This window comes from Mytilus edulis, chromosome 1 (assembly GCF_963676685.1).
Source record: "Mytilus edulis chromosome 1, xbMytEdul2.2, whole genome shotgun sequence".
NCBI lineage: Eukaryota > Metazoa > Mollusca > Bivalvia > Mytilida > Mytilidae > Mytilus > Mytilus edulis.
In genome coordinates, this window is record NC_092344.1 from 12,823,983 (window position 1) to 12,896,071 (window position 72,089).

The 72,089-nt window shown below is 31.8% G+C and overlaps 1 protein-coding gene across 1 annotated transcript; it reads right to left on the reverse strand.

The window, feature by feature from the left end:
* Nucleotides 1–17,971: 17,971 nt before the first annotated feature.
* On the reverse strand, nt 17,972–21,581 carry LOC139524306 (zinc finger MYM-type protein 2-like). The gene is made up of 2 exons (XM_071319050.1): nt 20,928–21,581; nt 17,972–19,184 (listed from the first exon to the last, which is right to left on the reverse strand). Exons 1-2 carry the CDS (start codon nt 21,359–21,361, stop codon nt 18,212–18,214), a joined length of 1,407 nt encoding a protein of 468 aa, XP_071175151.1. The 5' UTR covers nt 21,362–21,581; the 3' UTR covers nt 17,972–18,211.
* Between the last annotated feature and the right edge of the window lie 50,508 nt (nt 21,582–72,089).

Here is a 72,089-nt window from a genome sequence, read left to right on the forward strand (position 1 = left end):
ACTAATTCAGGCCCGGTCGGAAAGAACATACAAGAAAGTAGTACATATTTTAAACAAAATAGTTTCTACGCATAGCTGTATCTTTGTCATAAGTGGGAATATTTGTGTTTTAGTATCAAATGAAAGCTTGGGGACTAGGGGTTACTGTAGAACCCTTGTTGAAAGTGTTACTTGAATAATAAAGAAGTATATAAAATTTCAATAAGAGGGCACATTTGGTCTGTTGTTCAGATCCGAAGTTCCTGTTGTTGTACCATCAAACTTCCCGGAACCAGTACGCTCCAATATGCAATTAAAGGTATGTTGATTTTTTCAGCACATGACAGGACAAGGTACAGTTTTGACATAAACTAACTGCCACTTTATTTGAACTGAAGAAAAAGTAGCCCCAAATGCTTGAAATTGCAGAATTTATCATAAAAAGAAATGGGGCTATGAATTAGTGGTTTTATACCTTTAAGCTAGTTTTTTATTACTTACGATGCATTACATATTGAACGTGAAAGGTATAGTGGAATGTTTTATTCAGTTAAAGAATGACTGTTTTATTCAGTTAAAGAAAGACAAAGGTCTTAGATGCAGTAATTTGTGAGCGTTACAGGCTACGCAGGGGTTTAATTCTCTAAAAATAAAATGTTGCATTTTAAGGTAAAAGTTATTTTTGATCCATTTATATCTACATAAACTAACTATTGAAAATAAAACACTGCGTACAAATCAGTGATGAAAAGAAACCTCGGCTTCATAATTGAAAAATGTTTTCAATATATTGTGACTTTATTATTCATTTCAGATTACTGTATCTATATAACGATGTTAATTAGTGTCAAGAAAGGATTCCAAATCAAGATTTGCTTTTGACTTCCTGTCCTGTAAACACGATCATAAATGAAGTGATTCCAGTCATTGGGATCGGAAAAACTTTCACAAATCAGTCATAGCTTTAAGATTTGAACCGTCTTTCTTTTGCGATATAACTTTATTATGATTTTGCCATACATTGATACATTTTCCCAGTTGTAGGATATATGTGTGTAAATATTTATCCTATCTAGTTGATGTAAAGCGAATCCATGAATAGGGTTGCATCATTTCCTTCATCATAGTTCTATAAGGAGATACATGTACTATTAACATTTGCGGTCTTATGTCACAAGATTTTATATGAAAAAAGATTTTTATGGCAAATATTTCATAACATTATGTTTTAAAATTTTATTTAATGCAAAGCTGCTGTGCACTGTGACATATCAATTTGATAAATGTCTTATTTCTTACTGGATGGCATTGTTCGTGTAAGCTTTAGTTATCTTTACATGTATCTGTCAAATACAATTTTCAGTCAAAGATAATATTTCTCCCTATAAGTATGCAGGTTTTGTGGACCGTCGGGTGAATGAATTTAGAATCAATAAGATCTTTTTTACAAATTCGTAATCAATGGAATGTGTTCAGTTTAAGTTTTATCAAATGAATAATCCTATAAATAAGGCTTAGTCCCTACAATTTGCATATTAAAATATGTTTTCGGTACTTCCTTATTTATATGTTGATGTACGGCATTGCAAATCAAAATAAAATTGAAACACATTAAGGAGAATTGTCAGAGCTGCTTCATATACATGAACAATACCACAAATAATGTAACCGTTTTTATAAACAAACAACGTTGAATTTGACGGATTGTGAATTTAATGTGACATCATTTTTTACGACACAATGTCCTACTGTTTACGTTAAATGTAATCAATTCAAATTTTCTTTTCGTTGAATCCGACGGATTAAATTGTGACATCTTCCTTTTTTCTATGGAATCTTGTCCTCATAGCGTATTGAGAATGAGAAAAATCATTGTTTATTGTTTTGATTCTCTTTTCCTTCATAAATTATTTAATAGGTTCAGCAGGAAGAAAAGAACATATACAAATTCCGTTATATCGATTCGAGTTGATCTTTTTAGACTGCACAATTTTGCAATTCCGCATTATTTTGTTATGTTTTATGTGTTTTCTTAAAAACTGTAAAAGATAAAGAATATGATATACGATCAATGTAGTGACCATGGGCTTTTTTCTACTCTTTGATCGAGTTGTTGTCTTTTTGATAAATTCACTGTTTCCGTTCACAATTCTATATTGTGACCAGGGATCTTCATATTGTTATTGAACTAGAGGTAATTGATTTTATTTTTGTATTTGGCCCGAGAACACAGCTATTTCGTAGTGCATTATTTTTAGACAATAAACTCAAATTAAAAAAATCGCATCTGCTCTTTCTCTAAAAGTGTTTTTACTGTGTAGTGTACTACTAGTGGGACGAATAATATCAAATTTATAGAAACTTATTTAGTCCTGGTATCTATGATGAGTTTATTCTGCCAGCTCTAACTCAAAATATTAACAATTCTGAGTTAAGGGGGTCCAAAATTCAGTTTGACAGCTTCAGATGTAATAAAATTTGACCTTTTTTATCTGGACCAAATCACTACTTAATATAAAGATTCAGCACCCTATTTTTTTTTACATGTAATTACACCCCCAAACTTAATATTTCATGCATTGAATATCAAGAACTAAATTGGGAAAGTGTATCAAATAAAAAATGCAAGTTTTGCACTGTTGACACAAGGAACTATCGAAAAACCAAAGGACGATAACTGTGTCCTTGCACCATTTTTTTTATATATGTCGTCTACTATTGATTAAAAAAGTGTCGTTTATGTCATCAGCAGGCCCTATCATCTTACTGTAAGTTAATCAAAAAAAGTAAGAATATTGACTATAAGTTTAACCACGATATAATTACTTGTAAAATCCATCAAAATTGCAGTCTTTAGCCATCTTCAAGTATTTTTCATTTGGTGACACAGTAAAACATAAACCAAACAGTTAGGGGGTGGGGAAGTACACACACGAAACATTTATAATTCTAAAATTCAGTTTATATTTGCAAAGGCTTTTAGAAGCAATCATGACCATGAAATAATAACATCAGGGAAAATAGTCCATACCTCTTTCTTTTTCTATTGTGACTTTTCCTTTCTCATGTAGTGATATCTGTATGTTTCTCCTTATTTTTTTATCATTTCTCTGTCGATTAGGCATTCGTTGTTAAAGTGTCTACAATGTAAGAAAGAACACTAAGTTTATTACAAGTTTATATAGATCGATAAATTTTAAATGTAAAAGATAAGAAATGATACTTTTTGATAATGTATCAATGATATTGTGTTGCAATAATTTTGCTACGGTAAACTACCAAACTTTGAAAATCAACTCTTACATACCAAATATAGATGGATATATGAGTAGAAGATCATTTAATATTTTTTGCTTTTTCTCGCTCTGTCCAATAGTTGAAAAGTATTTCTCTTAGCAAAAGGGAGGCGAAAGATTCCAAAGCATTACAACTCATACCAAAGGGACATTCAAACTCATAACAAAAGGACATTTAAACCCATAAACTTGACGGCGAAAAACTACCAAAAGATGAGCAACCGTTTGAAGATATATATATGGTTGATCTCTTAAAATCCACTGTTCGTACACACAATTGAAAAATGGTCTAAGAGACTTTGCCATAGTAAGAATTTGAAATTTTTCAAACGAGACATCTTATCAAGATAAAGTCGATAATCCCAAAATTCATGTTGATAATATCAAGATTAAATTTTAAAATAAGACTGTGGTCCTTATACAAATCCGAACAACCTAGTAGAACATCATTGTTTCATTATTTTTACAATAGCCATTGCGTGTCAAATATTTTTTATAGCAACATGTTTTTATTGAAAAAAAACCCAACATATATCAACTAAAAAAATACATCTATAATATAATTCAACGTGATACACCTGTGCCATGTCACATGTATAAAGAACCATCACAACTGTGAAAATTATTAGGGTTTATTTTACATTTATACAATGGTCTATTATACTTACCATATCATATTGATTACAAAGAAGTCCATTTGGAAATTGTGTCATTATAATAATCATATATAAATACTTCTATAGTACAATAGGTACATAATAAACTAATAACAACAATTAAATAAATAGTCAGCAACTGTGTCAGTTATTAATATAATTATCAATATAGTTAGAAAGACGAACAGGTTTGTTTTGTACTAAAGTATTAAGGTGGTACCCAACACTTTCACTAAAATTTCTTTGCCTCGTTTAATTTTCATAAAAAATTTTCAAAGTATTTACTTTGACCCTTTAACAAAAATATAAAAATTTCAAAAATTTTGAACCAACCGTTTTGTCAGAAAAAATACACTGGTTATATAGCAGTTTGACAAACACCAATTTTGATCATTGAGAAGCTTAATATTCCCTTTACAACGCAACGTTATTAAAACGTTAAGCTGACTTTACAGAGTTATCTCCCTGTAGTGTTAGGTACCACCTTAATGAAAAGAAAAAAAAGAATAACAAGCAAAAAAAAAAAGAAGTGGAAAATACCAAACGGAGAATCGCAGAGAGACCATTAAAACACGACAAAAAAAAATAAAAACGACAAATAAACAAATAACGGTCTACAAAATGTAACATAAAAAGTCAAAAAGACTGGGCAAAAAGTAAAATCACAACTATACTGAACTCCGATTTATACAATAATAGGTTGTTTGTTTCTTGTTTCTGTTTTTGTAAAGTGGTTAAAGTTATTGCAAGTGAATATTGTTTTTAAGTCAATTCAGACAAAACTGGATTCAGTTCGTCCATGAGCTTGGTATTAATAAGATCAACAACACAATACGTTTCTTCCAATCTCTACCAGTGTCAGTTTTTATGACCTGCTTATTTCGCCTATCCAGAAAAAAAGTTGATTATATATTATTAAATTGTCAATTTCATTAGTAATTCTGAAAATATAATATGTCAGAAACAATACAAAATCAAAACACGTTGTATAGCAGGAATCCATAATTATCCTAATATATAAAAAAAAGTCACTGCATGCAACGGATTTTTGGAACGATTTGTCATTTTCAATATGTTCTTGGTCAAAAACAATTAATCAGATACATGTAAGATAACATATATAAAATTAATTTATATGTATTTCGATAGCGATTTACACGCTCAACATTGTAGATTTTACCTTCTTATCTTAATAACACGAGCACCTCAATTGTAGCATTCTAGAGGACAGTTAAATCCTTTCTTATCGGTTCTATTGCTGCGACTGAAATTATTATTAGGACAAGCCATCAATGTAAGTATTGGTGTAATAGTATTAAAAAGCATTAATGGCTATAGAATATGAAAATTACAATCTAATATTTTGAAAACGTGATTTTGACATTTTCTATTAAAAAGTTAATAAACTATCAGACAAACGGAGTGATCAATTATAATCGAATCTATGGGCTGTCGATCATCAATCAAATTGTTTTTGAAATTAAAGGTCTATCATAGAAACGGAATATCAGATTCCTCAGCGTTAGAACTAGTGTGTTCACTTTAAAGTCAAAATCATTTTTGATTAACAGACGGAGTTATTTGTTTTTTTATTTAAATTTATTTCTAAATTATATGGTAAGTTAGCTATGAACACGGACTACGAATTCTGAACATTTAATTATTTAATTCAGGGACTATAAAGAAGTACACTTAAGCATATTTTAGTAATAGAAAAAGTATATCCTAGTATGAAGATTTTTCACTTCTGTTCTAGAAATGTTACACAAAATGTTGCAATGAAAAAATATAACCGTACTCCATGTATACCTTATAACAAAGTTATGATTATTTATATGTGAACATTATTTGATTTGTCCAAGGTTATGGTTACCTTTTTTAATATTGTTTAACATCCGACCCCCTTGATTTATTAATTTTGCATATTACATTGTGTCATAAATCAATTGTATTCGCCCTGTGTATGTTCACTTGTGTTAATATGTCTTTTGATTGAGTTAAGTCATTTCAATTGATATTTTATTTTGTCTTTTTATGTGGTGATGAAACACTTTTTTAAGTGTAGAGTATAGGTTGGTGCCTATTAAAACGTTAAAACCCGCTTCATTTGTTTACATCTGTTCTAAGTTAGGAACCCTAAGAAAAGTAATTGTCTTTTGTTGATGTGGTTCATAATAGTTTCTCGATTTATATATAGAGTAGCCCGTACGATTTCCTGTTTGAATGGTTTGGCACTAGTAATCTTTGGGGCCCTCATAGCTTGCTGTTTGGTGGGAGCAAGGCTCCGTGTTGAAGACCGTACTTAGACCTATAATAGTTAAGTTTTACAAATTGTGACTTGGATGGAGAGTTGTCTCACTAACACTCATACCACATCTTCTTATATATGTCTAATGTCTTTTTTCATTATAAAAAGTTAAAAAAAAAAGTACTTGCCAATTAAATGCATGGCAAATTACGTCAAACCAAAGTCTAAAGCGTGTATGTGGTAATTTCAATGAATACAATTATGTAAAGGAACTGAAATTCATTGGTTTTTTTTGCTGTGTTTCATATTTATTTTAGTTTTATTCTTTGATATAAATCAAAATCGTTAGAATTGTTTTACATCTGCGATTTTGGTGCCTTCAAAAGCTTGATATGAGTTATGCTTTTTTCTATTTAATTGTAGGACGTATGGATTCGTGATTTTTATTTGGTACTACAGTTTGTTACTTCTACATGTACGTTATTTTGTTTCTGGTATAGAGTTATATCCTTGGCTATCTTACTACATCCTCTTATTTTTATATTTCTTTCAAAACAACGTATTTAAATGAGATCAAAATAAAATAAAGACCTTTCCTGCCTATCAATTTTCCAGGAAAATAATCACACGATCATTACGTGCATCGACTATATTTATCTTATTTCTTTTCTTCTTGTATTTTATGAACATATGTTATTTGAATAATGAAATTATTCAGTCATAAAAAGAGAAAGAAGACATTAGATAAAAACACAAATTGAAAATAATGCCATTTATTTTCTTATTTAATATCGGAGTATACTTGGATATAAAACCATTCTGAAGCCTTTTGTTGAATTCTAATGATTTGAATATTCTCTATGGTGAAATTATTTATAAAAATTCTGTGTCAACATTTGCATTTCTATTAGAACAGTCATACATAATTTAAAACCAAATTCCCAATTGGGATGAAAACCAATTTCAAAACAATTCGAGTTTATTTCAAAATTGATCTTTTTTGCACATTTGTCATGAAATATTTCACATGATTTTGTAATTTTAAAATTTCAATCAACTTACTTGAACATGAATCTATAATTCATCAGCTTCATCACATAAACTTTTCTTAACAATGTATGTATTTATCCGTCGTAATTCATTTTAACACAAAACCTATATTGAGATGCTATCATTATAGTATGAAGCAAACGCAATCTATATCAGAATTTGATATTCTACACAAATTGCATTGTTCACTTTGTATGGTTGAAGTATAAAAATGTAAACGTTGGATATATATTGGATATATAATATATTGGTGCTTGACCTTGAGAAACGAGCTTTACTTTCTTTCTTCTTCCTTTTTTTAGAGGGAGGGGGATTGAAAACTCTGAAATACAACTTTTCTACCACGTTTATTATGAAGAGATTTGCATTCACAAGTAGGTTTGCTTTTTGCGGTATGATGTTGATATATAATACATATGATGACACGACTTTTTTTATATACATTTTATTTTGCTTTAAAACCTTAACCTTTTAGTAAAAAGTCTCAATCAAAGACAATATTATATGACATTCAAAAGAGTGTAAAATATTAGTTGTTCTTCAAAAATGCATGTCGACCAATTAATGTATTTCATAAATTACATCAAGAGAGAAAAAGAACCTGCGGATTGTAAAAAAAATTAACGTTCTTTTAATAACTAGGTAAATTAGTTAAACAATTTCAAGTTATATATCGGGTCTACGCAATTTCAGAAACTATGATGTTTTGTAATTTAAAGTCTATACAAAATAGTAATCTTTAAGTTACTATTATTACTGAATCCTTTTTTAGATATATATTGTTAACTATGAATACAAGAAGATATAAGGGGTATACGTCAGTCCAACAAGAATAAAGAATACATTCAAGTTAAACAATAATACGTGTATACTAAAGCATACAGATTTCATAAAGTTAAAACAAACGATAAACTTAAGAAAAAAAACCACTTACTTCAATATATTCTGCAAGGTATCGTGTATAGTTAAACTTTAAATGACAGAATTGTACAGGTGTTCTCCCCAATTTCTGATGTCATTTTCACTTCATCTTATCCATAGCAACGCCCAATCATATTTAAGTCCAATTAACAGCACTCGTATGCCTATCTTCGGAGATCGATCGCCAGTAGCTGCATGAATGTACCACATATATCTCAGACAATGTAATTAATTTATATAAACTTATCCTTTTTGAAAGATATTGCCTCGAAACCCGTTAAAACAAGTATACGTATCATGGCATCCGAGATAACTAACTTTAGAAATCCATTTGTTATTTTCAATTATTTTTATGAGCATTGACAAGTTACCAATCAGAAAAAAAGTTCCATATAATTAAAAATACGGTTAAACAAAAATTAACACTTTGGGATATTGACGTCTGGAGTGTTTATTAATAAATTGAAGATCGAAATTAAAGATTCATAGAATAAGCGCACGTTAACTTAAAGTAAAGTAATTAAAAATGGATGCGGGTAATTGAGATTTAACTATATTATGATTAAGTTAACATTGATCAGTGTAAAATAAATAATACATTTACATACAGAATTTTCAGAGATTTGGGTCAAATATATTGTATTAAAACATTTCCTTTCACAATTAACGCCTATTACTGCATCTACAGAATACTTCTTAACTCCAATATAATCTTGAAGATTATAAGATTCATCTTAAACAGCCACTCTGTGGTTCTAAGAAAGTAATTAAACTATTTCTGTTATTTATTGATTTTCACTCGTATTTTTACGTAAAAATATAGGATTCCTGTCAAGGTCCTTGACGAAATATGGAACTAAATAACATTCCGTACAAAAATATGTGTACTTATTGATCCTTATGTCTGGGAGAACTAAGAGTCTTGTTATGAAAGACCCTTTCGAATTTGTTGAACTTCCGTCAACAAGTTTTGTTTTAGTGACCATCATTGGTGCGTTAAGGGGCATGATCAATTATTACCCATGTTGAGCGAGAGGTTGAAACGATACGTTTTGTCATATTGGTGTCTTTTAAAGTGAACTATATGGTATAGGGATTGCTCATTATTGAAGACTGTACGGTAACATACATTTGCTCACTATTTTCAAAACATATATAGTAGTAATTTTAATAATTAAATCTTGTTTTTGTGTATGATGTGTGTGTGTGTTTTCAACATACCATATCAATATACCAACCCAAACGCTATGCCTCACACTAACTTAAAACAATACTAACCGATTGAGTACACCAAAGGTCTAGACGTCTTTGCATACAAAGTATTCACGAGCAACGAGCAAACGTGAAAATCTGTAATAAATTGACGTGATAAAGGTAGGGTCGGTTAAATGTTCTTTTTATTGAAATATGCATGACAGTCGACGAAATCCAAAGTTCAAAGTCGAAGGCATTTAAAAGTCAGATCCATTGTAATTTGTGTTTTTTTGCAAATCTGAAGCGAGAAAACCATCTGATTGCCCTTTGGAATTGCATGAAACTGGTTTTATCCAGCTTGAGTCAAGATCAGATCTGAAACTATTTGAAATCCAAACAAGCAAATTTTTGTAATGTCATTGATTATGTAAAGCAATCCATAAAGTGGCGAAAATGGGTCCACGTTGGTCAATTATATCTATATATAATTACTAACATGTCACTTGCTCAAACTTGTTCATGTGTTGCTTGTACCATGTGTATATTGTTGCAATTAATGTACTACCTCTTTGATGTAATTTGCATAACCTGCCAGGGACTCCTTTCGCAATGCAATAGTTATATAATTGCATTTGATAGATATCAATAAACTAAATTTACTACGAGTACATCAAAGTATTCGCTGCATTAAATTTCAATTGTATCTATTATTTTTGTTACGGGCTATTTTTTGTATTTAGTTGAGAAACAGTTATATGCAATATAGTGATATTTTCAAACAAAAGTTTACTTAGTCTATTATTAATTTCTCTACTGATTTTGTACATACAAAACACCATTCTGGTAACCATAAGTGTTTCTCGTTTCTCGTTTTATATACAGATTAGACAGGTTTTTCCATTTAAATGGTTTTACACTAGTAATTTTTGGGGCTCTTATTAGCTTGCTGTTTGGGGTAAGCCTAGACTCCGTGTTGAAGACCACACTTTGACCTATAATGATTTACTTTTATAAATTGTGACTTGGATGGAGAGTTGTCTCATTGGTACTCATACCACATCTTCTTATATCTATGGATATGTTTTGTTTTTGTGTAGACTTCAATCTTTAAGTCATGGATTCGCATGATGTACAATCGCAAGATGACAAATTATTGCCACGACAAAATATAAATTAAAAGAAATCCTAAACAACTTGACATATGACTTCTAATTGGGACCAAAGTACAAAACACCAACTTGAAGGTAAATTAAAAAAGGGCGAAGTTAATAAGAACTAACAAAACTTATTAACCTTACGTTAGACTTTATCAACAAACGGAACGAATGAAAAACAACTGTGACATTGCCGAATTGGCCGGATTACATACTAGACCGATCAGGTTTCAATACGACATTCCCGACTTGGCCGGATTACATACTAGACCGATCAGGTGTCAGTAGGACATTGCCGACTTGGCCGGATTACATACTAGACTTATCAGGGTCAGTTGGACATTTCCAACTTGGCCGGATTACATACTAGACTGATCAGGTTTCAGTAAAACTGTAACGCAATAGGTTCACGGAAAAAAAACCAGAACAACAAAGATGCTTGTAACAAATTATAAGAGAAACGTATATGATCTTTAAAACCTAAATGGTTCATATTTATAATCATTATATGACTAGAAAATGTTCTTGTTTCTTATTGACTAAAAGCATAGGAAATCCTCTTTGTTAAAATCTCATATTCACGGCGACAAAACTCACGAGAGATTAATATAAGATTTGGAACAACGTCCATGTACCTAAATATAGATATTTCAAGGCAACGTCAATGAAATAGGTTTACAAAGTCAAGTAAATATCCGTTTTTCTTTCTTTTTCTTCTTATATTTTTGGTATCTTTATTTTAACTTTTTCTTGTTTTATGTATGTTTTTTATCCTCTTCTTTTTTTCTGTGTATTTTTAGTAAACTATATTGAATATTTCATCCTATGAAAATAAGCAACTGCAAAAGCAGATAATATATTTCGTATTTAAACGATGAACAGTTTTAAAAGTATCTGGAGCAAATACTAGAACATTGGAGAAGGTTATATAATAAATCAATTGATGACTTTTGATTTCAGTTGATACAATGATTTTTCAACGCCAGATATATGACATTTAACCTCGGCCATTGACCTCAGTGAATATCATATCTCTTGGGTTGATAAATCAAAAGTCAAATACTTGTATACTAGTATTATTGTCTCATAACTCATGGCAATTTAGAATATAAAACTGCTTTCAGAGCAACAGAGGGACTGGTATTCATGAACATCAAAAGAAGTGAGACCGACTCCGTATCATGATGCCAATATTACAGTAGAACGTATTGGAGATACCTAAGTAAAAAATATTGCAGATAATCCATGTTTAACGTAGTAAATACAGATAACATTAAAAGAATCACATATAGTAAGTCTGTGAGTAAGTTGGTTAGTAAATATAAAACAGAAGATGCGATATTGTTGCCAATGGGACTACTCTCTAATAGGAACCAAATGACATAGTAATTAACAGCTAAAGGTCACCGTACGACCTTCAACAATGAGCAAAGCCTATACCGCATAGTCAGCTATAAAAGGCAACGAAATCACAGCCTAATTAATGGACAAAAAAATGAACGAAAAACAAATATGTAACACAGCAACAAACGAAAACCAATGAATTACAGGCTCCTGACTTAGGACTGGCACGTACCCACACTCATGCTACGGGGTTAAACATGTAAACGGGGTCCCAAAACACCCATAAATTGGGACAGTGGCGCAAAGGTGCAACAGAAGAATGAACTATGAAATCAGTTGAAAAAGGCTTAACTCGTCAAATGGATACAAATAGAAATACGTATAACAAAAACACAGAATTGACGTAAACGGTTACTTGTACTTCACAAAAAAAGAATAAAAATAAGTACAGATCTGAGAGAATGCGCAGTTACTGGCAGTTAGTTCAAAGTCACTAACAAATTATACAAAAAAAATGCTTCTAAGACTAAATAATCAATCGGTACATATCCAACATCCAAAGGAATTAGTGCAACTACGTTATAAACAGTCCGAGAAAAAACCATCACCACGTGCTATACCATGATACAAGAGTCGACAGATTGTAGATCAGTTTTCACATTACCTTCTTTTGACTCCGGATTATATGATTTCTCGACAGGTTACCTACTTTGTGATAGGACATTCTTTTAATCGGTCAGGAAAGAGCAACACAAAGAGGTAAAATGAAATATACAATGGTGCAATATTTGGGCAAAGTTTGCTCTTTCGGATGATTTTATCGTGTAACATAAAACAGTTATTTTTCTTCCAAAATTCCGGAGTCCCAATTCGGTAACATAAAAGTGGAATTAGTTGTCTATTGCGTTTATTTTTACATGTATATGTCATAGTACAAATTGAAGTTCAGTAGGATTCGGAAAACACTTAGTACAAATTGGAATTCCGATATCTACAAATAGCAGTAGTAGCAATTGGGATATCAAGATTTGTACTAAAAGGATTCTGGATTGTATTTTATTTCTAGGATATTACTAAAAAATTATAAATAAAGTATAGAAAGATGTACAAAGTCAGGTGAAATTCTCTATATTACATTAAGCCCATATGATGAACTTTAAGCTTTTAACAACGCTTTGGTGTACATATATTTCAGAATATTATATCAATATTCTAGTAACCCACATTGTATATGACCAAACGACTGAGCCACAAAACCATCTTCTTATTAGATAAAATAGAAAGGAAGTAGTTTTGGAAGTTAAGCACAAACCTCGTAAAATGTAGATCTGCAACTACTCTATAAAAAGACTTTCCTTTGTTAACTCATTGTTTGTAGCATATACCAGGCAGTAGGTTGTCTTTTTGGAGTGTTTCACATTTTACATGCACGGGCTTTTATACGTTACTGTACAGTATTGGTTTTGCTCATTGTTGGAGGTCGTTTAGTGACCTATACATGCTGTTCTTTACATGCCCTTTCTTTGATATATGTTGGATAGTTATCTCATTGAAAATCATGTCACGTCCCTTATGTATATATTTCGAGTTTGTTAATGAACGTATAGTTTTAATGTGTTAAAGGGGCACTAGCTGTCAAATTCATGGTCACCGATTTTACTCAAATTCTCATATTTGATTTATAACAATGTAAAACATTTATCCAAACTATCAAAAGTCTAAAATAAACAGTTTACAGAGCATGAGGTAGATAATATATAGGTTCGTTTCGTGTGTATTTTAGTCCAGACGCCATCTAATTACCTACCGATTTGACCTCAGATGACCAAATAAGCGATGTAAACATAAATAAAGATAAGAATAGATTAAACCAACACGTGCAATTGGATTTTTATAGGTCTCTTTGATTTTATTTTATAGATTAAAGACAGATGTTTCTCATTGTTTTTAGCCGTATAAGAATGATTTTATGTGCACCGAATTAGTAATCAAATGATAACCGTAGTCTCACTTTCATTGTTGACATTCTTTTTCTTAAAATAGCCAGTACACGTACAATGCATGCGTTGTCAATCTCTAGCTAGGGGTTAAAATGAAGTTCACATGAATACGGATTTAAAGAGGTCGACTCATTCACTTGCAAGTGAATTAGTAGTTATCAATGTTTCTTTGCGTCATTTGACAAAATTGAACCTTTTTGGCTGCAAAAAGTGAATTGTTATTTCACTATTTCACTTTCATTATTGATTGAACAGCTAGTGGCCCTTTAACTGATTTTTCGCATTTCGGACTTGTCAATTGGCAAAATTGAAAAAAAAATATCGGCGCAAGAAAATACCATTGAAACGAATGCTCAGATTTTGACTGAATATCAATAGTGATAGACATCGTCCAAGTATGCAAATAAAATTACATCTTTATGACTAAGTTTTTGCGCTATTTCGGTTTGATTTTTGCCTATTTGAGGAAAAAACACTGAATGAATATATAATTAATATATAAGCATTTTTCTTAAAATATAACCACAGTTTTCTAACGCAAACGAGACATTTTTCTCCCCTGTTTTTTTTTTTTAAAATTTTCTTAGTTTAGTTTCCAGAGATAATTAAGATTAAATCATTTTATAGTTATGCATAATCGGTGTAAGATAGCCAGCTTTAAAGGGATTATATGACGACTACAAATGCACGCTTTTTTTTAACAGTTGTGGAGCAGTACCAAATAAATTGCATGTTCTTGTATTATGAACTGACTTCAGAAAACTAAATTATTTATGCTACATATCACTTTTTCATTTTTTCGACGCTTTACAACATGTAAAGATGAGCCAAGTTCGTTTTCATTAAAGGAGTAGGTCCGGTAAGGACTCATTTTGGCCTCAAATTTCAGTTTCATCTGACGAAAGATTTTGACCACTTTTTAAAGACTTAAGTGTCTATTTCACTTGATTTAATTAGTATAAGTGAAATATTTTAACCGATTTAGTCATTAAAAACGATCCGATTCAAGCTCAAATATGAAAATCTCTCAAATATGCCAAAAAACGTCACTTTTCAGATGGTTTTTGTCAAAAATGAAAGTGGCCGCATCCGTGTTCATCCACAACCTTTATATATGTTATGTATTATCATAAAATACAACTTACATTTCAATATTAAGGATGAACACGAATGCGGCCACTTTCGTTTTACAAGGAAACCGTCTAAAATTTAACTAAAATGATAGAATTTTGAAGATTTCAGTAATTTAGCATGACTTAATGGTGCTACAACCCGATATATGTGCATTGTATTGTCAAAAACAGCCCAAATTTATGTAGCAGAAGCATTCAACTGTCCAATAAATAACTAAAAGTTTACATTTTAACAATTTTGTAAAACTGTCATATTTTGGGGCCAAAAAGGGGTCTTACCGGACCTACTCCTTTATAGTTTATTCTTGTTGTGTCCTGTTACATCACTGTCCATGGCAAAGGGGGTTGAGTTCAATCACAAACATGTTTATTTATTTGCCAGTCCCGGTCACAAACATGTTTATTTATTTGCCAGTCCCGGTCACAAACATGTTTATTTATTTGCCAGTTCCGGTCACAAACATGTTTATTTATTTGCCAGTCCCGGTCACAAACATGTTTATTTATTTGCCAGTCCCGGTCACAAACATGTTTATTTATTTGCCAGTCCCGGTCACAAACATGTTTATTTATTTGCCAGTCCCGAAACCTGTTGTCGTTGGTTGCTGTTTGTCATATTTTGTTTTCCTTTAATTGCTATAAGCATAAATCTCTCTTTTTCGTTTTAATTTGTTTTGTTTTGTCTCACTGGCTTTTGCAGATTTCTATACGATACAGAATATCTCACTGTTAAATGGAAATGGCGTACGGGGACCTACAGTAGACTTGATTACATCTTCGTGCTTTGTCTTTGGTTGATATTGGTGTCATTGACAATCTTGATTGACATGATTGTCAGTTTTCCTGTCAAAGGTCTGTGATCTCTCTAGATACTTCGGGATTTCTCACCATTAAAAACCGTCCGAAACGAGATAACCTATAGTACTGGACGTGGCCGAAACGAGATAACCTATAGTACTGTACGTGTCCGAAACGAGATAACCTATAGTACTGAACGTGTCCGAAACGAGACAACCTATAGTACTGGACGTGTCCGAAACGAGACAACCTATAGTACTGGACGTGTCCGAAACGAGACAACCTATAGTACTGGACGTGTCCGAAACGAGACAACCTATAGTACTGGACGTGTCCGAAACGAGACAACCTATAGTACTGGACGTGTCCGAAACGAGACAACCTATAGTACTGGACGTGTCCGAAACGAGATAACCTATAGTACTGAACGTGTCATTTAAACATAAATCAATCAATCAATCGTATTGTCAATTATAACAATTTCCCGTTAATCAATTAATCAATCGCATGGCCAGTTATAACAATTTTCCGTTAATCAATCAATCAATCGCATGGTCAATTATAACAATTTTCCCTTTTTAACTTCTAATGTAACATTCCTAGGTCATTTATTAGAACTTTTAAACGGCATATCTACATTTTTCTGAATGATTTTTAAAATTAATGCAAATAGTTAGATGATGAAAGTTAATTAAATTTAATGGGTAAACTTTAGTTGGAGTTTAAATCTTTTAAGCTGTGAAACATATATTAAAAGCATTTGTTTTATACATAATTATCTAAATGTCTAGAAAAAATCTAATTTGTACATGATACTAAATTAAAGGCTTCCTTTAGACGAAGCCAAAATTTTAAAAGTTAAATTTCCATGTCGATATGACATATATCAAGCCTTAAACATGCAATACATATAATGGTCTTGTTAACAGAGATTATTGAATTTCCCGTATGATCGGCGTAAACCAGTCTACTGTATATTTATCATCTATTGATCTGGTTTTTTTTTGTGAGAATGATCTTACTGCACATAATGTGTCTCATTTCCTCATGTTAGGCACAAAGAAGTAAAGTTGATGGATTGCCATGTTCATCAAAACAAATTTATATGAACATCTTATATCAAGTTGAGAAATCCAAACAATTTACTTATCAGGAATATGGAAATGTGAAGAAAAGAATATATAGTTTTACATTTGTACATTAACAAGACAGCCAATCAATCCCAAACATTTATAGGTTAGACAATACTTGGTCATGTTTTATGAAGATTTAAGCCCAATTATTGTCTGACCAATTTAGAACATATTCACACATTCGAGTGACCCTACACAATTATCCTTTCCCATTGTAATATTCAACCTAAACAAGAGTTGACTTTTTATAATGAACTAAATGTAAAACATAGGTAATGATCATTTTAATGGATGGAATGAAAAAGCTCGAACATAGTTTGTGAGGACCGAATTGTGGATTATTGTTTTTCTTCTGCTTCAGGAAAAATTTAATACCTATATATCATGAAATTTTGTATTTTAAAAAGCAACACCATGCATGTTACATAAATCCCCTTTTTGAAATTTGACCTTTTTTTTATAGATATAAAACTGTCTGTATAAATATCTAAATTCATACCATTCAACATTAAATGCTTAATTGATAAATTGACATGTATTGTGTTTCTTCGAAAAAAAATCTTGCTTAATATATCAGCAGTCTGGCATTTTTTCCTTGAAAGAAAAAAAATCCCTCAAATGTCAGGTCTTTAAATCAAATAAGTATTATTTTACCTATATCCTTACCCAAATTGTGTTTGTTTATTCTATATATGTGTACTGTTACAAAATGTATGAACATTTGCAAAATTGAAAATGTTTTGATTTAATCTTTGCTCTTTCATCTTTAATCAGTAGGCTCTTTTCCCATGGAAAATGCCTCAGGGGTTTGTACACTTCGTTAGTGCAGTTATTAAGAGTTCACTTTCATAATTACCTGACAATGAAAAGTCATTCGTGTATAGCATTTCATAGTGCATGGAAAACCATGAACCATGAAAATTAGAGGGAAAAAAACTGACTTTTCATTGGATGAGAAGGGGTGAGTATGTTCTAAATACAGATATACATATATAGACATACGTTGTACACAGATTATATAACATATCTTCAATTAGAACATAGTAAAGTGCTTTCGTCCAATGAAATGCAAGGATTTTCACCCTCTTAATAGTGAAGAATGACACAAAACATGTTCTTATTTAGTGATTATCTTATTGTTATGCTCTGAATTACAAAGGGCCAATTAGTGTTGCCAATATTGCCTAGAGGCAATTCGCAAGGACAGTGTACTGAAAAAATAGTTATGACCCCAGGCTTTTTAATCAAGATTCAATTATTTGTATAAATTTAACTGTAATAAATATTCTTTAATACACAAGCAGTTCAAATTTCTAAACAATATCTTTTTCCATTTTTGAAAATGACAACTTTGTTTATACAATTTGGCACATTTATTGTCATGGTACTATTATCGTTTTCTTTGTCTTCGAAACTGTGCTGGTTACTTTTGGCAATGGACAAGTCATTTTCTTGCTTAACGTTTTTGCTTGTGGGTACTGGAGGCTGTAATGCCTTGCTTACATTATCCTGTAATGTTTCTAACGGGCGTTTATATGTGTCGACGGCCGTTGATCGGTGACCACTTCTTGATTTTACAGTTGAATCGGAAAATCCGGCATTGAAAAGTGTGGTGCAGCATGTAAATTTCCCAGAATGGTTGGTGATATTACGATCAGTAGTTGAAATTCCCGCAGCGTTAAATAATTCCTTCATTTTGCTAGACAATGTGTTAATACCAATCGGCTGGACGCTAAAGCGAATAGAACCATCGTTAGCTTTATGTGGTAGCGGTTTACGGTAAAACCTACCTTCACGTGGAATAAGTGACAAGTATTTCTCATAAATTGTAACTAGGCATCTTGGGTTTGTTGGGTCACTTTTCTGAGTTATGCGTTTGACATCAACGTTTCTGTTATTCAGGCCACCTTGTACATTCTTACACAGCCTCCCGGTATAATGGAGTAATTTATTACCAATTGTGTCCACAGAAATTCGAAATTGACTAGCATCAAGTTGTTTGTGTTCATCTAAAGCACGAAATCCAAATAACTTGCAGTTGTAGAAAAAAACTATATTGGTTAGCCCATTTGAAGTGTTACAATTAAAAACTCCACTATCCCACATGGCCTCCTCGTCTGTTGTTAATATAGGGTCTGCCCTTTTTACGTTAGTTCCAATACCATTATTGGTTAGTTCTTTCATTCGACTGTCAAGACATTTTCTAAAAAACGCAAATGTAGATGAATCCTTTTCAAAGAGGCTCACGTCATTTCTGTTACAATCTGTTCTCAGATACCTACAAAAAGTGGTGGTTTTACTCTTTGTTTTAATACATATAAAGACTTATAAAGGATTAGTAGAACTTTTTTAAAGATGAATTGGTTGAAGAAGAAATTATTTTTCAGAAAAGTAAAATAACCGACGACGAATTGCAATACAGTGAAACCTGTCTAGTACGACCTCCTTGGTACTTCAATTTTTTGTTAGATTTTGTTAGATGTTCGGTTTAACAGATTCACATCGCATAAAATTTTATATGACTGGACTTAGGATCATATATGTTAAGTTTAGGTGGGTTTTCGATTCATTCAAGGTTCTGTTTACACTGGTTTCATTGTAGTTTAAAAACGTAGTTAAAATTGAGATTAAAATTGTCATTCGTGTTTTTTTAAACGCGAGTTTTATCTCCCGAGCGAGGGGGTGGGAGACGACCCCAGAAGACAAGAAATGTATACATGTATGAGTTTGCTTTCCAAAATTGGCCGAATGAGTTGAATATACAGCTTTTTAGTAAATCAATACAAAATGAAATTAGCCATGTTAAAACTAGACTAATTTAAATTGTAATAGTATGTCTTAGAATTAATTATTGTTTGTTTGCGGTCTCTTCACGAATACATCATATCTCAATTATCTATTAAAAACAGTATATTGAAAGTATAGGTTGAGACAATTTAAGCATATTCGGAAATAATAACATTGGGATACATAATTATTGGCAAGCAGAATAAAATTATTAGAATATCCGAAAAATAACTGTCAAATTATTTTATTGTATTTTTTTTTGTCCATAATAGTAGTTTTAAAATAACACCTTTTTATAATATATTTTTTGGTTGAAGGGTTTGGGGTATATAAATGGTATCGAATAGAGAAAAAAACACACAAAAGGAAAGGATTTTACCTTAAAAAAAACAAGGGAACACCCTTTTGATTTTTGGAGGTTTGGGGGAGGGGAGGGGGAGGGGAAGATATTTTAAGTAAAAAAATACGATCGAACATTTTAGGAAAAAAATGCAGAATGAGCAGTGTTATAAAATCAAACTGGTAGGATGAATATGACAGGCTTGTCCTTTTTGACAGTACTTGTAAACGAAAATGCAGGAGAAAGGTTTTCTGATGTGCAGTAAAAAATCAATTGATGATTTTTTTTATAAGCCCCCTGCCTAGAATTCCTGCCTCAAATGTTGCATCCACAAAACAAGTTACGATACATTTTAAAAGTAAACTATTTTTAAGGAGAGGGGCTAAAATCAAATGTAAAAGGACAGGTGAAACCTTTTGCAAAAAAAAGCAGTATGACCCATGACAAAAAGTAAAAAAAAATGCAAGATATATATGACACAGTAAATGTAAAATGAGGATTCAGGTAAAAGTTCGTCTCCAATATGTATTGAAAAACCCAGAATGCAAACCCCCCTTTTCCCCTCGAAATCAAATGTTTGCTCCCTTAAAACAAGTAAACGAACGTATTTCAACAGTTGTTGCCCCCCCCCCCCCTCCCCTTTTCCACCAACCCGTTTAACTATACCGAACTCCAAGACAGCGGTTACAAAAACAAATATCAAAATCAACACAAATGTAATTCATAAAATTACATTTTCATAGTTTTAGTACAATGTAACATCTACATCAAACGCTATATACTGTATTGTGGAAGCTGTGGACTACAATTCCAATAAAATGTTGATTTTGATGATTTTACTTGTAACGGCTGTCCTGGTGTTATATGTATTGAAATTTAAAATTTGTAACTTACCTTTGAATGCCTGATGCTAACTGGACCAATGAATTTGGTGGATAAGGACTGGTATCAACACGTCTACATTCTTGTATAAAGTGTGCCATCCAATAGTTTAAAAGTTCATTTGAGAGTAAATTCGGATCACTTGGTATTGCATTACCACCATCAGTTATTGTTTCTTGATACAAATTTCTTTCTAAAGTCCACGCAACCCAGACGCCTAAAGCCCACTTGTTGTTATTTCTAGTCTTTTTCGGAATAGCTTTAAGAATTCTCTCTTGTAAGTCTGAATCCGACAATGGAACAGAAAATCTACGCGGGGCCGCAGCCTCACACACGACCGGCTCGTTTTCATATTTTACAAGGTCCTGAGTAGGTAAAAGCATTAAATCATTCTCGGACACTTCTTCTTTTAATTCAAAAGTTCCAATTCCAACAAGTTGATTCATTTTAGACTTAAAGATGCATACATGTTACTGACTTGAAAATAATAATACTTTTAATAGTCATTAGAGCAAGACAGTTAGCTAGAGGGGTTATTTGTTTGGCCATATTTTCAAGAACTGTGTTCATGTATACCATTTAACACAGTACATATAATTAATCAAGAATAGAGTTTATATGTTCTAAGTTTGTAAGAACATGATAACCCTCTTCTTCATGATAAGTACTCGCTAACGCTCGTACTTAACCATGAAGAAGAGGATTATCATGTTCTTACATATACTTAATCAAGTTATTATACAATCACAACTGAGTACAGAAAAATAGTGAACAGAAATTGCTAGACATCTCACAACTGCAACACATTTTTATTTTATACAGGAAAAAATATGGAGAAACACTCACGTGGTCCTTGACAGACACCCGTACAAGGTAAAACACGTATACGTGTAATATCAGTAAACGCAACACCAACATGTGCAAAATTATAGAACTACATATACCGCAGAAATGCTCATCGTAACGGAGAGCAAGTTCTGAGTGATTAATATGCTAATATAATAATTTAACAGTTATTCACTATAATATTTGCAAGTGCACGTTGATTTTCTACAGAAGCTTGACGACAAGTAAATTGACAAAATGTGGCAAACTGGCCTTATCATATTTGTAAATATTTCAATAAAATTAGGATACAAAAATGTCTTATTTGTTTTCAGATAATTATGATTGCTTATGAAACAACTCCCCAGTAGTGAACAAAGAACCACGTCGAGGTTAACAACTATAGATAAACATACGGCTTTCAACAATTAACAAAGCCTCTAGCAAGAGTATGGCAGGCCAGACATGCTTCAAAATATACAAAAACGAGTTGATATTCATCAAAATGATGAAGAAAATACATGTACTATACAAAACGGGTTAAAAAAAATAAACATTCAAAGCAATTAATTCCAAAAATAAATCTGTCATTTTGTTTTTACCGTTGTGAGGTTATTAAACTTTGAATTTATACATGTCCACAGACGCAAATTTGAACGTTATATGTGTCTGCAATCATATAATCAGAAATATATTTTGCGTGATACAATATCCTATCTAAGTTAAGATAATTTTAAGCTCAGGCGATATGCAACAAAAAATAAATCACTTGTAAGCTTTCGTGAATTACTTGTATATAAAACCACATAAAAGTTTGATTTATACATTGTTTTTATCCTCTGAGACAATCCAGACGATCATTGATTAAGTTTTATTTCATATCTAAGTATAAAAGAACCACAGGCAATGGTTATATCCGAATGAAATAGCAATAAGGAAACGGTATCGGTTAACGCCGAACGAACGTCGTCATATGACATTTCAACTAAGCATGGCTCAATCGCCAAAGCAAGATAACTATAGAACTTAATATCAGTAGATACAGTTTTATATTAAATAATGAATGTTTAGATTTTAAGATATGGTTCGTGTTAGTCGAGGCGAGTTAAATAATAATTAAAAAATCACAGAAAAAGACATAGGTTTCGGTGCAGATTTTAGGCTTAATATTTTAATTTTGGGTTAATCAAAGATATACTTAAAGATTTTGTACAACTGGTATTTTTGTAATAAATAAAATGTAAAGTGCATTTTTCTTTACTAATTAACTATCATAGCTCATTTCTGTGTGTGTTACATTTTAACGTTGTGTTTCTTTTGTGTCGTTTGTTTTCTCTTATATTTGACACATTACTATGAGACGTGTCACGGTACTTTTCTATCCCAAATTCATGTATTTAGTTTTGATGTTATATTTATTATTCTCATCGGATTTTGTCTAATGCTTAGTTTGTTTTTGTGTGTGTTACATTTCAATGTTGCGTCGTTGTTCTCCTCTTATATTTAATGCTTTACCCTCAGTTTTAGTTGTAACCCGGATTTGATTTTTCCATCGAATTATGAGTTTCGAACAGCGGTATACTACTGTTGCCTTTATATATACACCACTAGATGCTGTCGACTTTTATTTGGCAGCGAATGCGCGAAAATAATATTTTTTTTAAAGACCACAGCAAATGAGCACGTGTCACACAGTATGGCATACATATATAAAGGTTAGTGCCATACAACAAGAATGTATGACTTGAAGTTACCAGAGACTAATGATATCTTATGTCTTTGTAGCTGCTGAGAAATATGATGGACATTGTAAAGTACGATCATGCCATTTTAAGATATTTATAATAACTCCTGTTTTTCTTATAGATCTACCCAATATAGTAACAGAAGGATATTTCGTGAAATGTTGATTTCATGTCATTTCACTTTTTGTTAAATTCTCTCAAGTATGTGCGTTGAGATCGAATAATAAAATATTATAGCATAATAGTCAATAGTCGTAAAGCTTCATATGGGAAAAAAGATTACATTTATGAATCGCATGTCACAATATTTTAACTTTATCTATTTTTGTTTCGCAGTTTTACAATGTTCTGGAAGAGTAAATTTTTCTAATACTTTTAATGATTTTTTTTTTTTTTTTTTAGATTTTTAGTTAAATCAATACACGAAATATATGCGTGAACATGCTTATTTTAGAGAAAAAACTATAACTGAAAATGTGATTCTCAAATACCATACATATTTTGAAGATGGTTGGGAAAATTAAAAAAGATCTAGAAATACACAACTAATATAAACATTAAAACAAAACCAATAATAGTCTTTAAATTTGTTTCATATAGAAAGACAAAACATGTCTAGTGTAACTTCGTTCTTTGAGTAAATTTGCACACGCGTTCATTTCACAGATTTCAAATGAGTTTGTTTCTACGACGTTATCATTCATACTCATAGCAAGAAATAACAGGATATTTTACGTGTATTTATTGCATTACCGAATATTTCTTTGACCAAAATCAAAGGTTAAAATCACAAATACTAAAAAGACGAAATAACTATATGACACCGTTTTTGTGCTTTCGAAATGTGTGCGTTGAGGCAAAAGTAAAATAACAAAAACTATCGAACTCAAAGAAAAATTACAAACGGAAAGTCTGTAACCAAATGGCAACATCTACAGCTCAAACACATTAAACGAATGAATAACAACTGCATATTTCTCAGTTGCTACATGCATTTTCTTATGTAGAAAATAGTGGATTAAACCTGGTTTTAATGCTATCTAAACTTCTTGTATACTCCAACAGGTACATAAAGAAATAGTAACATCTTTTAAATCTAAACAAAACAATCGCAGACAAAAGCTGTCTTTTGATTAAGATTTGGGATTGACCACTTAATGTGTTTGTTTTTTTTTACCCTGTTTTGTTTGGTTATTGTGTCATGGACGTATTTCCGAAAGCTCTTTTTTAAAATTCATATTAAAGTATGGATACAAAAAGATCTGACCTGCGTGATATGTTGTTGTCTTCTAGAGAGCTACGGTCGGGTTGTTGTCTCTTTGACACATTCCCCATTTCCATTCTCAATTTGATTAATTAACAGACACCTATTGACACTTTAGAACAAAATATACGACTACATTCCTTGTGTTTAAGATCAAATTTACTTGCAACATTAGTTTCAGTACTGTCAAATAATTGAAAAAACGAGAAAGGAGAAGATATGATAAGTCAATTTTCGTTCGATCTTTATATTCAGAAATGAAAAAGTTTGATATAATTTATCAAACACGCTTTATATGTTCACAAAACTTTTGTCAGATATCATTATTTCAATAATGATTTTTTTTTCTCTTTTTGTGAGTGCTAAAACAACTTGCATTTAATTTATTAATGCAAAATCTGCCCAAAACGCATGATTTTGAGATCTTATCATTTATGAACATAGCCTTACCCCAGGATATATTCTGCTGTAATTATTGATGAACAAAATTTAAATGCAGCTGGTAACATATCCGGTTTTCAATTAGGAAGCTTTGAATTGTTATTTTAAAATTAATTAGAATTCATAATGAAAATTGCCGTTTTGCGTAAAATACAACATGTTTATGACGTCAAAGTGACATCACAACTGATATTTCCAAACTAATGTCAAAATTATATCTTCCTATTCATCTATCGATAAAACTTATTTTGTGTTCAAAGTGTTGATAAATTTTACCATTTTAGAAATTAAGCAGCCAATGGATGAATGAAAATAACATTTTACAAATTTCGTGCATCCAAAGCGCTACTTCAACTTTCTCATTTCAGTGGCTTCCTTGTGAGCAGAAACCCTATGTCAATAACCATATGAAACACAAGCTCTTGTATTGTATTGAACTTCATATCCTACTTAAATGTGAGAACGTTGTATAGAAAGTTAACAAGGCGAATTCGATGTGGAACGGTATTACCACAAACAAGACAATAATGAGATGTGGAATGAGAGTACTTCTCACCAGAGTCCAATATCACTGCATATAAAGTTCGGTTTCCAACCAGCTGTCAATGTCGTAAAGGTCAGAGTGGGAAGTTTTGGTGAAATGATTCAGGACTATTTTTTTCTATTATTAATTGCATAAATAAGCTTCTCTTTTGTTGATGGAATGAAATATTGTAGCAATGCCAAATAAAATGAATAGAGAATGGACATGGAGATTTTGTCGCAAAAATCACGCACCCAGAAGTCATTGACAATGATACATATATCTCCAAAGGACTACTAGCAGTTCCACATGCCAGTTCTAACCTCATTTAAACTGAGTTGAACAGCGGTGTGCTATTGATGACTTTATTGAAAGATTATGTCTTCATCATATGAAAATCAACCACATTCTGTCCCGTAAGCGGTTTAGTATAATACCATCATAACATATATGAAAAGTACAAAACCCGTATCAAAATGCATCACAAAATTAATTCATGGTTTACACAATTTTGAAACATTGTTATTATAGACAACATGTTTACTAGTATTAAAGATTGTCAATGAATTAATAAATATAAAAGAGGGACGAAAGATACCAAAGGGATAGTCAAACTCATAAATCTAAAACAAACTGACAACGCCATGGCTAAAAATGAAAAAGACAAACAGAAAAACAATAGTAAACATGACACAACATAGAAAACTAAAGAATAAACAACACGAACCCCACCAAAAACTAGGGGTGATATCAGGTGCTCCGGAAGGGTAAGCAGATCCTGCTCCACATGTGGCACCTGTCGTGTTGCTTATGTGATTACAAATCCGGTAAATAGTCCAATTCGGTAGGTCACATTCATGAAAGGGAAGGGGATTGTAGTTACGACGTAAGGAACATATCCGATATCATTTGTGAAACGGTTATTCCATAACGGTCAACCAACTCGTGATGGCGTCCGTAAAATTTACGAAGGGATGATTTCAACTTCACCATTTGGAACTCTTGGTTTAATAGCTTCTTTGTGAGCAGCAACCCTCTATCAAGAAAATAATGATAGGAAATGCAAGCACGGGAATATCGTATCAATTGGGAGATATATACCATAAGTGAAAAAAGTCACTTTTAAGTTTCTTCGGTGGTGAAAAATAAATAAATTATCATATAATTTTGTTTCTATCATTGATCACTTAATCATTAAGACATCAACAAGGGATTTCAAAGGGATATAATAAATGTGTCATTAAAGGATTATCTTGTTAAATGCCTACATTTCTATATATCATACATTTCTATATTACTTTAATGTTACAAATCTACAAACATTAATCCTTTTCTTTACATGAAATGATATTATTTATTTATTCTAACGAGATCTGAAGTCGTCTATATCTCTTAGATGTATATATAAAGACTCGAGGTACCTTTAATGTAGAAAATTTAAGAGAACGAAGCTGATGTATACAAGACAAGAACCGGATACTGTTGTATTTCTACTGAAGATTGCTGATTAACGTTAATTATAAACATTGTAGGTTATTAATGTCAGGCAATTACAGAGCCTCCATACTGCTAACATTGTCACGTCTTCACTAATTATAAATCATAATGTTGTTATATTGATTCTCAAAGGTTCAACAAAGAAATTGTTATATGCACAAGCAATAACGTTTTCTAATTCAATACTGAAGTTTGGGAAAACTGTTTTTTTTAATGCAATTAAGGTTACAAATTGAGAGGCAACAACACTTCAAATATCAAATAACAACAAATTGTTACGTATACATCACTCATGTAGATTTTACTTTTCTACATTGGCTAGAGGTATAGGGGGAGGGTTGAGATCTCACAAACATGTTTAACCCCGCCGCATTTTTGCGCCAGTCCCAAGTCAGGAGCCTCTGGCCTTTGATAGTCTTGTATTATTTTAATTTTAGTTTCTTGTGTACAATTTGGAAATTAGTATGGCGTTCATTATCACTGAACTAGTATATATTTGTTTAGGGGCCAGTTGAAGGACGCCTCCGGGTGCGGAAATTTCTCGCTACATTGAAGACCTTTTGGTGACCTTCTGCTGTTGATTTTTTTTCTAGGGTCGGGTTGTTGTCTCTTTGGCACATTCCCCATTTCCATTCTCAATTTTATACACACAAACAATTATAAAAAACTGACATTTTCAAAGTGCAAAAATGTGAAAGTTTCTGAAGTATGAATTCGAAAGGCCCCATTTATTACATAACACGATAGGTATATTATTCTTGCCGCCGACAACGTTTGACCCTTACGGCGAAAATCCCCAATCTAAAACACTAATAGTTAGCTTTTTGACGCTAACTGGGTATTTAACAGGCATTCTAAGAACAGTAACAAGAAAATGTGATGCTAATTAACGCGTAACAGACAGTGAGTATTCTAATGGATACTTATTGTGCACCCTGAAGAGTCGACTAGTTTTTGTACTCGCATGGAGCAAAATTTTTCAATAAAATAATTTTGCAAAGTTCTTTAATTTCAATTTCAGATATTTTAACAATTTCGTGTAACTAAACAGCCGTATTAAGCTTCAGACAAAATGTGACGATTTCAGCTTTTCAACTCTTCGAATTTTCATTTTTACAGCAGTAACGTCAACATGATCATTGCCGTGCAGCGTTTACTAATCTCAACTAACACCTAGCTAGTGAATGTAAATGTTTACATTTGTACCTATTATGTCTGTATGGTTTGTTTACAAATTTTTGTCTATAAAATGAAAGGAGTAGGTTCAGTAAGACCCCTTTTTGGCCCCAAAATATAGCAGTTTTACAAAATGTTTAAAATGTAAACTATAAGTTATTTTTTGAACAGTAGAATGCTTCTGCTACATAGATATAGGCTGTTTTTGACAATACAATGCACATATATCGGGTACTAGCACCATTAAGTCATGCTAAATTACTGAAATCTTCACAATTCTAGCATTTTCGTTTAATTTTAGACGGTTTCCGTGTAAAACGAAAGTGGCCGGATTCGTGTTCATCCTTAATATTGAAATGTAAGTTGTATGTGGTGATAATACATAACATATATAAAGGGAGAGGATGAACACGGATGTGGCCACTTCCATTTTTGACAAAAACCATCTGAAAAGTGACATTTTTCGTCATATTTGGTAGATTTTTCATATTTGAGCTTGAATAGGGTCGTTTTTAATGACTAAATCAGTTAAAAATTTTCACATCAACTAATTGAATCCAAAAAAATAGACACTTAAGTGTTTAAAAAGTGGTCAAAATCTTTCGTTAGATGAACCTGAAATTTGAGGCCAAAATCGGTCCTTACCGGACCTACTCCTTTGTATGCGTCTGCCATACAAGTGAGAAATTAAGTTTTCTATGCAAACAGATTTAATCAACCCTTTTCTACATAGAAAATGCCTGTACCAAGTCAGTAAAATAACAGTTGTTATCCAATCGTTTGATGTGTTATAGCTTTTGATTTCGCCAACTAGTTAAGAACGTTCCTTTTTAAATTTTACTTGGAGTTCGGTATTTTCGTAATTCTACTCTTTTCATAGTTTATGGTTTTCCATCAGAGGTATGTGCTTCTAATACAAAACTGCTCAAACAGAGTTATGAGAATGAACGAATGAAAGCGACACTTCACAGGTGGTATGGTCACCATCATGAATGGGTTGACCGATAGGAAGAGTCTGTGTGTCTCAACTGAAAAGCGACATGTTTTCGCGTTCTTAGATCTTAAGATTACATAATTTTCGCCGAATCTGTAATGTTACCTATTTTGTCCTATTCCCAATAATTATTGTGACATTTTGACTGAGTGTGGATACGCATGCCCATCGGGTGATGCATGCATATTAATAATGTACACCTATCATTTCGACTAACACGATCTACCTCCTTTTAATTCATGGGCGTTTTTCAGACCTAAAAAAAAATCAACTAGTCAATTTATTTTCAAGAGTTATTTTGAATAAAATTGAGAATGGAAATGGGGAATGTGTCAAAGAGACAACAACCCGACCAAATAAAAAACAACAGCAGAGGGTCACCAACAGGTCTTCAATGTAGCGAGAAATTCCCGCACCCGGAGGCGTCCTTCAGCTGGCCCCTAAACAAATATATACTAGTCCAGTGATAATAAACGCCATACTAATTTCCAAATTGTACACAAGAAACTAAAATTAAAATAATAGAAGACTAACAAAGGCCAGAGGCTCCTGACTTGGGACAGGCGCAAAAATGCGGCGGGGTTAAACATGTTTGTGAGATCTCAACCCTCCCCCTATACCTCTAACCAATGTAGTAAAGTAAACGCATAACAATACGCACATTAAAATTCAGTTCAAGAGAAATCCGAGTCTGATGTCAGAAGATGTAACCAAAGAAAATAAACAAAATGACAATAATACATAAATAACAACAGACTACTAGCAGTTAACTGACATGCCAGCTCCAGACAGACTTCAATTAAACTGACTGAAAGATTATGATTTCATCATATGAACATCAGGCACAATCTTGAATACCTCTATTATAGACTTGTTTGCAAACAAAAAGTGCAATCTTAGATACTCTTTAAAATTATATTATTTTCATAAATTGTGTACTGTTTCGTAGGGGACTTTTGTCCCCTACGAAGCTGCTTCTAAACACACATATTTTTGTAATTTTAAATGTTTCCTATAGACATTCCAGTTTGTTTACTTTATATACTAGAAAATCTCATTTTTTTCTGAATTGGAGAACCATTTTTTATCGATAAAGATTAGACAGTACTTCACATATGAAGGTACAACTCATGTTACGTAGTGGACATTTTGATGCGTTTCGTAGTTGACAAAACCGTTTCGTAGTGGACAAAAAGTTTCGTAGTTGACATCAACCCTATTCTATGTTAATAAAAACATAATAAAAATTACATGAAACTAACATTTGTTATTTGCTTTGCACGAATATAATTGATAAAATAGTAAAAAAAAATGCATGGTAGTGGTAGTGTCCACTACGAAACGTCACTAGATTTCTCCCAAGCTTGTTTCGTAGGGGACCGTTTCGTAGGGGACGTATTCACATGTTTTATTTTTTTCTCACAACCCCAATATTGCAATAGTAACAAGACTGACTGTATTCATCAAAGCGTTATTAAGCTGTACACTGATATTTTTTTCATAATTTTAAAACCAGTTACTGAAGGAGATTTGACCCGTGTAGTAGTGGACATTTACAAAAATACGGTATCACTCTGGTCCATTTGATGTGCTCAATTTTTCTTACCAACAGTTTAATTGCCGTTATAAAAGCATCACTTCTTTTGAAAGACCCTAATGTTTATATCTCTTGCAAACAAAAAATTACATTGATTTTATAAAACTGTTTATAAGCAAGTTTTAATTGCTTCGTTTCGTAGTTGACATTGTGTTAGGGACACACCTTCTAAAATAAAAAATCCTATGTTAAAAGCTGTTTATTAAAATATGTTGGCTCTAAACATACTTTTGAATTATTAAAGAACTTATATTAAGTAAAATTAATATTTATTTCTACATTTTTTTACGATATTTGAGAGTATGAATGTTGAACAGGCGGTCTAGGGACATGCCATTTTGGTTGTTTTGGACCATTCAGGAATCCATATCTTATCAATCCCTCTAAAAAAATAAACTGTTTCTTTGCTTAAAAATGTTATATCTAATTCAATGTACTGACTGCACAAAAAATTACTTGCAAAGATCAAACACATTTTTTTTAAAGTGGCTGGGACAAGAAAGTACGTTTTTATTGAAAAAACGCCCTCATACGACTTCATCAAGTTTTGTTTGTTACCATGATGACCATTTAAATTGAGTTATGAAATTTGAACATCGGTTAACCGCTGTTGGCTAAAAATAAACCAATACAGAAATGTATCAAATTTCACTTGAAAGCAAGGAGCACACTATATTAGTCGACCTTTAAATAACGGTTACATTGTAAAAAAGGGAAGCTAATTTTAAAATGTATGAATTTGAAATCCATGGATACTATTATTATAATATATTAAAGTCATATGAAACGAGTGACCGGTGAGAAATAATGTAAACTTTATTCTTAAACTATATCATAAACTTAGTCTTCTGTGCACGATTTTATCATTTTTGTTGCATAAATCGTCAAAAAATATTTCAATCGGTCAGTGTTTGTTTGAAAATATGGCAGCCAATTATTGGTCGTATTTTGGAGCCGAAGTTGAACGATTGTCACCCGTTTGAAAACAATCAAGAAGCATGGATATTCAGGTAAGCACGTGTATAACAGGTACAATAAGATATAGTTTATCTTTTTCACGGAGCTATGTTTACATTTGTTTTTAAATTTGCACTTGCGTATTGCGATCACCGGATTTTTACGAGAAAGGTCACGCTGCATATTGATAATATGTCCCCAAATTGTTTGCTGGAAGCAAGCAATAACAAAAACCTCTTCTAAATTAAGACAAACAATAGAATGTTCTTGAGAAAAACGTATATGTACATATACATTATAATAAAAACTAGCCATTTTGTTATTAAAAAAAAACATATGCATTTTTGTTTTAATTTGAAGTTTCATATGACTTTGATTATCCAAATTTTTTATCAGCTTAACTTTTTACAAAATCCTCTTATCAGAAAATATTTGAATAATTCAAAAAAAACAAAACAAACCAGGTAAGTTCTATCTCACTTGAAGACTACATTTTAAATTTTTGACATCTAAGATATCTTGCAAGATGCCATAAACTAACACTTATCGCCGCCAATATTCAATACGGAACAGAGGATATATTTAACATCTTTATCAGGACCGAAACATCTACATATAATATTCATATGAAACCTGAAGAAACCAAAAGACCAGACTAAAACTATATATTAGAATCTTTTATTATAGATTGTGTCTGGATTTTCTATTTAAATGGATTTTCTGTGAATAAGAAGCTTTAACTATCAATACAATATCTTATTTTTAATAATTGATTCGGTAATGTAAATTTTATGAAGTTTAGCAGTTGACACTGAAACGCAACATAGAAACCATTAAAGCGTATGATAAAAAGAGAACGTCTGTTGCGTGTGTCCTAATTATTATGACACAATTGAACATAATTTCAATATGCACTTTTCAAAGTATGCTAAGGAAATCAGTTTGAATATGACAGATTTGTATTATTTATTCGTATAACAAGACAAGATCAATATTGGGTTGATTAGGTACACAAGACAGTAAGTGCAATCATTCAACTGCAAGTATGCAGCAAATAAAACCGAGGCTTTCACAAGTCTTTGTTATAAAATGTTCCTTTACAACTGGAAAAAGTATCAGACCACCCTGGGTACCTCACAAACTAAAATATTACCATATAGTTGTAATATCATTTGTGACGATAAAAACATATACATCAGACCATTTCGTTAATGAAAAGACCACACGCATACTTAAAAAAAAAGTTGAAATATAAACAACGAATTCGAGTAACTTCAATTTTTGTCAAAGAGGAAATCTTAAATATTTAAAAAATGGTCAGGTTTAAAAGAGGGACGAAAGATACCAAAGGGACAGTCAAACTCATAAATCTAAAACAAACTGACAACGCCATGGCTAAAAATGAAAAAGACAAACAGAAAAACAATAGTACACATGACACAACATAGAAAACGAAAGAATAAACAACACGAACCCCACCAAAAACTAGGGGTGATCTCAGGTGCTCCGGAAGGGTAAGCAGATCCTGCTCCACATGCATGCGGCACCCGTCGTGTTGCTTATGTGATAACAAATCCGGTAAATAGTCTAATTCGGTAGGTCACATTCAGGAAAGGGAAGGGGATTGTAGTTACGACGTAAGGAACATATCCGATATCATTTGTGATACGGTTATTCCATAACGGTCAACCAACTCGTGATGGCGTCCGTAAAATTTACGAAGGGATGATTTCAACTTCACCATTTGGAACTCTTGGTTTAATAGCTTCCTTGTGAGCAGCAACCCTCTATCAAGAAAATCATGATAAGAAATGCAAGCACGGGAATATCGTATCAATTGGGAGATATATACCCCGTATGCAGGTGCTGCTGAAATGTTGCTACTTAGAAATGGAAAGTTCACAATTGGAAAGCTGAAATCATCTCTTTTGTCGTAAAGTTTTGTTTTCAACCGACCCTCATTGTCAATTTCTAGATGTAAGTCAAGATATGAGGCCGACTTAACTGTATCTGTAGTATCCTTTATCTCTAGCTCGATTGGATATATGCGTTCCACATAGTCACCAAATTTTGAATTATTTAGTGAAAGAACATCATCTATATAGCGAAACGTAGAGTTAAAGGATAGTGCTAACTTCTTATCGTTCTTCCTAAGAAGTTACTGCATGAAGTCAGCCTCATAATAAAAAAGAAACAAGATGCTCACAAAATCAACGTTTTGTCCATATAGTGAGTAGATGGCTATAGGATCGGCGATTCGTGTGAACGGCAGTTTCACTTGGTAGTGAACTTTGTCGGGTTTATTGTAAATATTGACACGTATTCTCGTTTTTCAAACACTTTGGATTGTGCTATTTGACTTTAGTGATTGTGAGCATCAAAAGTAAAATGCTTTATTATTCTTAGTACCCAAATTATTATCTTGTTTGACAAAATGTTGTTAATTTAATTTGTGTTTTTCGTCATCTATATTTGTGTTTTAATTTTGATATGTAAAAATTATTAAATTTGAATAAAAATACGATTCTGGTCAGTATGTTCGTTCCATTAATGTTAAGTTAACAAAATAAACGAACTCCTTAGAATAAATAAATCATCGGATTAAATTGGTTAAGATCATAATGTATTCCCCAAGAATCCTCTCGGCTAAACATACAATCATACATAATTATAATATTGTTATTCAATAATTCCGTCTGGACGTCTTGCAGATGAACATAAATTTTCTAATTTATGACTGGTGTAAGTCCGCGAGGGTATGGCCAGATCAGTAGCAAGTGCTTCGGTACTTGCATGCAAATACGGATAATGTGTTTTCAATATTTGCTGTTACAAAATTTTGGAAATAATTTTAATTTGGATACATCACCCTTATACAAAACTCTGCTGATTCCTAGTCCGGCTTTTGCTATGTTTTGTCCTTTTTGGGTTATAAGCACATCCGTTTTTAATAAACTTTTTTTATTTTGAAATATTTTTACTTCGAGCATTACTGAACTGAAATATATTGTCAACATGCATCTGCTGAATAAAATGTATACTGTTATTATTGCAATCCAGACTTCATGTTTTATTCTTAGTTGTTTGTAACACAATTCCGTAAATAATATTAATTTTTTTCACTGTACAAGATCGTGTTTCTTTGTATTGTTTAATATTGATAAAAATACATTTTTTAAAAACATTTAATCAAGCATATACATCGAATAGACTTTACAATATATATGATGCATTCATAGATTCCACCACGGCATCAAATGTGTTGCTCCGGTGATGTTTCTTTGGTTTCCTCTTATAATTCGTGTGTTTCCCTCGGTTTTGGGTTATAAATAAAAGCAACAGTAGTATACCGCTGTTCAAACTCATAAACTTATAACCCGCATTTGGTTTTTTTTTCACAATCGATTGATGACTTTTGAATACCGGTATACTACTGTAACCAGGGATTATCACCTTTGTTTATAAACTCAGAATATGAAATTCTGAAGAAAATGTGTAGAGAACATTTTTTTTTCTTGAGATGACAACCATTTTCTCAAACCAATCGATAAATTTGTAAATGAAATGAGAAAAAAGACGTTCTGATAAGGAAATAAAGTTATTAATTGAAAAATAATACTTTTTTTTCCAAAATTATGAGAATGAATAAAGCTAATACAAATCAAGTTTAAATTATGATTTTCAGTAGATGTTCCTACTTCAAAGATAACGTTGTGAAATAACACTATTTGGTTAATACAGTTCAAAATGTTTGACACAACTATGAAAAGATAATCTTAATTCTTACATAAATCAAAAGTGCCACATTCTGTAATAAAAACCATTTTGGGTATGTCTTTTTTAAGGTTATTTCATATTTGTATATCTTGAGGTTTTATAAAGGTTGCTTTATAGCCTGGATCAAATTCAAAAATACATAAATTTGGTGCTATTGTGATTTAAACCAAGAAATATTATTTAAGAGCATGACACACTAACCTCGGTGCAATTATTTCTTTCTCTCATGTTCTAGAGACCATTCGTGTTTGTGATTACAACAACTATAATTATCTGATTACAAACAAAACACAAACGATTTTGAATTGACTTGCAATTCTAAATTCTATAATTAGAGAAAGACACATACTGTCATCTAAACAACACTGAATATTATAAGACCTAGTGCGATTCTTATTGTCAGAATTCTCATGTCAGAAAAGCCCGATTACGTACTCTATCAGACGTTCAAATTGACAACTATCATTCTAATATACTATGAAGAAAAAATATATTTTATTTACTTAGTATTCTAGAGTTTTACGACAGGTAATCGAGTTTTAAATGAACTGACGCTATACATAATAGCAACAGTAGTATACCGCTGTTCAGAAGTCATAAACTGATTGCGAAAAACCAAATCCGGGTTTCAAACTACAACCGAGGGGAACTATAAGAGAGAAAAAAAACCCAACAGAAACACTGAATTGCAACAAAGACAACATAAATAGAAACGAACTATTTGATAGCAAATGCCACATTTCTAACTTAGTACAGGATATTTTAAGAAAAAGTGGTGGCTATTACTTCATGTTCTAGTGGTTTGATGGACAGGAATATCAGGAATGATAACAATGACTACTTAAGAGATAACGAAATGTGGGGTGAAAAGAGACAGCTCTCGATCAAAGTTGATCCGGCAGATATAGACTAATTATAAATAAAGAAGATGTGGTATAATTGCCAATGTGACAACTCTCGAAAAGACACCAAAATGACACAGAAATTAACAACTATAGGTCATTGTACGGCCTTTAAAAATAAGCAGTGCCCATACCGCATAGTCAGCTATAAAAGGCCCCGTTTTCAAGTGATTTAAACAAAAAACATTCTGCAATTGAAAATTAAAAAAAAAATAGACTAAAATCATCTACTTTGCAATGTTTTAGGTTAAAAACAAACCACACGTGAGAGACAAAACAATAAAACATAATGTTAACGATTTTGCCTTCAAAAGTATATTGCATTTTATATTGATTTTTATAGTTTAATTAGGATTTTCTCTCTGTAAAGATGAAAAGATAAATAATTCATAAATACCTTGAGATATTAATATAATAGAAAATAACATCTTAATGAAGTGTTATCATTTCTTGCAAAGTCATTGCTGTACAATGACGTGTTTGTAGAAATGAAATAACTTATATGAGACAGGTGTTACCTAGATATAAGACGATGCTAATTTGTGTATCCTACATTGATCTTTTGATGTCATCTCTTAAGAAAATGCAAATGAAACAAACAAAAAACCGCCACTTTCTTTTGTGACCTGTTAATGGTCAGGAGCCTGTAATTTATTGGCTGTTGTTGGTAAATTAGTCGTTGTTGTTGGTTGCTGTTTAACTTAATTATTTTTGGTTTGCTGTTTGTTGGAATATATTTTGAATGATTTCACATTTTGCCATGCCGGGCCTTTGGAAACGTAAATTTTTTCTCCAAATAAGGATTTATTACCACAGGGGAGAAATTACCTTAAATGTTTTAGGCAAAAAACATTCCAGAATTTAAGTCCTCAAAAAGCTTTTTAATTTATACTATATTTTAACTTTTTAACTTTTCTATTCGAGTTTCACCAATGAGTTTTTGTAGACAAAGCGATAGTATCGTTTTCAAATTTCACCCTAAAAATCCTAAAAGTGGAAACTAGGTAGACATTTCACCATATTGAAATAAGAACAACACATACATTTTTTTAAAGTTTCGCTGTGCGATCGTGTATTCTATGAAATGAGTTTCGTATGTTTCAGAGAAATATGTATTACACTTTATTACTGTTATTACTTTCATCATTTATATAATATTGGTTACCACTATAAATATTGCGTTTGAATGACATACTAAATATTTTCATCATCAATATGATAATAATTATAAATAGTATTTTTAGGCGAGACAAAAGGAATAAATACAGACATAAATTTGTATTAATCTTGTGAATTAGCGTAGTTCTTGGTAGGAGAGCTATTTCATCTAAAACTATGAGATCCATGAGACATTTTTGGCAGATGTTTTAATGAATAAGCATCTGCTTCGATTTTCGTCAGCCAATTAGCACATACATGACACATTTTGTCTTAAGTGGAAATTGTTCGTAAGAAATGAAAGGTGTTAATGATATTGGATTGGTACTATGCGAATATAACCGCAGGTGATGCCAACGTAATGTCTCTTTTATTAATTATGCTGTGAATGCATTGAAAAAAATACCAATTACATAAATAGTATTTTTTAACGTCTCGTCCCAGCAGGTGATGCCAGCTATACATTTTTTATTACTTATAAGGATGCCTTTGAAGAAACATCATTTACGTAATACGGATCATTAAATGTGAAATATTCTATGTACTGTAATAAACACTTCTTCGACATTTCGCGCGGGTAAATTAATTGAAACACTTACTAAAAACTGTTAAACATGTGTCATTTAATTATGAAACATACATAGGTGTAAAATTTAAAGTTAAATGTGCTCTGTTGCTATGTCCATGGTGTATTTTTGAATGATACAATGGTAGATATTATCCAAATTCTAACCCTTTGAATTAACGACATACTTCTAAAGTTGCGCTCATGTTAGTACCAATATGCAACAAATCGTTACAAATTATGTGCAATAACTGTTAAGCCTTATAGGGAAACTGAGATTACTTTCTTAGATTCGTGGTCAATCTTTCCGTAAGGGTGAGTGTCAAAAACACAATTTTATGTTATAGAAAGTTCATGAAAAAATCTATTACCCTATTTGTTTCGCTTTGGTCGCAGCAATTTCACAAAGTGTTGTTTTATTTGTTAGCACTGTTTCGATATCTCTGCTGGTGAATGGTTCGTCTCCAATAGCATCGTAGTATCAGTAGCGAGTGCTTCAGTACTGACATGTTTTAACCCATATCGCATTATAAACGATACCAACGTTTCTGTACGTGATGTTCATTTCGACAATCAATGTCCCTTCAGTGATGCTCGAAGCCAAAATATTTGAATATTCAAAGCTCAGTAGAAACATGAACAGATATAATCCAAAAATTACAAAAAAAGTCAAAGCAGGACAAAGAATCAAAGTTTGCATATGGGAGATACATGTACGTTCCTTAATTTTAAATAATTTTGAAAATCACAAAAACCGTATTATCAGGCAAGTATCAAAGTACGGGCTACTGGGCTTGTAATTCCCTCGTAAATAAAGGCAACAGTAGTATACCGCTGTTCAAACTCAAAAATCCATTGACAAAAAACAAAATCGAGGTAACAAATTATAACTGAGGGAAACGCATTTAATATAAGAGGAGAAAAACGACACAACACTACAATGTAACACACACAGAAACGGACCAAGCATCAGACAAAATCCCACGAGCATAACAAATATAACATCAAAACCAAATACATGAATTTGGGATAGACAAGTACCGTGACACGTCTTATCGCAATGTGAATTTACACTAAAAAAAGAGAAAACAATCGACGCAACGTTAAAATGTAACACACACAGAAACGAACAATAATATAACAATGGCCATATTCCTGACTTGGTACAGGACATTTTCAAAGGAAAAAATGGTAGGTTGAACCTGGTTTTGTTGCATGCCAAACCTCCCTCTTTTAAAGCCATGTGAAATATAAGATTAAAATGACAACTCAACACCACAGGACTGACACAATTGACACGTAAATTTTTCGCTGATAAATGCAGAAATGATAAAGAGACTAACATCCTGTGATAAAGTTGACCTTATATATATTTGGCTTTTGAGTTTAGGTAGTTATGGCTTTGATATAACTTGGCTTTTCACAATTTCCGCGATTTTTAGCGTTCCTAATACTGGGTAATTCAGAAAGGCGCAGTTACTTTTTAAGTGTAATTTTCGTGATCAAGAACTTAGTCTATACTTCTAGATCTGCTGTTGGAATTTTAGTACACGCGGATATCACCAGCTCCGTAGTCAGTGCTTCGATACTGACATGACTCAAAATACAACTCTCCAAATACTCCTTGATAAAGTCAGATATAATCAACATACTACAGTTACGACCTGAGAGTGAAGACATCTTTATATTATTGTTAGGTCCAATTTAGTCATTCAGCTGTTGTCATGTAAGGATATTCTAACAGCCTTGATTGTCATATTTTTATGTTTCAGCGTTCCAAATAAAGGTATATTCAAAAAGTTCATTCTACGCGTTAATTTTACTCCTATTTTTTTCATCTGGATAACCTTTTGTTGAATTCAGTGTGCTTGACATAATAACAACTCAAAAAATTAAACCAATGACAAATATGAACTCTGCGTTTCTTATTGTCATCTTTCCGTTCATAAGTGTTACCATACCATCTTCCTCAGTCTATATACTTTAACTATCTACATGTAAGTTGATACCATAGTATCTTCTTACAATGACGATTCTTATGATACTAGAATAGTTATTACTTTATAAAATAATTCAGGAAGTCTGTAAGGAAGAACATCTGAAATAATTACTTAGCAGTTTTTCGGAGTTCGGTATTTTTGTTATTTTTACTTTTTGTTATTTTCATTATCGTACTATATTTATACAGTTGTAATCTAAGCAATTACTAGCATTTGTTAAAAGAACGACAACTCTGTTTGCCTTATAAATTATAGCTCTATGTCATTTCGTATGAACAATGTGTAGGCATTTGTTGTTTTCAGCGTATAATTTGTACTGTAAGGTTGCCTTTTTCTTAACTATCAAGTTTTACAGTTGCCTTCACAGAATATTTGATCGTGTCTGTGTCTCAGTTTCTTACTTACAAGAAAGGTTATTTATATATTGTGTCATAGATCCATACTAGAGGCGCTCATTTTGATATTGTTACGAAAAACGAGTCGATATGAATATTTAGTTTATGTCATGGTTTTTGTTCATTGATTTAATTGCCGGTTGTGAATGAAGAAAAGGAGTAACATATTCGTATTTCTGAAATAGATATGACCATATAAGTGACTTATAAAGAGACTGAACAATGTGTGTGTGTGTTGTTTTGACAAAAATGGGGGGACGGCAGTGAAACGGAGCTTAAAATTTTTAATTGCAGTGCTATAGTTCTTTAATTAAAGAATAACTACTCCAAAACGCATGAGTAAATTATCATATTTGATCGCTTACGAGACCAATAGTTGTTTTAACATTTCTTTAGTAAGACTAGTTATTTGTTTGCACTGCTTTAACTGTAATTAAAGAAGAACATAAACTTTCTAACTTGTTACCTTCGCATTATTGCTTCGTTTTTATACCACATCGATGACTATTTCGCGACACCTACAGTTGTATGACGCCAGAGGACTTATAAACTCATCATAGATACCAGGATTTAATTTTTTTATTTACGCCAGAGGCGCGTTTCGTCTACAAAACACTAAATTAGAGGAGTTATCTCACTTGTGAATTATCGATTTGTTTGGACTATGAACTTAGTGTTTCATTCAAGTAGTTTCTATGGATTTTGTTGATTTTTTCATGCCAATGGTGTTAAATTTTTTTAATATATTTGTTTATTTGGGAGCAAACTTTTAAACTGTAAACGTTTTAAAATAGTATATAAGCTCACCATACCGACTGCTGTAATGTTTTGTACGCCAGACGTGCGTACGCCTACAAAAGACTCATTAGTGACTCACGAAACAAACGTTTAAAAAGTTCAACAATCAACGAGATGGGTACCATTAAGGACAAACAAATTTCGAGGGGCATGCCAAATACTGTTTCGTTATCTGTACCTCTAGTACAAAATCCTTGGTGTTTTACATTTTAAATGTTGTAGACAATATATCTGAAACTTATTAATAAAATCGCAAAAATACCGAACTCCGAGGAAAATTCAAAACGGAAAGTCCATAATCAATAATCTAATACATTGATATTTTCATAATTTTAAGATAGTTAATACACTCGAGAAGCACCTTGTTATTCCTAATATATTATTTCGCCTCGTTCAAACAAACGATCATAACATTGGATTGAAAACAACAATATGCGAATATTGATTGGTCTTATTTGAACTGTCATTTATTTCTAAGGGGCATACACAATTAGGTCGCCTCATTTTAAGTTAATAATGTGTAATTGATGGTAATAATATACTTATAACTGATTGGAGATTTAAATTTTACCCAAAGTGTGACAGTGAAACGTTATGTCATTATCACGTTGACTGCTCTCTGTCAAAATTGCTACAATGATATAACACAGACAGGTGACATTGTATTATATATCGTCAAAATAGTTTTCCTCATATAATGGCATTAACAGTTACCAAAGGTACCATGCTTATAAAACAGACAATAAAGGCACAGTAGATAACTAGTGGACATTAGTGTACAATGTTAGAATGTATTAAATCGATTACAATGACATCTCACGACAAAACATAAAATCTAAGGGAATCGTCATAATGAGCGAGAGCGGTAGCATTTACATGATAGGTGTAATGCGGCTAATGATATGAAAACATAACAGCTTTAGTTTTTAACCCGCATTTATTTTTTGCATAATTAATTTGTTCATTGAACAGCAGTATACTACTGTTGCCTTAATTTGCACTCTATTGAACTAAGTTGTTTACAACTTGGCTTTTTGAAATGCTGATGTCAGTTACCAAATTGAAAGACAATATCAAACACGTTTTTGATTTATAATAATAGAAGAACAAATTTTCAGATTTCATGAATATGTTATTCTTCATTTAATTAAGATTTTTACATCTATTTTGGATAAATCTCAAAATAAAATATGAAACGGGGTTAATTAAGGACATATTGCCAACTGTATACTAACATAGATTTTTCAGAATACCATTTTCACGCAAACTCTAGCAAACATTGTCATAAAAATGACCAACAATTTATCTCCATAATACAGCAACAAACAAATATTTGGACAGTCATGGTACACATAGATGAAAGTTAGATTTCTTGGATGAACAAACTGTATGGTAGTATTAGAGTTATCTGCACTACAAACTCGATTGTTAACTTGCCGAATGTAATATTCAAACTCATGGATTTTGATAAAAAGTGTATATTTTTGATTGCTAAAAGAAAAAGGATGAAACGGTTTTTTTTTAATAACCCTGGTTCATGACACTTTCTGCTTATACACTGGTGATGTTTTACAAAGTCTGAGTAGAAACTGTAAGCTCATGAATAACGAAAAAAGTAAATCACAAAAATACTCCGAGGAAATTTCAAAACGAAAAGTCCCTAATCAAAAAGCAAAACCAAAAGCTCAAACACACCAAACGAATGGATAACAACTGTCATATTCCTGACTTCTATCCGGTATGCAGGTGAAGTAGGTATATTGCTTCTAAGGTGGGAGAAATGGAACATTTCAAATTATAATCGTCACGTTTTGTTCTAGATTCTTGTACTGATATGACTAAATTGAATTGTCTCAATACAAGCAGACGGTTCGAGCAGACGACCTAGCTGTAACTTATGTTCACTGTGTATGCAAAAACTATTCGACTGTTGCCCGATTGGCATTACAGTGAAGTGATAAAGAAATTCAACCCAACTACGTGTAAAGATGACTGAAAAGACTACACGTTACCCCCTTCTAAAAGACAAGAATACAAAAGAGCAGTAGATCTATAAAAAAGAGTGTACCAGTGCACCAAATGTGACACGAGATCTCTTTATTCTAAAGAAATCAATTTAAAATGTGGAATCTGTTACTCTAATGATTTTTAATTAATATGTTAACAAACACTGATTAGCAGACAAACATGTGCTCTTTATGTCACCTTCTTTTGTGACGTCCCAATAGGAAATTCATACGAAGGCAGACAAGCAAAAACATTTCGCGTCATTATATTGAGACCCAAATAAGGAACTGAGTTTCAACAAACTATAACAAAAATAAGGACTATTCAGTTGTGATAAGTAGGATGGGAGAAAGCATCTGAAATAGTTACCCATTCCCAGTTAAGTTTAATAAATATAAGAAGATGTTGTATAAGTGCCAATGAGACAATTCTGCATGATTGTTTACTAAAATAATTGAAATATTTTTTATGTCAGATAATGAAATGTAATATTTTTCACCAATTAATATATTTGACAGTATAATTCAAAGATATTAGTCAAGTTATCGTTGAAAAAGTGTGGAGAAAGATACCAGAGGGCCATTTATACTCGTGAATCGGAAATAAACTGACAACGCCATGGCTAAAAGAGAAAAAGACAAACAAAAAAAAGTTCACAAGACACAACATAGAAAACTAAAGACTAAGAACACGAACCATACGAAAAACTAGGGGTGATCTCAGGTGCCCTGGAAGGTAAGCGATTTTGCTCCACATATGGCACCCGTCGTGTTGCTCATGATTTTACAAATCAGGTAAATAGTTAATAGTCGTATGGTGACCTATAGTTGTTAATGTCTGTGTCATTTGGTCTCTTGTGGAGTGTCGTCTCATTGGCAATCATATCACATCTTCTATTTAATAGTTGTGTAGGTCAAGTTTATTAAAAGGGAACGGGATCGTTGTAACGACATAAGGAACATGTCCTATATCATCTGTGAAACGGATAACAATAGTTAAGCTTTATTTTATAAGAATATCTCCTTGAAGTGCTTTGTCTTGCAACACTTATAAACGGTTATCTTTAGGGTACATAACGGATTTCAATTGTATTTATTCCATCCACCCTATTGTCATTATAAAATGTTGACTAGATTTCTCAAAAGACTTGTTTTCGTGTAGCAAAAAAATAAATTAACGTCTTTGCTTAAACCTTTAAAGGTGTATCACTGTTTATAAAGACGATCATCCTTTGAATATCATTTGTTTGTGATTGATTTCATAATGGTTCTATTAGGGTTTATATACTGTTCTTCAACATTTGAATAATGGTACCTTTGATAACTATTTAAATCCAACTCACATTTATTCAACAAGTGTCAAACAATATCTACAATGTCAACTTGTTGTTTATATAAAGCATTTTAAAATTGTTGTTTAAGGAAGATATAGTGTGACTTGTATATGATGTATTACTACTCCAATAATGTTAATTTACCCCCGTCCCACCACAAAAAAAACTCGTTTCTTACGAATGATATTATCTACATTGAAACAAAATTCGTGATATCTATGATTATTTTTTTTATGTTTGAGAACCGTGAACATACCCTCTTTGTCAGGGTACTTTCCTTGACTAGGTAATTATGATTAATTTCACCTTATTGTTACCAATACTTTGTCACGATGACTAAAAACACTAATCACGTAATATCGTACATGACAAAACATGACGTTGTTTCAATCAGGGGGAGGAGAAATCAATATATAATCAGTAATCTGTATGACCTGCTGGAATATGTTACCTTTCAAACTTCATTATATATCATAAACAAGAACAATATAAAACCGTTGCTGATTGAATCATACTTTTCTAAATCAAATCTGATGCCGATTTATTTCTAAGTAAATGCTTCTGATATTTTAAACCATTTCGCTTTCCATGAAAAAGCGTAAAAATGATAGCTGAAGGTTTTGTTGTGTCAAAAAATATTATATATGCTATAAGTTGATAAGATATTTATTTGTGTTATGCAAAATATATGGCGAGAGTGGGATACTCGATCTGTAAGCAGGCTCACCCCTACTCCAAAAATGTCCAAGTGTTAGATTTTATTGTACTTGTATATATAAATGAGCAGACATAAATGTGTGCCAATGAGACAACGCTCCATCCAAGTCACAATGTGCAAAAAGTAAACAATTGTGGCTCAAAGTACGGCCTGCAACATGGAACCTTGGTTCACACCGAACAGCAAACTATCAAGGTCCCAAAAATGACTAGTGTAAAACTATTCAAACAAGTTAACCAAAAGTGTTATCTATATAACATGTTCTTTGTTTGGATTTTAAGGTCAGTAATGTTGATAACTATGATATAAGTTACACAATTTTGCTGTTAAATTCTAAGTAAGTCATATAACTATTTGTGTCTGTCTAGGCTGTGAATACGGGAATGTATATAACTGTCATTCATACAGCTTAAACGCATCGTTTTCTTTGGAAAATATCTGTGCAAGTAAGGAATATGACAGGTGTTTGCTAGTCGTTATGTTGGTTGGTATAATCGAGCATTCGAGTTTTATGTTAATTTCCATTTTCGAATTTTTCTTTGATATATTAGAAAAAAATTAATTATACTTTACCAATTTACAAAAAACGTCAAATGACCTTATCAAGCAATATGAGTGGATAGTGTGGTTGGATTTAGTCAGACAGCTTATCAAGTTAACACGAACAGCAAAAGTAATTGACGTTTTACTTCAACCTTTAAAGGTTAAGCTCTATCCTGATATCATACACTCTTCTTTGAATGATAGTCCCCACCGTACACTGAACAATCTGTTTGTATCAATATATGTCACGTTGAATGTTATAGTCGAAAGAAATAAAAAAATATTTAAGGAGGGAACAACAAAAAAGGACAGTGTTACCTTTTCATTTAAACCTGAAACGTGTATTGTCACTTTTAAAAGGATGTCTTTCTCGGATCATTTTCTGAACGAACCCTATTAGGGTAAAATAAGGAATTACGGAATATTATTTTTTTCTTTCTTTAATTGTCATAATTGAAAAAAAAATAATTAAGTAATTGTGGAGAGCAAATGAAATTGGCAGTCTTACCTTTTATATTAAGGTGAAGCTTTGCCTGTTCTTCTTAGAAGGGTATTTTTCTATATATTGCTTTTCTAAATGAAACTACTAAATTACAGTATATTAATTTATTTTCCCCATTAAAGAAAATGTATTACTTTTCTGCATAATAAACCCATTCCTATATTACGAATCCTTGATTTATTTCAATAATTTGATCTGGCTACATTACTTCCTTGTTCTTTAATTCAGTATTACAAGAAGTACTTTTGTTATTTGATATGATGTTTTAACTTTTGTGTTGTAAACTATACATGATAAAGCGTAAAAGCGAGTGGGATACTCGATCTGTAAGCAGGCTCACCCCTACTCCAAAAATGTCCAAGTGTTAGATTTTATTGTACTTGTATATATAAATAAGCAGACGTAGTATGTGTGCCAATGAGACAACTTTATTTCCCTAATAAAGAAAATGTATTACTTTTCTGCATAATAAACCCATTCCTGTAATACGAATCCTTGATTTATTTTAATAATTTGATCTGGCTACATTACTTCCTTGTTCTTTAATTCAGTATTACAAGAAGTACTTTTGTTATTTGATATGATGTTTTACCTTTTGTGTTGTAAACTATACATGATATGTAGCAATGTCTGATTAATCAATTAACCCAATGATAATGTTCAGTTAGATTCGAGAACAAAGGATGAGTAACTGTGCTGTTATATTTACTGGTTTCAATTTTTGCTTGATTGATTGGTCTTTCAATCTTCTGTAAGTAACAAGAAACGTGTATTCCAAGACTTGAAGAGAGATTGATGGAGAAACATTTTCTTTCGACACTTTTGTCTTTTAAATGCAAGTTAAAGTACGGGTTGATAGAATTGCATAAAATATCTAACAATTCCCTTATAAGGAAAAAGGAATTGTAGATCATTTTGATACCATATATCTGTTTCTGGTCTTTAGAGAATAAATATATATGTATGATTGATTTATTAAAAAAAAGGTATATATAGTAAAATATATATCATTGCGTATCATGTGATAAGGTGTATAATAAAGGCAACAGTAGTATACTGCTGTTCGAAACTCATAAATCGAATGAGAAAAAAACAAATCCGGGTTACAAACAAATACTGAGGGAAACGAATCAAGTATAAGAGGAGAACGACGACACAACAGAAACACAACATTAACATTTAACACACACAGCAACGAACTATATATATGACAAATTGTCTTTTGAATGGTAAAATGGCGTTCTCTAGATACGTCAGAGGATTTAGCTCAGAAAAATGTTTGAGAATTTTATAGGAAAGATTGTCTTGCCATTAGACCTTTTCAGTATACAATGTAAAATTCATATCAGCCATTTTGATAAAAACACATTCAGTTCTACAAACATAAGTCATAAGCGCAAACTAAACAAAATAAAAAACTTTCAAATCAATTTTTTTTCTCCAACAAAGATTAATCAAACAAACTTTGAAATCATTATTAACTTACGGAAGCCCTGGAGTGCCATGCAAAAAAAAAATTTCAACTTGTGCGCACAAGTTACCAACTTGCGCGCACAAGTTACTATCTTGTGCGCACAAGTTACACAACTTGTGCGCACGAGTTACACAACTTGTGCACACGAGTTATTAACTTGTGCGCACGAGTTGTACAACTTGTGGCACAAGTTGCACGTATTCTTATAGACATGCGCTGTTTGGCTAAAGAGACTACTTTATGGAACGCCGTAGCTGCCGAATACAAACATATGTTTATATACATGAAGGCACATACTTTTCAATGTCTGCACATGTTTTTTTCTATTTATACACATACTTTGCATATATATGAACATAGTTTACTTTATATGCACTTATTTTTTATATATATATGCACATTTTTTATATATCTATTTGCACATATTTAACCTCATATGCATATACTTTTTTCTTATTCTACATATGAATGTACAAATGTAGTTCTGCATGTGAATACTTTTCTCAGTATATATGAACATAGCTTTTCAACGTGAGAATTACAATTCATATTAATGTTATCTGGGTTTTTTTTCAAACTGAACTAAGCCTAAGGGTTCCAATATCATAAAAGGAATGTTTATTAAGAATTTCATAATGTTGTATGTTGTTCAATTAAGCAACTGTTGGAATCATTTTTATATGAATTCAATATTATTTTGGTATGTATGATGGTATGGCGCTGTTGTCTACATCTATAGTCACTTGGTTTTTATGTCAAAACGTTGAAGGAGTCGATTTGTTTTTATCGGACCACAGATGAATTGTCACGTTGTAATTGGTTAAACGCCGTCACGTGGTGACCCCCTATGAGACCGTATGGGGTTAGTAAGTTTCATATGGGGTTCATGACGCGTTAATGGCGACGTCATCTATTAATGTTGTTGTGTTTCATTGTTTATTTTTCAACAAAACGCCGTAGAAAAAGTCCAGCGTCCGATAAATTCGTTATACGGTTAACTACTGACCCCCTACAAATCCATAGAGGGTGAATACAGTTCATGGATTTTACTAACCCTCTATGGATCCGTAGGGGATCAGTAGCGAACCATATAACCTAAAGTATTAAATTTTAACACATGGATTATTACCACTAACGGGTCAAAAGTTGAAAAATGCATTCTTATAAAACTTAATTTAAATTGCCATTTTCCTTTAATATACATACTGAAGTCGTCATTATTGAGAGCCAAAATATCATCCAAAAATCTAAAAATGTTATTAAATATATGTATCAGATGTTGTTTCGATGGTTTTTTTCTTATTTTTGTCATAAATTGTAACTCATAGCAATACAAAAACAGGTTCGCAATAAGTGGTGCACAGTAAGTCCCCATTGGAAATCCGATAATCCCCAAAGCGAACAAAAATGTTATCTGGTAAAAATTCAAGGGCATATATAGTATCAAAGCATGTCCAATTGACATAGTTTTTTTGTTTATTGCTACTAAAAACTGACCTAAAAGAGTTTGAACATATATATTCACATTCTGACTTTTTAAATGCCCATTTAATTAGGTGTGTGAATTTTTTCTTAATGAGAATGTGAGGCAATGTGGTATACAGGGTAGAAAAATCAAAACTTTGAACAGATTCAAAATCACCAATATAAGCATGCAATTTATCAACTACTTCCAACGAGTTCTTGACACTCCAAAAGTAATTAATTCCACTATTTTCGAAACCCTTATTTGAATAATTTATTATCAGGTTTTTAATTGTACCAAGTGTGCTGGTAAGAAGAATAGACAATTTAGTTGTGTAACAATGGCTTGAAGACGAAACAAATCTATATTTGTAAGGTGTTTTGTGTAGCTTCGGAAGCCAATACATAGTTGGAACGTTCATTGTATTTGGCTCTGCTTGTAAAGCGGTAGCTAAAATGCATTAATATAACTTGTGACCCGTTATCACTGAATTGTTGGGACAAAAACCACTGTATTCAACACGCCATTAGTGGTAATAATCCTTGTGTTAAAATGTAATACAAACGACTCATACAAAATACAAAGTTATGGCATTAAAACAAGTGACTATAGATGAAGACAACAGCGCCATACCATCATACATGCCAAAATAGTATTGCATTCATATGAAAATGATTTCAAAAGTTGCTTAATTGAACAACATACATCATTAAGAAATTCTTAATTCACATTCTTTTTATGATACTGGAACCCTTAGGCTTAGTTCAGTTTGAAAAAACAACAGAAAAGCATAATATGAATTGTAATTCTCACGTTGAAAAACTATGTCCATATATACTGAGTAAAGTATTCACATGCATAACTACATTTGTACATTCCTATGTAGAATAAGTCTGTGCATATATAGAAAAAAAGTATATGCATATGAGGTTAACTATGTTCAAATAGATATATAGAAAAGTATGTGCATATAAGGTAAACGATGTGCATATGTAGGAAAAGTATGTGCATATATATATAAAAAATAAGTGCATATAAAGTAAACTATGTTCATATATATGCAAAGTATGTGTATACATAGAAAAAACATGTGCAGACATTGAAAAGTATGTGCATTCATGTATATAAACGTTTGTATTCGGCAGCTACGGCGTTCCATAAATAGTCTCTCTAGCAAAACAGCGCATGTCTATAAGAATACGTGCAACTTGTGCGCACAAGTTGTACAACTCGTGCGCACAAGTTTATAACTCGTGCGCACAAGTTGAATTTTTTTTTTTGCATGACTCCAGGGCTTCCGTATTAACCATCTGTAAGGCAATGTTTAACAAAAATATGTTGTGCAAAAATCTGGTTGCACCGCAATTACATATTCGAATATTAAAATTTCCAAGACGAACTTATAGTAGAAAATTCAAGGAGCTAGAAAAAGCAGAAAATGAAAGGTTTGCCCATGGTTTTGAGATAAACGATATTGAACATTTGGTGGGAAATAATTATTTCTAGGTTGTAGTTATTGACCAAGCAAGTCGGTATATGGGATTTAATCTGCACGGCTCGTGTGACCCTAATTAACCCGAACGACGTCGGAGTACCGGTTAAAGGGTCATACGAGCCGTGCAAATTAAATCCAATATACCGATTTGATTGGCCAATAACTTTTTTAACACATGACGCAATCAGTTTACGTTAACGTTTTAGAAATATGGACGATATTCCGCAATCCACGGATCCTAGGAAAGTTTCTTGTAGGGTTAAGAAAGGGGGGGGGTTACGACTTTGGTAAGTTTTAAATTAATACCTTTTTCTAAAATTGCGAATTAATGGTAATTTGTTTTTTATCGTTTCTCTTAAAGTTATTATTCCATTTGTATTTAATTAGTGACGATTAAGACTTTGAAAAAATGTATAACAGGGGCGGATTCATCCATTTTAAAAGGGGTTCCCAACCCAGAGTAACTATATGTTCCCATTCAAATGCAAAATGAAAACGTTTCGAATCTTTTACCCCCCCTTCCCCACCTCACAAATTTCTATTCATCTACTGTATTAATTCTTAAGACACATCCATCTATATGAAGTCTGATTGATCCCCAGCTAATCCCCCTGTTTTGAAACAAACTAAAATATGATCCTCATTAAATTCGATCCAAAAATAGTCACTTTATAGGAATAGATATTCAAAAAGTTGTTATAAATTTCATTGAATCTAAAACTAATCCAAATCATATTTCTGTTATTCGGATATTCTTAGATACATTTCTTTTTTGGCAAAAATTACCGAAAATTGTTTTAACTATTTTTCCGACTTTAAAACCCTGCTTTAAGATTTACGTTGTACACAAAATATGATGAAATATTTTATGTTCCTGTCTTTAGACGCTAGATTAAATAAAAAGGAATAAGAAACCTTTCTTTTTTCCTATTTTGTTACTACAATGTCTGTACAAAGTTCAACTTTGTCGTAATTTTAAGGCAGATGGCGGATTTGGGGATGGGGGCGAATAGGTCGTTCACACTTGTATTGGACTAAGTATCTTGTTTTAACATTATCAATATTGTGTTTAGTCTCGCTATATATTTTTTTTAATTAACAGATTAACGCCCCTTTCAAAATTCATGAACCGCCCCTAAAGGTAAAAATAGATTTGAACTTTACAGTATATCTGAGGTAGTTAATGCACACCTTTGCTGTGCATTATCCAGATTATAACACAGTAAGAACAAAGAGATTTTACCCTTGTTATGTGTTAAATGTATGTTAGCAATAACATTGAACACCTATTTTCTTTCAAAATCTTTGCAAAATGAACAAGGATTTTATTATTATATTTTAAATGTCTTATTATTCTACATGTGGAAAAATTATGAAAGAAAAAAAGATTATCTTCGGACATTTTTTAATTGATATACATATGGATAAAACCAGAAGATTCCGAATAACTGACATAAAAACAAACCAGTTAACAACCTTGACAAGAATCGCAAGTCATTACAAAATGCTATGCTTCAAATAAAGGACAAGAAGTCAATAAACTGTATATATAACCATGATAATTGTATGTACAACTGACGTCAACAATGTGTAACGGCAATTAATGGCTGTCAAAATAATAAACTAATGTTAATACTGTTATGCAAATGTGCGATTTAAAGGCTTTTTGTTTAATCTGTGTTTCAGTAAACTACCGAATGCTTATTAATTATATGAAGTCGTAATTGAATTGAATTGAAAATTGTAATAACATATATATTTGAATATTGAATTTGATATCTTCACAGTATATTTAAAAACTCATTACTATCATGAATTTCAAATATTTACCTCGCGGAACTTAAATTAATAAAGGCAACGGTAGTATACCGGTGTTCAAAAATCATAAGTCGATTGAGAAAAAAAACCCAAATCCGAGCTACAAACCAAATCCGAGGGAAACACATAAACAGTAAGAGGAAAACGAAGGAACAACAGGAACACCGAAGTGCAACAGAATCAAACGCCACCACACATAGAAAGGAAATATTTGATAATGACTGCCATGTCCCTGACTTGCGATAAAGCATACTACAAATACTGTTCAGTCTGCCTCATATCTTGACAGAAAACAATACTCTACGACAAAAGAGATGATGTCAGCTTCCCAATTGTGAACTTTCCATTTCCATGTAGCAACATTCCAGCAGGGCCTGCATACGGAGTATATGTCTCCCAATCGATACGATATTCCCGGATTTGTGTTTCCTATCATGCTTTCCTTGATAGAGGATTGCTGCTCACAAGGAAGCTATAAAACCACGAGTTCCGAATGATGACGTCGAGGTCATCCCGTCGTCAATTTTACGGACGCCATCACGAGTTAGTTGATGGTTATGAAATTACCGTTTCACAGACGATGTAAAATATGTTCCTTATGTCGTAACTACAATACCCTTCCCTTTTCACGAATGTGATCTACCGAATAAGACTATTTACCGGATTAATAATAACTTAAGCAACACGACGGGTCTCACATGTGGAGCAGGTGACCCTTCTGGAGCACCTGAAATCACTCCCAGTTTTTGGTGGGGTTCGGGATGCTTAGTCTTTAGTTTTCTATGTTGTGTCTTCTGTACTATTATTTGTCTGTTTGTCTTTTATTTTTCAGCCATGGCGTTGTTCGTGTATTTAAAATCTATGAGTTTGACGTTTTATCCCTCTTTTGTACAAAAACACACTCATCGTTCATATGTTCAGTATGGAGAATGTTTCAGCGGTAATAGCTAAACACATTGATGAATAAAACAACACCGATGTGCTTTTGCAAAATTTGTTCAAACACAAATAAATTAAATCCTCAAGAGGTATGAATTCGTGTGCGTTGTTGGTTTCAAAACGAAAAACCATCACTTAAAAATAAGAAACTCGAATTTTGAAAAATCCCTATTGTATTTTCGCAAAAGTTGTTCTATAAGAATAATGTCTTGCTCGCTTCATATATGAAATGAAACAATGCATTGTTTGTATGGAGAGTTAAGTGAGCATATTTGTGATTTCATGATTGATGACAGATTTATACTACAAATTATGAAAACTGGTTTTATCTGGAGATGGACATAAACAAGGTACAATCGATCATACGTTTAATTGTACAGTCATTATTAGTGATTTATTTCAAAAGATTGAAAACGTAAATGTCAGTAAGACACACTTGTACTAGTCGACGAATTCAAAGAATTAAATGTTTAATAAACTAAGGCGTATCACACTTTATTTGCCAAGACGGAAAATTCCTTCTTTTCTTGTAAAGGGCAATAGACAATAGGACAAATATCAAAATAATTCAGTAACAATGATAGATACTTAAAGCCAAAAAAACTTCATATGTTAGGAGAAACACATTTGATCATAGGATAGGAGGTATATCAATTGTCGTTTTTGATAAGGACGTAAATGATTCTGGAAGCCAACAATTTTAAAAAAAAAAAGTAATAAATTTCTCTTAAATTTAATTTGGAGAAATTGAAGAATTCACCTCATAAAAAAGTATATATACATAAGTTTTATTATATTATAAAAACTAGCCATTTAGTTATTAAAACATATACACCATTTTAGTTTGTAGTTTCATTGACCTTAAGGATGTTTGCTACTCTGTTAAAAAATAACAAACTTTTTGAAAGACTATAATGAATTGAAAGTATATAAATAAAGAAATTAAAAAAGAAGAAAAAAATGGAGGGTCTGTGTACTCGTTTTCAAGATATAAGCCATTGAAAATTTGGCGGGAAATTTTTCTCTCTGGATTTTTCATATATTTATCTTTGCACCTTATTTCTTTCAAATACTATGAAAAAATAACTAGAATTTTATAAAATTTTGAAATATGGCTTTTTTAACTTTATGTAATAAAATTATAAAAAGAAAAGTAGGGGTTAGTGGGCATTTTTTTTTAATGACAATACATGGATAAAACCAGAGGATTCCGAAAATCTGTCAAAAAGTCCAAAAAGTGGAGGAGCAAACATCCTTAAGCAATTTTGAAAATGGCAAACATTTGGTTATTGTAATTTTTAATTGAAAATGACTCTAAAAAATTATCTTCATCAAATGTCGAGTGAGGAGAGAATCTTAGAGGTAGCATCATTTTTATTACGTATTGTCATTAGACGAAAATGTTGCAAGTTCAAATTCTGTTACAATGTGAAAACTCCTTTAATATAAATATAAACTGATTGATTAAACTTTATTGGTCCAACCTTTTTATGCACATTGTAATCAGAATAAAGAGCATAGCTAATAAAGATATAAGTGTATTGCATTTTAGGTCCGACGGCATCAATGGGTGACTGATGGTTAGGTTAATTGGAGACACGAAGTGATGCCATGGTCATTGGTGACGTTATACAATCACAATGGACGTTACAAACGAAACTGCATTAGAATCATGATTGATCGATGTGTTCAACCGGTATTATTTATTGTTAGAAACTTTGTGCAATCTGTATTATATATGTATTTAGGCAAAATGATATTTTTTTCCTAGGCCTTACCAAACACGTTTATTGTTTCTGGAGTTATAAGTTGGTTTTTGGCAATATACACCAATCGATTAAGTCCTAAACATTAAAATATAACTTCATTTTACAGCCTTTGATTATTCAACATTAAGATAAAAAAAATTGACAGATTTCAAACTCGCAGAAGGATGTTTTATAAAGGCAACAGTAGTATACCGCTGTTCAAAACTCATAAATCCATGGACAAAAAACAAAATCGGGGTAACAAACTAAAACCGAGGGAAACGCAATAAATATAAGAGGAGAACAACGACACAACACTTAAATGTAACACAAACAGAAACGGACCAAGCATTTAAGCCGCGTGCGCAAAAGTACACAACGATTTTATTATAAATACTCTATCATACCGCGATTTATAAACTCTTTGACTAGCGTCATGAACGTGATGAACTGAAATAAAACTACATTAATATTTCTATATCAAATCCTCTTGATATTAAAATTTCGAAACAAATACCATTTTTATCGCACAGGGACATAAACTGTACTTTCAGTAATCGCTTTTTGTAATATATATATATATATACTAGTAATTGATCTTAATTTGAATAAATAAGGTCACACAAGTATACTATTTTATATTTACGTCAACCAAATGTTTTCGTACATATAGGGTTGTAAAATCATATCTCAGCAGTTTCAGATTAACAGCACAGAATAAAAAAAACCCAGTTGATTAACAAAACAATTCAATAAATATTGCCGTCTTTAATACTTGAGAGTTTGTTCCCCTAAATTGGGTCTCGAGAGAACCTGCCGGAGATAATTACTCAAGAAACAAACACGTGTCTTGCTTAATTTGTATCGTTTCGTCAAACGTGACTTGCGTAAGCAATGTATCTTAAACCATTTTTGTCATTGTAAGAATATTCTTTAAGAAAGGCGTTGCGAGTACTTAAAAAATAGAAACATACATTCACAATATATTTAGCCTTAAACAAATCGTTGACAACATCAAAATAATGTCCAAGTATAGAGTCATACCATTTACAGTTTATTATAGAACATTTTAAAAGTGTTATTTATTCATTTGGTTTGTTGTTAATTGCTGGCTGTACAGTTTCAGTTGTGTCATATATATTTATGATTAATAACAATAAGTTTCATATGAAACATATAACATATTTAAGAATTATTGAAAAGAAATAAGCATTATTCTTTGACTACACGTTTAAATAAAAGGACGATGGTGTCCTCTCACTAAATAATTCAAGTTTAGTGACAATGTTGATCTCGATACACATTTCCTTCGAGCTTTAAATAACGGATACCACAGATTCAGTCCATTGCTTTTTCAGTCTTTTTTTATTTACATCAAAATAGAAATACATATATTTTCTATCGTTTAAAATAACCCACACAAAATCAGATAACTAGTCAATTTCCCTAAGTTAATCTCTAAAGTCGAAGTAAAGAACATCATGTCTATATGCAACATGATCTTAATGTCTGAATGAGCACATGTATCACTGTTTAATCTTTATCATTATAGTTCTTAAGTTGTTTTATTTGCTGTATCACAGAGATAATAAATAAAAGCAAAATCAAATAAAGGAAGTGGAAATCAGTAAATCATTTGTTGTTTATTCTTTATTCTTTAGTTTTCTATGTTGTGTCGTGTGTGCTATTGTTTTTCTGTTTGTCTTTTTCATTTTTAGCCATGGCGTTGTCAGTTTGTTTTAGATTTATGAGTTTGACTGTCCCTTTGGTATCTTTCGTCCCTCTTGAATTAAACACATTATCAATATTGAATTTGTCAACATAGTTACTATAATATTTGAGAAAAAAAATCCTGTTTTGATTATGAAGAACATCTTGTTGTTAATTACCGTGAGTCAAAATTATATCATTTACTCAACATTCATATTTGATTATATATTTGAATTTGAAAATCTGATTAGGTTATTATGTATCAAATTTTAAAAATGTGATCTTTACCGTCGACTGTTTTCATACTTTTTTGCCATCAATTGAATGAGTTGAGAACAGAAATCATTATAGATTTCTTGCATGAACAGGTATATTCAACATTTATGCATTCGATTGCTGTTTTCTTCAATTGAAGGCCACTATAATTGCATAACCTTTCCTGTAAGGATTCTTAAATAACTACATTTGAAACATAGTTTCAGATCAGTTTACTTTTTAGTAAAAGAAAGATAACTCCATATTTTTTTTAAATTACATATTAAAGGGTCTGTTAATCTACAAACCAGCCTCTAGTCCGAAAAAAAATCATCGAAAGACACCAAGTCCTCATGAATAAATATTCCATATCAATTTTACGACTACATAATGGTCTTGAAGTATAGATTCTAGGTACTGACGTTGTTTATCATCTTGATAACCAGTTATAGTATTCTTTTATTTGCCTTTGTAAATTACTAGTTTTTCTTTTACAGTTTAATCTATTTCTTGGTATTATCAATATGACGTGGCTTGGTACTTATACATCCCGTCATTGGGTTATTGTGCTATGGTAAATTTGTGTATTTTTGTCTTTCCTTTTTGCTAAATACAAGAACTAGAGATAATGTATCTGCATTTTGTGCGTATTTTACACTAAATGCCATCTTATTTATCATCGAGATTAACCTCCTAAGACTTTCTATAGTCAATCTATTCAATTGAACTATAATTATAAAAATATAAACGAATTATGAAGCATGTGGATTTATGCATTTACGATTTTTCGAAGTCTGTTTGATTTCATGTGAGAGATTTGAAAAATCGTAAACATGATTGCACCTGGATATTAATGATTTATTATGGAATAAATTATGGCCAAAGACATGTTTTACTGGTTAATCACTTACCTCACTTTTCAAAGTTGACATTCTTTACTTTCTAGTAATTAAACACGATTAACACACGCGTAACACATAATTCTAAGAGAACAATACTTGTTTTCCCGGTGAAACGAAGTACTTGAATGTATTGCATTGGAAAATATATTATGTAAAACAAATCGACCTAACTGATAATCTGTCTCAATAGTTCAATGCACAAATTGTATTTGAATATCAGTGTTTCTTGGTAAAATATATTGAACCAATGTATATTACGACCTTCTTATATAACATGGCTGTATAAACTTTGTTTAAAAATCTACAGATCCTCCTTTACCATATAGCAAACTGGATAAAAGCTACATCATTCACTTAATGTCTTATAAACACGTTTGAAGAAACATACATTTAACATTATTTTTTTGACTTCTTACTGACAACGTAATATTCTAATGGATCTATACATATGTAGCTTGCAGCTTTAAACAGATGTAAGCCATGGAATTAAAGTGTAAAAATAAGTTTTCTAATTTTTAAGATAATTTTTGTATTTGTGTTTCTTGGTAACATATATTTTTACACCACACCAACTAAAAACATGAAAACATGAATTTTTTTGAATTGAGTTGTTAGTTAAAAGCTGATAATACGTAAATTGAAAAATTGCACGCCTGTTTTAGAAATGTTAAAATACTAGTATTTCACAGCAAAGAACAATTCTAGTTGTGTATTTCATTTCATTTCACTTACTTGAAATTTTGCTAATTAATAGCTTAGACCAGTCAAACTAGTGCATAAGTAGATTGTACCAAAGACTTTATAATCAAACACATGATCTTTTTTTTTTGTCATTGCTAGTCAAAGTCATTACTATCCACTTTTTGAAGTGGTTTTATGGTTTGAATGGTTTCAAATTTTGTTTTGTCGAGACCTTTTCCACATTTTTTTGTCATTGCTCGTCAAAGTCATTACTATCCACTTTTTGAAGTGGTTTTATGGTTTGAATGGTTTCAAATTTTGTTTTGTCGAGACCTTTTCCACATGTGGCAGATTTTAACATATATGGGATTTGAACATTATCGAGGTCCGTACAGTGACATATAATTACATACATGAATGTCATTTTGACGGATGTGGATTTTGGTCTCTTTTTGAGATTGAAAATATTAATTATAATGGTCGACAAACAGAAAGTAGTTGCGTATTTGATAATTTCAAGACACATCTAATAGTCCAGTTATAATAAATCGATCGCTTGTATAATATTAAAAAAAATAAAATGGGAAAACGAATTATAATCAGATTGTACAGTTCATCCCCTGCCTTTTTTTCTTTTATCTTAAAATTTCCATTGATCACTTTTATAACTGTACAATCTGGAAAAAGTTTCATATATAAGATATGGGCAGAAAATCCAAAGCATCGACCAACAAAAAGTAGACTGCATATGGAATCTGTCCGGCACAACTTACATTACAAACCTCCAGTCTAAACATAGCATCGTTTCTTCCATGCAATATACCATGTGCATAGGACCTCGCTTCCATGAATTGAACTAGCGTATGAAAGCAAAAAATGCATTTGATTTTATTCCAAATAATATGCAAGTTTGTTCCCCCATTTTTCATTAAAAATCACTGGAAATCATAACAAAAGACGTCTACAATGTTTAAGGAGATTAAGTTTACGAATTTGTTGCAATACAATAACAATTATCTGCACTGAAAACACCTACGATGATATTTCAACAGTTCAGCACTGAATCTTTTTAAAACCTCCCTATCTTTTGATATTGAAGAGAGCTGTCAAGTAGCTTAGAACACATAACTTCTGAATCTGTTTTTCATTTTACAACTTCTTAAATGTTATATTTTTCACTTATCTTAATAACGTTTTATAATAACAGCCTATAAAACAGTTTGAAGAAACATGCACTTAACATTATTTATTTAACTCTTTTACTGACATTTGCTGATTAGTATTTGTTTGCACCTGTTCGATAACAGTGAGGTACTAAAATCATCGGGTTACTTAATATTCTGCCTAATATTAATACAAAAACTAATGTCATTTATAAATAAGCTACATGTAACATTAGATTTTGATATGTTACTGAGGTGGACCTGCACTTTTCATTAATCGTGTTCAAATGGAATGTTAAACTTCTTCCGATCGGTAATAGCAATAGCAAAGCGCTGCATGGCAGTTTTGAAAATTCCTTGCAGATTAAAACATGACTTTGCATTATCAAGATTAATATTTAATTTATTTCCTCCTATATAAGAGGATGAAATATTACATATCAAAATTGCGTAGAAAAAAAACCAATCGATATATATGCGAGAAGAAAACTGACACCAAATCTTAACATTATCAGGAAAAAAAGAAAAATCGGAAAGTTTTTATCCAATAGCAAAATTAAAAGCGAAAACACATCAAACGAATAGAAACAGTTGTCATATTCCTGACGTAGGTCAAGCGCTATATGACACTCATAACAGACCATACAAGATTATCTGCACAAAACTTAAGTAATGTGGAAAGGAAAACAATACAGAACGGACGCCTTTGAACCGAGCTAGAGCCGACTATCAGAACATAGATTATATTTCTATCGAAGGGTTTGCGTCAGCTAATGTATGATGTTTAGATTCTCTTGATGAATAATCACTCGATAAAATAGTCGTTTGTTTTTGCTGTAGTCAGGTAGTATTTTCATTTTAGCGGGAGTTCTAACATTACCATTTAGGCGGGAGCCATAAAACCAGATCCAGCCCACTATTGTTTTATCAAATGTCCTGTAACAAGTCAGGAATATAGCAGAAGTTATTATCCACAGTCCGTTTTTATTAATATTTGCGTTTGCTTTTTTTGTAGTTATTTTTTTCTGTTGTTCCATTGGTTTCCTTTAATAACATTAACGGTACCAACTTTTCTGCACCAGATGCGCTTTTCGACAAAATATGTCTCTTCAGTGATGCTCGTGGCCAAAATATTTGAAATACAAAATTTATATAAAAGATGAAGAGCTATAATCCAAAAGGTCCAAAAAATATAGCCAAACGCGTTTAAGGAATCAGAGCTTTGCAAGAGGGAGATACATTCCTTGATTTATAATATTTTTTAACAATTAGTAACAGCAAATTTTAATAACACAAATAATCCGTATTTTCACGCCAGTACCGAAGTACTGGCTACTGGGCTGGAGATACCCTCGGGGACTAACAGTCCACCAGCAGAGGCATAGACCCAGTGGTAGTAATAACATTAACGGTACCAATTTTTCTGCACCAGATCCGCATTTCGACAAAACATGTCTCTTCAGTGATGCTCATGGCCAAAATATTTGAAATCCAAAGTTTATATAAAAGATGACAGTTTATATATAACACGTGATGTGTATGTGTTTGTTTCTCTCGGTTGTAGATTGTTATCCGGAATTGTTTTTGTTTAATCGAATTATGACTATTGAAAAGTTGTATACTACTGTTGCCTTTATTTGTGGGTGAAACAAGATTTGTTAGATGATGGTTATAATATTCTAACGGAATAAAATACCGTATTTGCATTGAATAACATGTAAATGTACTTAAAATACCTACCCCAAAATCTGTTTCAATAGTAAAACACTTATATTTAAACCGTTCTTTTTCTTTTGATATTAAAGAGCGCTGAATAGTAACTGATGAATTCCTTTCTTTTTTTTTTATCAATATGCATGATATGGTAAATGATGCAACTTTCACTTATCTAAATAACTTTGACTCATAACATGCTATTAAACAGTTTGAAAAACTTAGCAGTTAACATGATTTATTTTACTATTTTACTGATATTTCCTGGATACAACTTGTTTACACTGCAATTCTAATCATTATCAAAATGGAAACCTTTTTGAGTTCAGGTATGGAAACAAAATCTATAAATTTATCGAACTGAGTTTAAAAATGTAGTAGCACATTTTACAAACAAATTGAAAAACAATATCATACGTACATTACAATGAATATATTTTGCTTTAAAATGTTTGGACTATTTCACAGTAAAAGAACGTCCTATTCATTTTGGTTGAAATTTATAATTGATCAGAGTGTATAATCAATAGGAGTCGTTTCGTTAAAGTCATATGAAACTACAAATTTAAAATTAAATGAAAATGTTTCATTTGCTTGAATACTAGTTAAGTTTTACCCTTAAAGAAGTGATTTTTTTTAAAAGAAAATCCTTTGTATTATCAAAATCATCATTAACGTACAGATACGGGTATTGACTCAAATATAAAAAAAATCAAATCTTAAAATTGAGAATGGAAATGGGGAATGTGCCAAAGAGACAACAACCCGACCATAGAAAAAAAAAAACAACAGCAGAAGGTCACCAACAGGTCTTCAATGTAGCGAAAAATTCCCGCACCAGGAGGCGTCCTTCAGCTGGCCCCTAAACAAACATATACTTTTCAGTGATAATGAACGCGATAGTAATTTCCAAATTGTACACAAGAAACTAAAATTAAAATAATACAAGACTAACAAAGGCCAGAGGCTCCTGACTTGGGACAGGCGCAAAAATGCGGCGGGGTTAAACATGTTTGTGAGATCTCAACCCTCCCCCTATACCTCTAGCCAATGTAGAAAAGTAAACGCATAACAATACGCACATTAAAATTCCGTTCAAGAGAAGTCCGAGTCTGATGTCAGAAGATGTAACAAAAGAAAATAAACAAAATGACAATACTACATAAATAACAACAGACTACTAGTAGTTAACTGACATGCCAGCTCCAGACTTCAATTAAACTGGCTGAAAGATTATGATTTCATCATTATGAACATCAGGCACAATCCTTCCCGTTAGGGGTTTAGTATCATACCATCATAACATATATGAGAAGAACATAACCCGTGTCATGCCAACAACTGGTTTTTGAATACATGTGTTTAGTTCCGATGCAAAGACCCTATAAGTGAATCAATGTTAACGCCAAAATATGCAATCTTTAATGACCTGACAACAGTATCGTAACTATATCCCTTCTTAATAAGTCTATTCAAAGGTTTTGTTAGTTTTTGAGGTGAATACTGACACCTTTGTGCTTTATAAAGAATATTTCCATAAAAAATTGGATGTGAAATACCTGAACGTATAAGAAGTCTGCATGTTGAGCTATATTTACGAATGATGTCCTTATACCGATGATAAAATTTAGTAAATGTTTGACTAGTTTGTGATATCGAAAACCCTGGTGTAATAATTTTTCAGTAATACATAAATTTCTCTCGTTAAAATCTAAAACATTGTTACATACACGAGCGAATCATACAAGCTGCGATATATAAACACCGTAAGATGGTGACAAGGGAGCGTCACTATCTAAAAATGGATAATTAACGATAGGAAATGAAAAATCATCTCTTTTATCATAAATTTTAGTAAATTTTACATATTAAAGGGTCTGTTAATCTACAAACCAGCCTCTAGTCCGAAAAAAATATCATCGAAAGACACCAAGTCCTCATGAATAAATATTCCATATCAATTTTACGACTACATAATGGTCTTGAAGTATAGATTCTAGGTACTGACGTTGTTTATCATCTTGATAACCAGTTATAGTATTCTTTTATTTGCCTTTGTAAATTACTAGTTTTTCTTTTACAGTTTAATCTATTTCTTGGTATTATCAATATGACGTGGCTTGGTACTTATACATCCCGTCATTGGGTTATTGTGCTATGGTAAATTTGTGTATTTTTGTCTTTCCTTTTTGCTAATTACAAGAACTAGAGATAATGTATCTGCATTTAGTGCGTATTTTACACTAAATGCCATCTTAATTATTATCGAGATTAACCTCCTAAGACTTTCCATAGTCAATCTATTCAATTGAACTATAATTATATATAAACGAATTATGAAGCATGTGGATTTATGCATTTACGATTTTTCGAAGTCTGTTTGATTCCATGTGAGAGATTTGAAAAATCGTAAACATGATTGCACCTGGATATTAATGATTTATTATGGAATAAATCGGCCAAAGACATGTTTTACTGGTTAATCACTTACCTCACTTTTCAAAGTTGACATTCTTTACTTTCTAGTAATTAAACACAATTAACACACGCGTAACACATAATTCTAAGAGAACAATACTTGTTTTTCCGGTGAAACGAAGTACTTGAATGTATTGCATTGGAAAAATATATTATGTAAAACAAATCGACCTACCTTATAATCTGTCTCAATAGTTCAATGCACAAATTGTATTTGAATATCAGTGTTTTTTGGTAAAATATATTGAACCAATGTATATTACGACCTTCTTATATAACATGGCTGTATAAACTTTGTTTAAAAATCTACAGATCCTCCTTTACCATATAGCAAACTGGATAAAAGCTACATCATTCACTTAATGTCTCATAAACACGTTTGAAGAAACATACATTTAACATTATTTATTTGACTTCTTACTGACAAAGTAATATTCTAATGGATCTATACATATGTAGCTTGCAGCTCTAAACAGATGTAAGCCATGGAATTAAAGTGTAAAAATAAGTTTTCTAATTTTTAAGATAATTTTTGTATTTGTGTTTCTTGGTAACATATATTTTTACACCACACCAACTAAAAACATGAAAACATGAATTGTTTTGAATTGAGTTGTTAGTTAAAAGCTGATAATACGTAAATTGAAAAATTGCACGCCTGTTTTAGAAATGTTAAAATACTAGTATTTCACAGCAAAGAACAATTCTAGTTGTGTATTTCATTACATTTTACTTACTTGAAATTTTGCTAATTAATAGCTTAGACCAGTCAAACTAGTGCATAAGTAGATTGTACCAAAGACTTTATAATCAAACACATGATCTTTTTTTTGTCATTGCTAGTCAAAGTCATTACTATCCACTTTTTGAAGTGGTTTTATGGTTTGAATGGTTTCAAATTTTGTTTTGTCGAGACCTTTTCCACATTTTTTTGTCATTGCTAGTCAAAGTCATTACTATCCACTTTTTGAAGTGGTTTTATGGTTTGAATGGTTTCAAATTTTGTTTTGTCGAGACCTTTTCCACATGTGGCAGATTTTAACATATATGGGATTTGAACATTATCGAGGTCCGTACAGTGACATAAGATTACATACATGAATGTCATTTGGACGGATGTGGAATTTGGTCTCTTTTTGAGATTGAAAATATTTAATATGATGGTCGACAAACAGAAAGTAGTTGCGTATTTGATAATTTCAAGACACATCTAATAGTCCAGTTATAATACATCGATCCCTTGCATAATATTTTTAAAAAAATAGGGAAACGATAAATAATCAGATTGTACAGTTCATCCCCTGCCTTTTTTTCTTTTATCTTAAAATTTCCATTGATCACTTTTATAACTGTACAATCTGGAAAAAGTTTCATATAAGATATGGGCAGAAAATCCAAAGCATCGACCGACAAAAAGTAGACTGCATATGGAATCTTTGCGGCACAACTGACATTATAAACCTCCAGTCTAAACATAGCATCGTTTCTTCCATGCAATATACTATGTGCATAGGACTTCCCTTCCATGAATTGAACTAGCGTATGAAAGCAAAAAATGCATTTGATTTTATTCCAAATAATATGCAAGTTTTTTCCCCCATTTTTCATTAAAAATCACTGGTAATCATAACAATAGACGTCTACAATGTTTAAGGAGATTAAGTTTACGAATTTGTTGCAATACAATAACAATTATCTGCACTGAAAACACCTACGATTATATTTCAACAGTTCAGCACTGAATCTTTTTAAAACCTCCCTATCTTTTGATATTGAAGAGAGCTGTCAAGTAGCTTAGAACACATAACTTCTGAATCTGTTTTTCATTTTACAACTTCTTAAATGTTATATTTTTCACTTATCTTAATAACGTTTTATAATAACAGCCTATAAAACAGTTTGAAGAAACATGCACTTAACATTATTTATTTAACTCTTTTACTGACATTTGCTGATTAGTATTTGTTTGCACCTAACATTTAACCTATATAATTTAGTCGTCGATGGCTTCATTGCTAGTAGGTGCGTTCGATAACAGTGAGGTACTAAAATCATCGGGTTACTTAATATTCTGCCTAATATTAATACAAAAACTAATGTCATTTATAAATAAGCTAACATTAGATTTTAATATGTTACTGAGGTGGACCTGCACTTTTCATTAATCGTGTTCAAATGGAATGTTAAACTTCTTCCGATCGGTAATAGCAAAAGCAAAGCGCTGCATGGCAGTTTTGAAAATTCCTTGCAGATTAAAACATGACTTTGCATTATCAAGATTAATATTTAATTTATTTCCTCCTATACAAGAGGATGAAATATTACATATCAAAATTGCGTAGAAAAAAAACCAATCGATATATATGCGAGAAGAAAACTGACACCAAATCTTAACATTATCAGGAAAAAAAAGAAAAATCGGAAAGTTTTTATCCAATAGCAAAATTAAAAGCGAAAACACATCAAACGAATAGAAACAGTTGTCATATTCCTGACGTAGGTCAAGCGCTATATGACACTCATAACAGACCATACAAGATTATCTGCACAAAACTTAAGTAATGTGGAAAGGAAAACAATACAGAACGGACGCCTTTGAACCGAGCTAGAGCCGACTATCAGAACATAGATTATATTTCTATCGAAGGGTTTGCGTCAGCTAATGTATGATGTTTAGATTCTCTTGATGAATAATCACTCGATAAAATAGTCGTTTGTTTTTGCTGTAGTCAGGTAGTATTTTCATTTTAGCGGGAGTTCTAACATTACCATTTAGGCGGGAGCCATAAAACCAGGTCCAGCCCACTATTGTTTTATCAAATGTCCTGTAACAAGTCAGGAAAATAGCAGAAGTTATTATCCACAGTCCGTTTTTATTAATATTTGCGTTTGCTTTTTTTGTAGTTATTTTTTTCTGTTGTTCCATTGGTTTCCTTTTATAACATTAACGGTACCAATTTTTCTGCACCAGATGCGCTTTTCGACAAAATATGTCTCGTCAGTGATGCTCGTGGCCAAAATATTTGAAATACAAAATTTATATAAAAGATGAAGAGCTATAATCCAAAAGGTCCAAAAAATATAGCCAAACGCGTGAAAGGAATCAGAGCTTTGCAAGAGGGAGATACATTCCTTGATTTATAATATTTTTTAACAATTAGTAACAGCAAATTGTAATAACACAAACAAGCCGTATTTTCACGCCAGTACCGAAGTACTGGCTACTTGGCTGGTGATACCCTCGGGGACTAACAGTCCACCAGCAGAGGCATAGACCCAGTGGTAGTAATAACATTAACGGTACCAATTTTTCTGCACCAGATCCGTATTTCGACAAAACATGTCTCTTCAGTGATGCTCATGGCCAAAATATTTGAAATCCAAAGTTTATATAAAAGATGACAGTTTATATATAACACGTGATGTGTATGTGTTTGTTTCTCTCGGTTGTAGATTGTTATCCGGAATTGTTTTTGTTTAATCGAATTATGACTATTGAAAAGTTGTATACTACTGTTGCCTTTATTTGTGGGTGAAACAAGATTTGTTAGATGATGGTTATAATATTCTAACGGAATAAAATACCGTATTTGCATTGAATAACATGTAAATGTACTTAAAATACCTACCCCAAAATCTGTTTCAATAGTAAAACACTTATATTTAAACCGTTCTTTTTCTTTTGATATTAAAGAGCGCTGAATAGTAACTGATGAATTCCTTTTTTTTTTTATCAATATGCATGATATGGTAAATGATGCAACTTTCACTTATCTAAATAACTTTGACTCATAACATGCTATTAAACAGTTTGAAAAACTTAGCATTTAACATGATTTATTTTACTATTTTACTGATATTTCCTGGATACAACTTGTTTACACTGCAATTCTAATCATTATCAAAATGGAAACCTTTTTGTGTTCAGGTATGGAAACAAAATCTATAAATTTATCGAACTGAGTTAAAAAATGTAGTAGCACATTTTACAAACAAATTGAAAAACAATATCATACGTACATTACAATGAATATCTTTTGCTTTACAATGTTTGGACTATTTCACAGTAAAAGAATGTCCTATTCATTTTGGTTGAAATTTATAATTGATCAGAGTGTATAATCAATAGGAGTCGTTTCGTTAAAGTCATATGAAACTACAAATTTAAAATTAAATGAAAATGTTTCATTTGCTTGAATACTAGTTAAGTTTTACCCTTAAAGAAGTGATCTTTTTTAAAAGAAAATCCTTTGTATTATCAAAATCATCATTAACGTACAGATACGGGTATTGACTCAAATATAAAAAAAATCAAATCTTAAAATTGAGAATGGAAATGGGGAATGTGCCAAAGAGACAACAACCCGACCATAGAAAAAAAAACAACAGCAGAAAGTCACCAACAGGTCTTCAATGTAGCGAAAAATTCCCGCACCAGGAGGCGTCCTTCAGCTGGCCCCTAAACAAACATATACTGTTCAGTGATAATGAACGCGATAGTAATTTCCAAATTGTACACAAGAAACTAAAATTAAAATAATACAAGACTAACAAAGGCCAGAGGCTCCTGACTTGGGACAGGCGCAAAAATGCGGCGGGGTTAAACATGTTTGTGAGATCTCAACCCTCCCCCTATACCTCTAGCCAATGTAGAAAAGTAAACGCATAACAATACGCACATTAAAATTCAGTTCAAGAGAAGTCCGAGTCTGATGTCAGAAGATGTAACAAAAGAAAATAAACAAAATGACAATAATACATAAATAACAACAGACTACTAGCAGTTAACTGACATGCCAGCTCCAGACTTCAATTAAACTGGCTGAAAGATTATGATTTCATCATTATGAACATCAGGCACAATCCTTCCCGTTAGGGGTTTAGTATCATACCATCATAACATATATGAGAAGAACATAACCCGTGTCATGCCAACAACTGGTTTTTGAATACATGTGTTTAGTTCCGATGCAAAGACCCTATAAGTGAATCAATGTTAACGCCAAAATATGCAATATTTAATGACCTGACAACAGTATCGTAACTATATCCCTTCTTAATAAGTCTATTCAAAGGTTTTGTTAGTTTTTGAGGTGAATACTGACACCTTTGTGCTTTATAAAGAATATTTCCATAACAAATTGGATGTGAAATACCTGAACGTATAAGAATAAAATTGAGAATGGAAATGGGGAATGTGTCAAAGAAACAACAACCCGACCAAATAAAAAACAACAGCAGAGGGTCACCAACAGGTCTTCAATGTAGCGAGAAATTCCCGCACCCGGAGGCGTCCTTCAGCTGGCCCCTAAACAAATATATACTAGTCCAGTTATAATGAACGCCATACTAATTTCCAAATTGTACACAAGAAACTAAAATTAAAATAATACAAGACTAACAAAGGCCAGAGGCTCCTGACTTGGGACAGGCGCAAAAATGCGGCGGGGTTAAACATGTTTGTGAGATCTCAACCCTCCCCCTATACCTCTAACCAATGTTGTAAAGTAAACGCATAACAATACGCACATTAAAATTCAGTTCAAGAGAAATCCGAGTCTGATGTCAGAAGATGTAACCAAAGAAAATAAACAAAATGACAATAATACATAAATAACAACAGACTACTAGCAGTTAACTGACATGCCAGCTCCAGACTTCAATTAAACTGACTGAAAGATTATGATTTCATTATATGAACATCAGGCACAATCCTTCCCGTTAGGGGTTTAGTATCATACCATCATAACATATATGAGAAGAACATAACCCGTGTCATGCCAACAACTGTTTTTTAGAATAAATGTGTTTAGTTCCGATGCAAAGACCTTATCAGTGACTCAATATTAACGCCAAAATATGCAATCTTTAATGACTTGACAACAGTATCGTAATTATATCCCTTCTTAATAAGTCTATTCAAAGGTTTTGTAAGTTTCTGAGGTGAATACTGACACCTTTGTGCTTTATAAAGAATATTACCATAAAAAATTGGATGTGAAATACCTGAACGTATTAGAAGTCAGCATGTTGAGCTATATTTACGAATGATGTCTTTATACCGATGATAAAATTTAGTAAATGTTTTGACTAGTTTGTGATATCGAAAACCCTGGTGTAATAATTTTTCAGTAATACATAAATTTCTCTCGTAAAAATCGAAAACATTGTTTCATACACGAGCGAATCGTACAAGTTGAGATATATAAACACCGTAAGATGCTGACAAGGGAACGTCACCATCTAAAAACGGATAATTAACGATAGGAAATGAAAAATCATCCCTTTTATCATAAATTTTAGTATTCAGCTTTCCATTAGTGATATAGATATCAAGATCGAGAAAAGGGCAGTGGTCATTGTTAGTATTAGCTTTATTTAAAGTAAGTTCAACAGGATAAATTTCATTAATATACATACTGAAGTTGCCATTATTGAGAGCCAAAATATCATCCAAATATCTAAAAGTATTATTAAATTTGTTTATCAGATGTTGTTTCGATGGGTCTTTGCTTATTTTTGTCATAAATTGTAACTCATATCAATACAAAAACAGGTCCGCAATAAGTGGTGCACAGTTAGTCCCCATTGGAATTCCGATAATCTGACGATATACGGAATCTCCAAAGCGAACAAAAATGTTATCTAGTAAAAATTCAAGGGCATATATAGTATCAAAGCATGTCCAATTAACATACTTTTTTTGTTTATTGCTACTCTGCATGTTGAGCTATATTTACGAATGATGTCCTTATACCGATGATAAAATTTAGTAAATGTTTTGACTAGTTTGTGATATCGAAAACCCTGGTGTAATAATTTTTCAGTAATACATAAATTTCTCTCGTTAAAATCTAAAACATTGTTACATATACGAGCGAATCATACAAGCTGAGATATATAAACACCGTAAGATGGTGACAAGGGAGCGTCACCATCTAAAAATGGATAATTAACGATAGGAAATGAAAAATCATCTCTTTTATCATAAATTTTAGTATTCAGCTTTCCGTTAGTGATATAGATATCAAGATCGAGGAAAGGGCAGTGGTCATTGTTAGTATTAGCTTTATTTAAAGTAAGTTCAACAGGATAAATTTCTTTAATATACATACTGAAGTCGTCATTATTGAGAGCCAAAATATCATCCAAATATCTAAAAGTATTATTAAATTTGTTTATCAGATGTTGTTTCGATGGGTCTTTGCTTATTTTTGTCATAAATTGTAACTCATAGCAATACAAAAACAGGTCCGCAATAAGTGGTGCACAGTTAGTCCCAATTGGAATTCCGATAATCTGACGATATACGGACTCCCCAAAGCGAACAAAAATGTTATCTAGTAAAAATTCAAGGGCATTTATAGTATTGTAACGGATTTCGGCCTCGTTGTTCAACAGTTTGAGTCCCCTCCCCCTTTTCACTTTTTATTAGATTAAATTTCTGTTTAAACCGTATTGGATACTTATAAATTTTTGAATATGTTTCTTTTTATCAGAATAAGTTATATTAGATATTTATTATGAACAGTAACTTGAGCAAAGATAAAAATAACGTCAAGTCCTCCCTGAAACTGAGTCGCCTTTCTATTTATTTTTGTACAGTGTAAATACAG

Excerpts from the sequence above, each read along its gene's own strand:
- LOC139524306 (XM_071319050.1), bottom strand. The coding sequence starts at position 21,361 with ATGAATCAACTTGTTGGAATTGGAACTTTTGAATTAAAAGAAGAAGTG. Across the intron at positions 19,185-20,927 it reads TTAGCATCAGGCATTCAAAG|GTATCTGAGAACAGATTGTA; the intron begins GTAAGTTACAAA and ends CACTTTTTGTAG.